Below are 62,828 nucleotides of genomic sequence, written 5' to 3'. Positions count from 1 at the left end.
CTGGTTGAAAATCACCATGTGACGCAATTTGGTTGGTTGCTCAAGTCTCTAACTTGTTTTATTCAGAGTATGTATTGTAAATTGATTATTATTATTGATTTGTGAAGTCTTGAAGCCAGAAACACACTGTTTGTGATATTGTTATGCTAGGCGTAGGCGCACACCAGTTAGTCAAGACAAGACAAGACATGATCAGGCACGCTCAGTCACAATACTTCACATAGTTGCTTATGAAGACATGTCTAATTGCAATGAATAATCAGTGTGAGTTGCGTCATAAGCAGCTATGTGAAGTATTGTGACTGAACGTGTCTGATCATGTCTTGTCTTGACTAACTGGTGTGTGCCTAGCCTAATGCTATTAGATGCATTGTGATATTATGAGACGGGCGCTCGATAATGTATTTTCAACTCTAATTGCCGGTTAAATTTTAACCGTGATTAATTCCACGAGAACCAATCAGAGAAGGCGTTTTTGAAAAGACGGCTTCTCTGATTGGTTGTTTTGGAATTGATCACAGTTAGAATTCAACCGGCTTTTGTGCAACCGGCCCTTTACTGTCCTTGCAGTTTGTGATATCACCATGCTATCAATTTATGTATATTTGTTTTGTCAGATTGTGCTGATCATGTGGATGTAATACTAGCACGTAACCCGTGCTCCGCCCGCAAGGATCTATTTTAAAACTTGACCTAATGAAATGTTGAAAAATTGAAAATAGGCCTATAACATAACCATCCTCGATTAATTAAGATTCTATAGGCAAAATTTGAAGTTAGTCCAGTAGTTGAGACGTGATGATGCGTCAACACAATACCATGAAGAAATTATCCTCTAAATCTCATGGATTTATCTCTTACCGAATTTCAAATGTTCTGTCCCAAAAAATCAAACTTTGGGCGCTCATATCTCAAAAAGAGTTATGATCGAAAAAAAATGTTTTCCAGAGAGAACTTTTTCATTTTGATACCAGTATAAAGTTTTTTCAGCGTTTGCACAACATTAATAGGTCGTCCTATAGTGCTGTTGGCTTGGACTGAGGTACTTGTGGTTATAATGACAGTATTTGTTCAACTTTGGAATTGCTATCCTTGTCTATCATTCGACAAAGCCGGTGGTACTATCCTTTTCTAAGTCCACAACGATGCCAATCATGTTTTTGACAGTGTAGAAATATAATTAATTAATGCAGAGAATCGTCATCACAATTCTCATATCTTTAAACACTGCCATTATAACGTGGACCTCACTATAGGGCCAAACCACATGAAGCGTTTTTTCAGACGAGTCGGACAAGAAGCTCGCCGATTGGCTGATTGGATTGGAGTTTGAAAATTAGCTGATAATCATCCAATCGAAGAGCATCCTGCCCTGCCGACTCGTCTGAAAAAACGCTTCATGTGGCTTGACTCTAAAGGTCAATGACACTTGGCTTTGCTGCTGGTACTACACACATTTATTAAATGTTGCCAAGTCTTACTGTGCAATTGATTTTGGAATAATTATTTTGCATTTTTATAGGATACAGAAGAGAGGGGAATGATGGCCAGCTCCACAGAAGAAGACAAATGGAGGATATCAAGAAGAAGCAGATTACAAAGTGACAAGTGCAAAATGATAAGACTCTAATTTAGTGCAATGATTGATTTCAAGTGAAAAAGTCAAGTGTGAGAATGAAAGGACTCTAATCTGGTTTCACTCACACCAAGGACATTGAAATGTTTTGTTGTTGTGTTATGTTTTTCAGCTTTTGCATGTTGTCATGTTTTTTTTAGCTTTTTCTTGTTCTGAAATAAATGAGCATTGGGTGTGTTCTATTTTGGGGTGGGGGGGCTTTTCAGGCATCGATGCAGGCAGGCAGTATGAGGAGGAGGGGAGAGGACATCGCAGAACTTCAAAAAAGGTAAAAGTCAGCTCTCAACCGATTTCAACAGTTCAATCAAATTCTCTCTTCTCATACTTTTCAATTTATTTCAGTTTTCATCATTTCAATCATTTGTCTTTACAGTATTTTAAATTTTCATACAAGTTTATAATTATTTACAAGTGGCATCTTTCGATGTAACTTGTGAAGCTCCTTCTTTTGAATCAATTTTTCTTTTAAATACATTCAATTTGTAAATACGTTCAATTCTAAAGTCTGACTTTTGTAATTAAATGTAATTAAATTTGTATTGTTGAACTGTTCAATTCGGTTGTGGGCGACTTGTATGAAATTGGTGATGCATGCCTAGACCATCAACCCCTTTTTAGTAGTTTCTCTTCAGTTATTCTTTCTATTAGCTTTGTTTTTGAAATTTAAATTTTATTTTCTCACTGTTTAGTTTCAGGTTTTATTTATTTGCTTTGGAGGCGAACCTTCAGTTCAAATTCAATATCGAAGTATATGTCGATACATGGTTATTTTTTGTTTTCCTGTACTTTTTAGGAAATGTCCCTTCTATTTTTTAGTTTCAGGTTTTATTTATTTGCTTTGGAGGAGAACCTTCAGTTCAAATTCAATATCGAAGTATATGTCGATACATGGTTATTTTTTGTTTTCTTGTACTTTTTAGGAAATGTCCCTTCCATTTTTTAGTTTCAGGTTTTATTTATTTGCTTTGGAGGCGAACCTTCAGTTCAAATTCAATATCGAAGTATATGTCGATACATGGTTATTTTTTGTTTTCTTGTACTTTTTAGGAAATGTCCCTTCCATTTTTTAGTTTCAGGTTTTATTTATTTGCTTTGGAGGCGAACCTTCAGTTCAAATTCAATATCGAAGTATATGTCGATACATGGTTATTTTTTGTTTTCTTGTACTTTTTAGGAAATATCCCTTCCATTTTTTAGTTTCAGGTTTTATTTATTTGCTTTGGAGGCGAACCTTCCGTTCAAATTCAATATCAAAGTATATGTCGATACATGGTTATTTTTTGTTTTCTTGTACTTTTTAGGAAATATCCCTTCCATTTTTTAGTTTCAGGTTTTATTTATTTGCTTTGGAGGCGAACCTTCAGTTCAAATTCAATATCGAAGTATATGTCAATACATGGTTATTTTTTGTTTTCTTGAGCTTTTAGGAAATGTCCCTTCCATTTTTTATTTTCAGTTCTTTCTGTTCTAGGATTGACCCTTTTCATAATTCTTTGCTAGATTTGTTAATGGACCCCCAGTCCATTAAATACTCAGAATTAGTACTTTCTCTTTATTACAATTCCCTTTTCTTCTAATATAATGTTAGTTTCATTGAATTGTTAGATATTTTGTTGGGTGTTGCCACACTGTTATGCTTTTTTTCAGGTGGAAATCGTCTTCATCTTCTTTTTCCTGTATTTTTCTTTCTTGTGTCTTGTGTTGTTGCATCTTTCAAAATATTTTTAGCCAACTTCTAAAAACTCATATTTTCTGTATATTTTTGTAAAGTGTATTGTAAAATGTCCCTTCCTTTACCTCATATTCATTTTCTGCTTTGCCTTTCCCTCATCCTCTCCAGTGTAAATTCCTTACCTACTTAGTTCTTCTGTCTCCATCTCTCAAGTAGTATTTCACCTCAACTCATCCTTCCTCCACTACACTCACTCTCCACTTCCTCTAAATACAAATCTACTTTCACTCCTTCTCACTCCTTAATTTTTGTCTAACTGGCATTCTCGTTCCATTGCATTCTTACCACCTTTTCCTTACTCCTACTATCATTCTCATTTCTGCATCCTTATCCTGATATTTTTCATCTTCTTCCACAATCCTCTGCTTTCATTCCTAACTCTGGATCCATATCCAGGTATTTATTGTCTCCTTCCACAATTCCTCGCTATCATTCCTATCCCTGTATCCTATCCTGGTATTTTTTGTCTCCTCCCACAATTTACTTCTATTATTCCTACCCCTTCATCCTGGTATTTTTTGTCTCCTCCCACAATTTACTTCTATTATTCCTACCCCTTCATCCTGGTATTTTTTGTCTCCTCCCACAATTTACTTCTATTATTCCTACCCCTTCATCCTGGTATTTTTTGTCTCCTCCCACAATTTACTTCTATCATTCCTACCCCTTCATCCAAATCCTAGTATTTTTTGTCTATCCACAATTCACTACTATCATTCCTAACCCACCATCCATATCCTGGTATTTTTTGTCTCTATCCACAATTCACTACTATCATTCCTAACCCACCAACCATATCCTGGTATTTTTTGTCTCCTCCGACAATTTACTTCTATCATTCCTACCCCTTCATCCAAATCCTGGTATTTTTTGTCTATCCTGGTATTTTTTGTCTCTATCCACAATTCACTACTATCATTCCTAACCCACCAACCATATCCTGGTATTTTTTGTCTCCTCCGACAATTTACTTCTATCATTCCTACCCCTTCATCCAAATCCTGGTATTTTTTGTCCACAATTCACTACTATCATTCCTAACCCACCATCCATATCCTGGTATTTTTTGTGTCTCCATCCACAATACCCAGTAAACATGTCTGCTATTCCCCAACTATATCCTATTACTTCAGCTTGCTCATCCTCCACTATCATGATAGCTCATCTTATTGTCACCCACCCCCCACAACGTTTCATACTGCAATATCTTCCAATCCTCTTTAGCTATCATCACTTTAGCAATCCCTTTCTATTCACAATTGCCATCACTACAATCCATTCCATGCACAACCCCTCCACCCACCCATCATTCATTTGACTGAATCTACTTTAGTAATCATTTCTCTCCTTATCTTGATGTTAATTTTGTCCTTCATTCCCTTATTTTCTTCTTTGCACTTTTTTGGCAATAATTAAGTGTAGGTAATTAATATCAACGATAATTAGTATTCAATATTCTGACAGATGCAACAACAATTAAGTGTGGCAACACTCTTTTAGTGTAGATTGCTTGTGTGTCCCCCCCTCATGATGGTCTAGACATGCACTTACCTCTTTCATCAATCTTCTCACTCCTTTGGGAGTTACCCCTTCAGAAGGGGAACCACTCTTCCCCCCCCTTTGGGGAACTTTCCCTTTCCCATGCGGGGGAGGGAAAGCCCCCATTGGGGGGATTTGACCCTCTCCCTTCTGGGGAGGGAAAACTGTCACCTGGCTCTTTGTGGTCCAGTCAGGCTCAATGCGCCCTTTGGCGTGGGTGGGACCACTCACTACATTGGGGGGGGCCAGGAACACATGGAGCCAGGTGCCAGTACTTGGACGGAAAGATTAGTGCCCGTTTTTTTCTTGGGGACTTTTCGACAGTGAACGTTTCACTGTAAACCTGAATCTAAATGAAGAGGAGGAAATAAAAAAAAAAAAAAAAAAAAATTGGAATTTATATGGAATTTGGAATATTGAATATATATTTGGAATATATATTGAATATATATTTGGAATATTGAATATATATGGAATATATATTGAATATATATGGAATATATATTGAATATATATGGAATATATATTGAATATATATATGGAATTTGGAATATTGAATATATATTTGGAATATTGAATATATATGGAATATATATTGAATATATATTTGGAATATTGAATATATATTTGGAATATTGAATATATATATATGGAATTTGGAATATGTATAGAAAAATTAAATATATTAACAAGGTGGTTGATTTGTTCAAACTTTATTGTTCTTCAAATTTACAATGTATACATTTATTCTTCAATATCTATATTCATGTGTTCTTATAAATAAATATATACATACTGGAATTCTTTCAATCTTAACTCTAGTTGTTAATCTTAAGCTTGAGGAGGGGGAGGTTGAAGGTAGAAACTCTAGTTGTCAATCTTAAGCTTGAGGAGGGGGAGTTGAAGGTAGAAACTCTAGTTGTCAATCTTAAGCTTGAGGAGGGGGAGGTTGAAGGTAGAAACTCTAGTTGACAATCTTAAGCTTGAGGAGGGGGAGGTTGAAGGTAGAAACTCTAGTTGTCAAGCTTAAGCTTGAGGAGGGGGAGGTTGAAGGTAAAACTCTAGTTGTCATCTTAAGCTTGAGGAGGGGAGGTTGAAGGTAGAACTCTAGTTGTCAAGCTAAGCTTGAGGAGGGGAGGTTGAAGGTAAAACTCTAGTTGTCAAGCTTAAGCTTCAGGAGGGGGAGGTTGAAGGTAAAACTCTAGTTGTCAATTAAGCTTGAGGAGGGGAGGTTGAAGGTAAAACTCTAGTTGTCAAGCTTAAGCTTCAGGAGGGGGAGGTTGAAGGTAGAAACTCTAGTTGTCAAGCTTAAGCTTCAGGAGGGGGAGGTTGAAGTAGAAACTCTAGTTGTCAATCTTAAGCTTGAGGGGGGGAGGTTGAAGGTAGAAACTCTAGTGTCAAGCTTAAGCTTCAGGAGGGGGAGGTTGAGGTAGAAACTCTAGTTGTCAAGCTTAAGCTTCAGGAGGGGGAGGTTGAGGTAGAAACTCTAGTTGTCAAGCTTAGCTTGAGGAGGGGGAGGTTGAGGTAGAAACTCTAGTTGTCAAGCTTAAGCTTCAGGAGGGGGAGGTTGAAGTAGAAACTCTAGTTGTCATCTTAAGCTTGAGGAGGGGAGGTTGAAGGTAAAACTCTAGTTGTCAATTAAGCTTGAGGAGGGGAGGTTGAAGGTAAAACTCTAGTTGTCAATCTTAAGCTTGAGGAGGGGAGGTTGAAGGTAGAAACTCTAGTAGTCAATCTTAAGCTTGAGAGGGGGAGGTTGAAGGTAGAACTCTAGTTGTCAATTAAGCTTGAGGAGGGGAGGTTGAAGGTAAAACTCTAGTTGTCAAGCTTAAGCTTGAGGGGGGGAGGTTGAAGGTAGAACTCTAGTTGTCAATCTTAAGATTGATGAGGGGGAGGTTGAAGGTAGAAACTCTAGTGTCAAGCTTAAGCTTCAGGAGGGGGAGGTTGAAGGTAAAACTCTAGTTGTCAATCTTAAGCTTGAGGAGGGGGAGTTGAAGGTAGAAACTCTAGTGTCAAGCTTAAGCTTCAGGAGGGGGAGGTTGAAGGTAAAACTCTAGTTGTCAAGCTAAGCTTGAGGAGGGGAGGTTGAAGGTAAAACTCTAGTTGTCATCTTAAGCTTGAGGGGGGGAGGTTGAAGGTAGAAAGTCTAGTTGTCAAGCTTAAGCTTGAGGGGGGGAGGTTGAAGGTAGAAACTCTAGTTGTCAGCTTAAGCTTGAGGGGGGGAGGTTGAAGGTAGAAACTCTAGTTGTCAAGCTTAGCTTGAGGAGGGGGAGGTTGAGGTAGAAACTCTAGTTGTCAAGCTTAGCTTGAGGAGGGGGAGGTGAAGGTAGAAACTCTAGTTGACAATCTTAAGCTTGAGGAGGGGGAGGTTGAGGTAGAAACTCTAGTTGTCAGCTTAAGCTTGAGGAGGGGAGGTTGAAGGTAAAACTCTAGTTGTCAGCTTAAGCTTGAGGGGGGGAGGTTGAAGGTAGAAACTCTAGTGTCAAGCTTAAGCTTCAGGAGGGGGAGGTTGAAGGTAAAACTCTAGTTGTCAATCTTAAGATTGATGAGGGGGAGGTTGAAGGTAGAAACTCTAGTTGTCAATTAAGCTTGAGGAGGGGAGGTTGAAGGTAGAAACTCTAGTTGTCAATCTTAAGATTGATGAGGGGGAGGTTGAAGTAGAAACTCTAGTTGTCAATCTTAAGATTGATGAGGGGGAGGTTGAAGTAGAAACTCTAGTTGTCAATCTTAAGATTGATGAGGGGGAGGTTGAAGGTAGAAACTCTAGTAGTCAATCTTAAGCTTGAGAGGGGGAGGTTGAAGTAGAAACTCTAGTTGACAATCTTAAGCTTGAGAGGGGGAGGTTGAAGTAGAAACTCTAGTTGTCAATCTTAAGATTGATGAGGGGGAGGTTGAAGGTAGAACTCTAGTTGTCAATCTTAAGATTGATGAGGGGGAGGTTGAAGGTAGAACTCTAGTTGTCAATCTTAAGATTGATGAGGGGGAGGTTGAAGTAGAAACTCTAGTTGTCAATTAAGCTTGAGGAGGGGAGGTTGAAGGTAGAAACTCTAGTTGTCAATTAAGCTTGAGGAGGGGAGGTTGAAGGTAGAACTCTAGTTGTCAATCTTAAGATTGATGAGGGGGAGGTTGAAGTAGAAACTCTAGTTGACAATCTTAAGCTTGAGGGGGGGAGGTTGAAGGTAAAACTCTAGTTGTCAAGCTTAAGCTTCAGGAGGGGGAGGTTGAAGGTAAAACTCTAGTTGTCATCTTAAGCTTGAGGAGGGGGAGGTTGAAGGTAGAAACTCTAGTTGACAATCTTAAGCTTGAGGAGGGGGAGGTTGAAGGTAGAAACTCTAGTTGTCAATCTTAAGCTTGAGGAGGGGGAGGTTGAAGGTAGAAACTCTAGTAGTCAATCTTAAGCTTGAGGAGGGGGAGGTTGAAGGTAGAAACTCTAGTTGTCAATCTTAAGCTTGAGGAGGGGGAGGTTGAAGGTAGAAACTCTAGTTGTCAATCTTAAGCTTGAGGAGGGGGAGGTTGAAGGTAGAAACTCTAGTTGTCGATCTTAAGATTGAGGAGGGGAAGTTTGAAGGTAGAAACTCTAGTTGTCGATCTTAAGATTGAGGAGGGGAAGGTTAAGAATTCAGTGATCAGATTGAGACAGTGGGAGGTCAGTTGAATGGTTAAATGTTTTGGGAATAGATATAGGATCTTAGGACTGGGTATAAGACCAATTAAAACTATATAACTACGTTATTGTTAAAAAGTACAATTATTTTCTCAATTTTCTTTTGGAAGAATGATAATTCTATAATAGCATAAAACTCTAGTTGTCGATCTTAAGATTGAGGAGGGGAAGGTTAAGAATTCAGTGATCAGATTGAGACAGTGGGAGGTCAGTTGAATGGTTAAATGTTTTGGGAATAGATATAGGATCTTAGGACTGGGTATAAGACCAATTAAAACTATATAACTACGTTATTGTTAAAAAGTACAATTATTTTCTCAATTTTCTTTTGGAAGAATGATAATTCTATAATAGCATACAAAATTATATTTCTCACTACTAAATGTTGGTTTCGTTTCAATTTGTACATTCTATTGGATGGTTCATATAGATATAGAGTATATAGTAGATTCAGAAAGTGAACAGTAACTGATGTAATTTGAATTAAAAAAGTTAGTGAACTGAAGTATGATCAATGATTACTTGAACATAATGTTACAATTATATGAATATTATGTGTCAGTAATCATACAAATATCCATTGTTATCTCATCATCAATACCACATTCTCAAATCTACATTGAACACCTATGAGTTTCAATTAGATTAATAATGATGGAAATTAAATAAATGAAACACAACATAAACCATAATTTATTTCTTCATTTCAAATAACACCACACTGGAAATAGGAATTTACAGTAATAATGCTACTACTGTATAAATATGACCAGCGTATATTTCAATGAAAATAATAACACTTTTACTGCACTGCAATCTATTTGAAACTCATCGGTGTTACAATACTCTATTTGAGAATCAAAGAGGAAGAGAGAGAAAGAGAGAGAGACCCTCTTACACAGAATGTCACCACAGACCAGAATTCAATAAATGTCGCAAGTTACAAATTGATAAATTCAACCACTTACAATTTACAGTCTATTTATTTATAGAATCAGAAGCATTTAAATAATTGAATGGAAAACTAGGCTCCCTGTTCTGTTCCTAAACTCAGCCCAATAAATTGGGTTGCACGACTTTTCAATCGCCCTCTACAAACGCATAAGCCCACCCACCTATTGACTGACAAGCCACTATTCAGTTTCAAGCGTATTTCTATTATTTGTAAATGGTTGAACGAAAATCATATACGGCACTCAATTTCTATTTCTAAATTGGCAACTAACAAAACCATTTAGTATCAAGTGAGATTTTCATTTTATGAGCCGGTTGCACAAAAGCCAGTTAAATTTTAACCTGGATCAATTCCAAGAGAACCAATCAAAGAAGCAGTCTTTTATCACGGTTAATCAGAGAAATTAATCACGATTAAAATTTAACCGGCTTTTATCCAAACGGACCTATGTTTTACGTAAATCTGATTGAACCAATAACATCAATTCCATTGTTAATTAAAATTTTATAAATGCAATTGTTTGAATAAATGAATGTATAAAATTTGATTAAATTTAAAAGTCCCATTTACACGAAAGCCGGTTAACTCTTGACCGTGATTAATTTTTTGAGAACCAATCAGAGAAGGCTTTTTTGAAAAGAGCGGCTTCTCTGATTGGTTCTCTTGGAATTAACCACGATTGAAATTTAACCGGCTTTTGTGCAACTGGCACTAATATCAATTCATAACTTGCGACTTGTGGCCCCCTGAATAAATACAACATTATAGACGTTGCATTACTGATTGAATGGAATTCCAGAGCCACTTCAACAATCGACTATCTTGTATAATATTGTAAGACATGAGTAGCTCATTCCATGCATAACCTTTGTAACAATTAGGACCGGTTGCACAACAGCCGGTTAAATTTTAACCGTGATTAATTCCACGAGAACCAATCAGAGAAGGCCTTTTAGATAATACGGGTTCTCGTGGTATTAATCACGATTGAAATTTAACCGGCTGTTGTGCAACCGGCACTTGAAGTTGGTAGTACATTAGTGACTTGTACATTGGTGAAGCACAACTGAATGGGTTCTCCTGTAGATTAACTATGTGTGGACCAGTCGACGGTTCGGAACTCACCTGTGATTGATCTCCACTCAGCTGCAGATATCCATCCTAACTTACCTTCAATATAAGCATCAAGCTCTCAGATATTTCATGCCACCATTATTTTAATAAAATATGCTATTCTCTCTGAATCCTCAGAACCATAATCATCGAGGCTGTTTTCACAGTTTAAACAGAATCTGAGCAGCTGTTGGCTAAAATTTGAACTCATAATTTCATTATCTATCGTAATGTGTGATAAAATTTTTAGCGTTCAAAGCATAAGCTGTTCCGAATCCGTTCAAACTCCCTGTCTACAAACGGCACACAACTTGGATTCAGATGACAAGCTGATCGGAATTTGTTTAAACTCACTCTGGGCAAGCTGTCCACAATTTATTTATTCAAAACACCAGCTGTTCAGATTGAGTTTAAACTCAAATTTTACAACACAGGGTACCTATACACAATGTGATGCATTATCACGAGCTGATTCGATTCAGTTTAAACTCACTCTGGGCAAGCTGGCCACAATTTATTTATTCCAAACAACAGCTGATCAGATTGAGTTTAAACTCACACTTTATAACAAAGGGTACCTACACAATATGGTGATGCATTATCACGAGCTGATTCGATTCAGTTTAAACTCACTCTGGGCAAGCTGTCCACAATTTATTTATTCAAAACACCAGCTGTCAGATTGAGTTTAAACTCACACTTTATAACAAAGGGTACCTACACAATATGGTGATGCATTATCACGAGCTGATTCGATTCAGTTTAAACTCACTCTGGGCAAGCTGTCCACAATTTATTTATTCAAAACACCAGCTGATCAGATTGAGTTTAAACTCACACTTTATAACAAAGGGTACCTACACAATGTGATGCATTTCACGAGCTGATTCGATTCAGTTTAAACTCACTCTGGGCAAGCTGTCCACAATTTATTTATTCAAAACACCAGCTGTTCAGATGAGTTTAAACTCACACTTTATAACAAAGGGTACCTACACAATATGTGATGCATTATCACGAGCTGATTCGATTCAGTTTAAACTCACTCTGGGCAAGCTGTCAACAATTTATTTATTCAAAACACCAGCTGTTCAGATTGAGTTTAAACTGACATTGCAAACTATCAATATTACTTTGATAAGTATTTGGAATAATAAACACCAGCTGATCAGATTCAGTTTAAGCCTACAATGTATGTGTAAACAGCCCGGGGCGGAAAGTTTGAAATTTTCAAAAATATTGCAATAACTAATTGTCTGTATCTGTTGAATGAACCAATCCATTAGCTATGTACAATAATTGACTACTATAGTGTGCGCGGTCCACGTTATAAAGTCAGCACCTCATTAACATTGGTGTTGCTATCCTTGTCTATCTGCAGACAAAGCAGATAGCGCACATAGTTTATTTATTCAAAACACCAGCTGTTCAGATTGAGTTTAAACTCACACTTTATAACAAAGGGTACCTACACAATGTGATGCATTTCACGAGCTGATTCGATTCAGTTTAAACTCACTCTGGGCAAGCTGTCCACAATTTATTTATTCAAAACACCAGCTGATCAAATTGAGTTTAAACTCACACTTTATAACAAAGGGTACCTACACAATGTGATGCATTATCACGAGCTGATTCGATTCAGTTTAAACTCACTCTGGGCAAGCTGGCCACAATTTATTTATTCAAAACACCAGCTGTTCAGATTGAGTTTAAACTCACACTTTATAACAAGGGTACCTACACAATATGGTGATGCATTATCACGAGCTGATTCGATTCAGTTTAAACTCACTCTGGGCAAGCTGTCCACAATTTATTTATTCAAAACACCAGCTGATCAGATTGAGTTTAAACTCACACTTTATAACAAAGGGTACCTACAAAATGTGATGCATTTCACGAGCTGATTCGATTCAGTTTAAACTCACTCTGGGCAAGCTGTCCACAATTTATTTATTCAAAACACCAGCTGATCAGATTGAGTTTAAACTCACACTTTATAACAAAGGGTACCTACACAATGTGATGCATTATCACGAGCTGATTCGATTCAGTTTAAACTCACTCTGGGCAAGCTGTCCACAATTTATTTATTCAAAACACCAGCTGATCAGATTGAGTTTAAACTCACACTTTACAAAGGGTACCTACAAAATGTGATGAATTTCACGAGCTGATTCGATTCAGTTTAAACTCACTCTGGGCAAGCTGTCCACAATTTATTTATTCAAAACACCAGCTGTTCAGATGAGTTTAAACTCACACTTTATAACAAAGGGTACCTACACAATGTGATGCATTATCACGAGCTGATTCGATTCAGTTTAAACTCACTCTGGGCAAGCTGTCAACAATTTATTTATTCAAAACACCAGCTGTTCAGATTGAGTTTAAACTGACATTGCAAACTATCAATATTACTTTGATAAGTATTTGGAATAATAAACACCAGCTGATCAGATTCAGTTTAAGCCTACAATGTATGTGTAAACAGCCCGGGGCGGAAAGTTTGAAATTTTCAAAAATATTGCAATAACTAATTGTCTGTATCTGTTGAATGAACCAATCCATTAGCTATGTACAATAATTGACTACTAGGCCTATAGTGTGCGCGGTCCACGTTATAAAGTCAGCACCTCATTAACATTGGTGTTGCTATCCTTGTCTATCTGCAGACAAAGCAGATAGCGCACATAGTTTATTTATTTGAGTAAAGAAAGAATTGAATTGAAAGCATGTTATTAACAACAGGATTACACAATCAATATTGGCTTAATATGAGTTTCTACCTGTCTTATCCATTAAGCCTGGTTTTCATTAGTAGAGTTAGTGGTTGATTTCCCTGGGCAAGTACTAACTATCTTGTGAACTCTCCCAATGAAAACGATCATGGTAGAGTACTAGTTTTTAGTAGAGTAGAGTGGGATAGTACTCTACACTTGCCTTCCCCACCGCCGCTTCTCACTCTACTCTACCACTACTATGCTAATGAAAACAGTGTCGAGCTGGTAGAGTAGAGTCGTGTCGTAGGCCATCAAGTTTAAGGCTGTGCAAAGGCTGAAAATGAAATTTCTACTGGTGATATTTTTCAAAGCTTTTCGATTTGTTATTCAATTTACCAAAAATAACTCAACTAAAAGTTATTTTTGGTTATTTTTAGTAAATTGAATAACTATCTTAAAAATTGATATTTTCAGAAAATTTTTGTTTTACTAGATCAACAGTACCATGAAGAATCTATCCTCTGAATCTCATGGATTCATCTCTTACCGAATTTGAAATGTTCTGTCCCAAAAATTTAAACTTTAGGCGCTCATATCTCAAAAAGTAATGATCAGAAAAAAAATGTTTTCCTGAGAAAACTTTTTCATTTCGATAGCTTGATGAAATACAAATCAAAAAACTTTGAAAAATATCTCGAGTAAAAAGTTTATTTTTAGCCTTTGCACAGCCTTAATAAAGTGTAAATAATATAGTTTATTTATTTATTTAGAACAGTCACAAACACGATATTTGGAAAGAGAAACAGGCAATTGCCCAAAACTTCTTCAATTCCTTGATTTTGGCACATAAATAGTCCAAAGTGAGGTTAAGTTTAAAATTTCTGTTTTCACCAAAGATTAACACTCAGAGAATACGTATTCGAGATATGACTGATGAATTTTGAATTTCGAAGGGTTGATAAGAGCCGGAAATAACACTAAACAATCCGAAAGTTTCAATAATATTGCAATAACTTGAAAATTTTGAGCAGAAAAATTAAAACTACTATCACTGCAACTATCAGCTGATAGTAATGCTATATTTAACAACATAATGACGAAATATTACTGTTAATCGCTAAATGGCTTTGTTTACACGTCATATCTAGGAGACACAGTGATTGTACATGGATTGAAATTTTGTAGATAGTATTCTTATCAACAATATACAACATCTTAATATAGTGATAGTAAATCATAATATCAACAACAAATTTTGAGAGTATCATGAGAATCAAGAAAGAAGAAAGGGTTAAAATGGCGTTATATATACAATCGATAAAAAAAACTTGCTTATTTTCAAGTACTCGCGAGGCATTTTATTAAATTTGAGGGCGCTGAATCTGAAATCACAATTTCTCTATCTCCATTTTTACGCGATTTAGGTTTTGGTGGATAGGCAGGCAAAAGACGGACGGTTTGATGGAGAAAGATTGCCGGCCGAAACAATTCAAGTTGGACGACTTAAGCTTGAAGACCGACCGATCCGTTTTACCGTTCAGACGCAACGACTTACATGCTCCGACTTTTGCTTGAGTAAAGAAAGAATTGAATTGAAAGCATGTTATTAACAACAGGATTACACAATCAATATTGGCTTAATATGAGTTTCTACCTGTCTTATCCATTAAGCCTGGTTTTCATTAGTAGAGTTAGTGGTTGATTTCCCTGGGCAAGTACTAACTATCTTGTGAACTCTCCCAATGAAAACGATCATGGTAGAGTACTAGTTTTTAGTAGAGTAGAGTGGGATAGTACTCTACACTTGCCTTCCCCACCGCCGCTTCTCACTCTACTCTACCACTACTATGCTAATGAAAACAGTGTCGAGCTGGTAGAGTAGAGTCGTGTCGTAGGCCATCAAGTTTAAGGCTGTGCAAAGGCTGAAAATGAAATTTCTACTGGTGATATTTTTCAAAGCTTTTCGATTTGTTATTCAATTTACCAAAAATAACTCAACTAAAAGTTATTTTTGGTTATTTTTAGTAAATTGAATAACTATCTTAAAAATTGATATTTTCAGAAAATTTTTGTTTTACTAGATCAACAGTACCATGAAGAATCTATCCTCTGAATCTCATGGATTCATCTCTTACCGAATTTGAAATGTTCTGTCCCAAAAATTTAAACTTTAGGCGCTCATATCTCAAAAAGTAATGATCAGAAAAAAAATGTTTTCCTGAGAAAACTTTTTCATTTCGATAGCTTGATGAAATACAAATCAAAAAACTTTGAAAAATATCTCGAGTAAAAAGTTTATTTTTAGCCTTTGCACAGCCTTAATAAAGTGTAAATAATATAGTTTATTTATTTATTTAGAACAGTCACAAACACGATATTTGGAAAGAGAAACAGGCAATTGCCCAAAACTTCTTCAATTCCTTGATTTTGGCACATAAATAGTCCAAAGTGAGGTTAAGTTTAAAATTTCTGTTTTCACCAAAGATTAACACTCAGAGAATACGTATTCGAGATATGACTGATGAATTTTGAATTTCGAAGGGTTGATAAGAGCCGGAAATAACACTAAACAATCCGAAAGTTTCAATAATATTGCAATAACTTGAAAATTTTGAGCAGAAAAATTAAAACTACTATCACTGCAACTATCAGCTGATAGTAATGCTATATTTAACAACATAATGACGAAATATTACTGTTAATCGCTAAATGGCTTTGTTTACACGTCATATCTAGGAGACACAGTGATTGTACATGGATTGAAATTTTGTAGATAGTATTCTTATCAACAATATACAACATCTTAATATAGTGATAGTAAATCATAATATCAACAACAAATTTTGAGAGTATCATGAGAATCAAGAAAGAAGAAAGGGTTAAAATGGCGTTATATATACAATCGATAAAAAAAACTTGCTTATTTTCAAGTACTCGCGAGGCATTTTATTAAATTTGAGGGCGCTGAATCTGAAATCACAATTTCTCTATCTCCATTTTTACGCGATTTAGGTTTTGGTGGATAGGCAGGCAAAAGACGGACGGTTTGATGGAGAAAGATTGCCGGCCGAAACAATTCAAGTTGGACGACTTAAGCTTGAAGACCGACCGATCCGTTTTACCGTTCAGACGCAACGACTTACATGCTCCGACTTTTGCTTGAGCAAAAGACTGAAGCCAAACTTGAGCGTCTGAACCGGGCTTTAAGGTTAGTTCTGTTCACTAGACAACACACTTTACCTGCTATTCTCAATTGTAGTGAAAACAGTTACTCGACCAAGTAAGTAGAGTAGAGTCAGTATGCCAGTAACTCGACCACTAACTCTACTAGTGAAAACCAGGCTTTAATGAATAAGATATCAGATCAGATGTAGGCCTACTGGAATAACTTTGGATCACACATCTATCCACTACACAAGGTTTTGGCAATAGAGATTCGGCAATTCTGCCGTTCTATCATTTCAACTGACTTTATAAAACGTAAATCTCACTATAGGTGCAAAGTTTAGAATTTAGAAATCTATCAACAAAACTACTGTCATACTATATTAGCTACTATACCAAGGTCCACGTTATAATGGCAGTGGAGAAAGATAGGAGAACAACGTAGCCGATCCTCCGCCTTCTATAGACGGTAGCTGATACAGGTTTATTGATGTAATATTAACTGTTCATTCTCGTTTGAAATAATCAATTATATTTGATCAGGCAAGAAAATATATTTTTCATTAGTGAATTTTCAAAATTAAAATTAAATATGTTGTTGATTATATTTCTACATTGTTAAAAAACGATCTGGCAACAAAGCAAAGCAAGAGATAGCGCTATCCGCTTTGTTGAATGATAGACAAGGATAGCAATACTAAACACTGCCATTATAACATTGACCTCACTATAGACATTCAGATAATTCTACACTAAGACCCAGTTGCACATAAGCCTGTTAAATTTTAATCACGATTAAATTCTACGAGAACCAAACCGAGAAGGGTTTCCCTTAAAGAAGGCTTCTCTGATTGGTACATGTGGCATTTATTTATTGAGGTTAGCACAAACAATTCAATGAGCGGAAAAGAGAAAAACAGGCTACTGCCCAAAACTTCCTCTAATTTAGTTTCAAATTGTCCAAGTATTATCATAGAGAAACGATAGCATAAGTAGATATCCCATGGTATAGGGCGTTTATGTCGCAACTTTTACTGTTATCCCAAGCCGATAGTTCACGTACTTCTTTCCTATGTGACGCTGGTAGTCTCTCAAATTGTGCCGTCTATACACTATAACCCCAACAAAACAGTAAAAATTTACAATAATCGACAGCAATCGGCTTGAGATAACAGTAAAAGTTGCGACATAAATTCCCTATACAATGGGATATCTACTTACGCTATTGTTTCTCTATGGTATTATACATAGGTTATGTTCATTTCAATTTCTACACAAAATCTTGAATCTTAAATCTACACACTTAATTAAATTTAAGTTTTGCAGTCTGTAGATTTTTATTGTAATCAAATTAAATCATCAATCTGCATTTAATCGGCATTATAAGTTAACAGACGTTTGTGCAAACTGGGGTAAATCTAGAACTAACTCACAGTTTTGTGAAACAACGTCAAATCGTCGTCAGCTTCCAGCTATAAGAATGATGTAGCAGAAGAGATACGGAGAACGAAGCAGAAGAAGAAGAAGAAGAAGCCTGTCGACTCACTCACGCTGTCCGCACTGAAAACAACAATCATTTATTTAAAGAAATCGCTAACAAAATTAAATATAATATCAATATTTATTTAAAAAAACAACATATTTTATTAAAAAAGTTTGACTGATTTTTAGCAAAGCACAAACAAGATTACTTGATGTTAAATTATGTACCTAATTATTATTATTGAACGAAAATCCAAATTAAATGCTGTAATCAGCCCCGAAGACTTATGCTACTGCAAATATTGCATAACAGGGTAAACAGCTATAGTGAGGCAGTTATAGTGAACAGTTATAATGGCAGTGGAGAAAGATAGGAGAAAACATTGCCGATTCTCTGTCTTGCCAATGCCTTCTATAGACGGTATCTGATAACTGTTCATTCTCGTTTAAAATAATAATTTATTGAGCAAGAAATTATCTTTTTCAATGATTTCATAATAATATTAAGATGAACTATTTTGTTAATTAATTATCAATTCTACATTGTTAAAAGACGGCAACATAGCATAGCGAGAAAGAGATAGCGCTATCCGCTTTGTTGAATGATAGACAAGGATAGCAATACCATTGCTAATCAAACACTGTCATTATAACGTGGACCGCACTATGTAATATAATAAAGGAAAGATTTGGCTTATACAAGTATGGGATACGAAATTCATGTCATTCGTGAATGGATACGGAAGACGAGTTTGTAACAAAATTGATATGAAATTGTGTTGTTTGTATCAAGTTTGGTGAGGGATTTGATACGGAAGTGAGTTGTTTGTATCAATTTTGATACAAAGTCTAAAAGACCCAACAAAACTGAATAAAACTCCAATCAAAACATGTTATAAGATTAACGTGTAACAGCCATACTTGAATGCTGTAACACTCTTTATACAAATGCCGACATTTTGCAGGGAATCAGCACACTAGAGATTCAGCTAAAGCAGTCATTATAAGAGAATATTGGTCGTCAAGTATACAGGTAAATTAAGCAATTTACCAGTTTAGCACCCAACCCTCCAGGAAGAAGACCCCGCGGGAGACCACAACAGAGATGGTGGCAACAGTTTAACACTGACATGGAGCGACAGAGAAAGATGCTGAGGAGTGAACTACCTGGAGAGTGTTGGTGCGGTCAAATATCAACTTAGGTGGCCGTGGCAGTAAGGCTCAACTCACACTTAGGCGACTCAGGTGGAGAAGAGACTGGACTCTAGTGGAGAGCATGTGTTTCCAAATGGTGACACACAGACCAGTCGATTCTAGTCTCCGCGACGTCTCCACCGGAGTCGCGTAAGTGTCAGTTGAGTTTAAGAGTAAGAGTAAATTAGGCAATAGTTGAATTGGTTTTGAAAAGACTGACCTGCGATGAAGGGTGTGCTCCATCAGACCAAGGTGCCAAGCTGCTAGGCTTCACCAATACATTGCACAACTCGTCTCAAGTATCTCCTCTTCCTCTCCTCCACCAATTTGTTGGTTCACACCTATAAATAAAATGATAACATTTCCATCTCTGAAAATTTCCCATCCTACTAGACATTCCATTTTAAACCCGTATTTAATCAAGGAGAATTATCAAACCCAATAAATATGTTACAATAAACTATAATTCCACCAAGTGCCGCTTGCACAAAAGCCGGTTAAAGTTAACCGTGGTTAACTTCACGAGAACCAATCAGAGAAGGCGTTTTTGAAAAGACAGCTTCTCTGATTAGTTCTCCTGGAATTAATCACGGTTAAAATTTAACCAGCTTTTGTGCAACCGGCACTCAGCCTTCAATTTTCTGCTGTTCGCGAGTGATAGAAGTTATGATAATTGGAAGACATAATAGATCTTATAAATCAAAACAAGACAGTGACAAGTAATCTTTAAAGATAATTTGAAAGTTGGTGGAGCTGACCAAAAAGCGGTCACCCGTCCAACGACAGCACTGAGCGCCCGTCACACTTACTTGTACCATAGAGAAACAATAGCATAAGTAGATATCCCATGGTATACGGCGTTCATGTCGCAACTTTTACTGTTATCTCAAGCCGATAGTCCACGCAGTTCTTTCCCGTGAAGCTGTGTGACGCTGGTAGTCTCTCATATTGGGCCGTTCATAGACTATCACCCCAACAAAACAGTAAAAACCGACAGTAATCGATAATAATCGGCTTGAGATAACAGTAACAGTTGCGACATGAACGCCGTATACCATGGGATATCTACTTACGCTATTGTTTATCTATGCTTGTACTAACACAACAAAAATAACATAAAAAACGATGACACATCACAACATGAGTAATTATTTTTCGATTATTCTTCAATTAAATAGAATATAAAATTTTATTAATAGCTGCACAGGGAAGGTGTGGTATTATATTATGATATCTCTCATCATTGTTTCATTATTTTGCATTGAAACTAAATAGCACATTTATCTACATATGACCGCATTGTGTTGAGCTGCAAGGCCTAGCCTCTCAAGCATTTGCTTACAATTACTTTAATTTTAATCAATTCCAGACAATACATAACACAGAATCAATAGTGGAAATAAGATAGTGAGATAAGTTATAAGCCTCACCTGTCAAATGCCATACTAGAAAGCTGTGGTCCATGACAGGAGTGAATCAGTAGCCAAGCTCCAATCGATGCGTTGCTGCCACACCTACAGCATAACACAAAAACACACATTGAAATCTCGCTAAATTCCCAATCGCATTTGAAATTACGAAGCCAGCAATAAATCATGAAGAAACAATTTTCAAGTTGTATAAATACGGTTCACATTTTTAAAATTTCAAATATTTTATATGACGTTCTTGGCTGAGGATGATACCTACATCATTCCAAGGCTTGTACGCAGGTTGATTATCCTTATCGAACTAAACAATAAAGAAAAGAATCGACTTATACATGTAGGGGGGAATGGGAAATTCACGAATGACGCATCATCACGTCTCAACTACTCAACTGATTAACTTGAAATTTGGCAAATATAGACTCGATTGCACAAAAGCTGATTAATCGTGATCAATTTTACGAGAAGGTGTTTTTGGAAAGTCGGCTTCTCTGATTGATTCTCGTGGAATTAATGACGGTTAAAATTTAACCGGATTTGTGCAACCGGCACTTAGATTCTTAATTTATAAAGGATGGTTATTTATTTATTATTTATAGATACAATTATTACAAATCATATAAATATGATCGGGATCGAACAACAGGCTTGGCTCAAAACTATTCTATTCCCGAATTTTTATTATTTATTTATTCGTGGACAGAATCACAAATCATAAAAATATGATTAGGAAGGAACAAAAGGCTTGGCCCAAATCTATTCCATTCCTAAATTTTGATAAAATAATAAAATGTGCCAAAAATATGTTATGTTTCTACTGTAAAACGTTCAAACGTTATTATGAATAACATATCCAATAAAATAGGTTATGCTTGCAAGTTCAAATTCTTTTTTTGCCAAAAAATATAATTTTGGGCTAGAAATTTTGAATTTAATAAAATTAAAACACCAAATTGAAGTCAAAACTTAATTATCACCGCACATTGAATAACTATTAGGTATATTTTGAATTCTTCAAGATTTTAGTGTGTCTAGTTTTCGGTTAGTCAAATTTTTAATGAGACCCTTGCGGTGCACGGGTTACCAGCTAGTCATAAATAAACGAAACACAGTTACAAGTACATTCCAAACCAAACTAATTTGACAGCACATCAGTGAAAGATACAAGCCTTATAACACTTGAATGAGTGAATACAAACTCATTCTGGCAGAATTGAAGATGGTGGTTATTCCATGGTTTCTTGATCGATCAAGAAACTTGAGCTATTATTAAAAGTATATAGCCTTGGCTATTACAGTTTGAAATGCAACCTTTCATATAAACTTTAAAATTTGAAGAATACAACATTACCATAAAATTACTCGAGCAAGATTTCCTTATATTAGTAGGCTATCAGTTTCCGCGTTCGCTTCATTGGGAATATTTTTTTCTTCAGTTCTAATGGGAATATAACACAAACACAAGGAAAAGGTTTTTATATAAAAATATTTTTACTGACCGCCCAATGTGGTATGAAATTAGAACAGTTAAATTATCAGAAAAATTAGGTTAGGTGATCATTAATCAATAATCATTACATTTCACATTGAGATCGAACGATTCCTATTTGTAAGACTTGAATAAAATTAACAACGGAGAGTAAATAAATATTGAACTCACAAGGCTATTATCCACAAACTATGAATACATCATCCATAAAATCAAAATAAGAAATCAGTGGTAGACTCAATTTATTAGAAATTAGAACTGAGGGACGCAGAACTGTACTGTAACGCATAACTTCAAATAGGATCACAAAATAGCACGGAAATTAATTACAAATTTAAAACATATTTACACCACAAATTATGAATAAATTATCCGTGAATCGAAATAAAATTTCATAGGTCTAGTAATTTAAACTGAGAATGGAATTAGTAACGCAACACTTCCAAAGTATTATTACAATGTACGAGCTCCAACATGAAGACATAAGCCGTGAAATTTCATAGGTTAGATTAACCGATAAGCTATTCCTACAACATAAAAAACTTTGGCTAGAATTTATTTATTTATTTATTCATATGCAAATACAATTCAGGTAAAAACAACAGGCATTTGCCCAAAACTGTTTCAAACCTTAATTTAGAATACACAGTCTAAAGGTTATGCTACTTACGTAACTTAAATGATAATATTATTCGTACACAATTTTGAGTCCAAAAAATTTATCTACTACAATTTTGAATTTATCAGATTGATCAATTTCCAAATACAAATCTAAACAAAACTATTCCTTCATAATTGCAAAAAATATTGAAATTTTCACTTAAATCCACAAAATCATGTAAACATCAAAACATATGAAAAATTCATAGAATTAAATTGAACTTTTTAAAATACAATAACTTCAATTAATATTTGATTATTCAAGAGGTAAGTTATTAGGTTTGAATCAAAACTAAACAAGAATCAAGTGGATAACCTGTTGAATACGATCACCTATCCGCTAACCGGCTATTGAACGTTTGTAAATGCATGGATGGAATAAGGAAATAAAAGTCAAAAGCTATATGAAATGTGATGAATATCAATAATAAAAAGTAAATTTTATAATGTACTTTACCTAAAATGCAGATAGAACGATAATTCAGTCAACGTTTGAGCAAATCAGACCATTGTCAAGAGTCAAGAGCACTTACGTTTGTGGATTCAGATAAATGTAGCACATTCACGTAATTAGAAACTATAAAATTATGTTGAAAGACTGTTATTTCGAACAGATATACTTTAGAATTACAATAATTCATTATTATCAAGGAAACTTTGAAAAATTAACACTATAAAATCCGGCTTTTGTTGTTTTGACAAGACAAGACAGACAGAGCAGAAAGGTCTGCTGGAGTCAAGAGCACTTACGTTTGTAGTCAGATAAATGTAGCACTAAAAGCACATTTACGCAATTGGAAAATATAAAATTATGTAGAAAAATTGTTATTTTGAATAAATATACTTTAGAATTACAATAATTATTGAGGAAACTTTAAAATATTCACTATAAAATCCTACAGTTGTTGTTTTGACTAGCTACCCAAGACAGATCTACATTGCCAACATGACGGAACTAAATTGATCTACATTTATTCAACTGATATTCCTTAGATTCTATTTGGAATTTATGACACAGAAATTAAATATTTTAGATTAAATAATTAATAAAATAGATAAATACATACGAAATTCCAGTTTATCGATATTATTTCGGAAATATTAACTAACTTCGACGAGCATTAACAGGAGATACTATTATCAGTATGGCTGTGGCACTGAACCTTCAAATTCAAAATTTCGCATTTCTAAGTTACGGCGTCGACACTAAAATGAGATTCAAAACAAGCTGTCAGAATTGGTTGGATCTAAAATACATATGTTATGCTGAAGAAATTCTGACAGCAAAAATAGAACATGAAAAACCTCAACTCACAAAAACCCAAAAATCGCAATAAAACTTCCGAAATTCAAAGCTATATCCATGTAAAACACAACTAAATTCTTATATCTGCTAAAATTAATATTATAATTAAGCATAGAGTACGATTTCAGATATTTCGAAGAGAAATTGTCCTGAACTGATCCATTTATTTGCAGCTAGCTCAATAAGATTTCAAATTGAGAGTTAAAAAAACTCAAATAATTGACCATTATTCAATGTATTTTTAGTTAATTAATAGAGAGATCTAGTGCAAATAAACTAAAACAGCCGCCCTTCTCTGTACAACTCGAATCATTTTTAAATCGTACAATAGCCTAATGACTAGGTTATTTAAAATAGGATGAGTGAATGATGAGAAATGACCTAAACATTCTATCTACAATCAATATCAATGATAATAAAATTATTTTTCAGAGATAATAGCACGAACAATTGGATGAGTGTGAGTTATGATTGATGAAAAACAAGATCCTACCTCTGTTACGGCCTTGGGTTCTCATCACTTGACACTTCACATAAAAATTTTACACAAAACTATCACACAGCCGGAAAATCAATTACACCACTAATAATAACATTGAAATAGCCTCATAATTCACACACGCGCTGATAATAAACTGTAATTTTAATATATTAATCAATGAAAATAAGTAGGACACGATGTGATGACCAGCTACCACGAAGCTATCACGTCTCTGACTGCACCCTGCACGATCTTGTCTCTACATCCCCAATCAGTGAGCCAATCACAGCGCTCCAAACAAAGGGAACTGGGCTTCTCAGCCAATGGCCGGCCGGCTTTCACCCAAATTCTTGACGACTGCACAAACGTGCGGAAGGTTGAAGAATCTTTCAAGATGTCCTGATATATATTTGATTAAAATCCCGAAAATGTCAAAAATTATTCAATACATGAAAGCTTGAAATAAACGCAATTTGAGTTCCAAATACGTTTTAGAAATTTGAAATGGGAATTACTGTATTATTTTTTTAATGGCATTTCAAGGGATCGAAAAACTAAAGTTGTTGCTATTTTGATTGAATTCTTGCCGACTAGACAAAGGAACCGAAGGTTCTAGAATATTTCAAGATGGCCTGATATTTATTTGATTAAAATCCCGAAAATGTCAAAATATTATTCAATACATGAACGCTTGAAATAAACGCAATTTGAGTTCCAAATACGTTTTAGAAATTTGAAATGGGAATTACTGACTTTTTAAAACCGTTTTAAGAGATGTAGGTAAAATAAATTTGTTGCTAATTTGATTGAAATGAAAAATGCTACCAAAAACCGACTATATCATTACGGCAGCCATAATGAATGGGGTATAACATTTCAATTTTTATTACGATGAGGCACAATGTACTATTTCATGAAAATCTAAGATAAAATGATTCCTAAGCTAAATTAATTCAAAATAAGCTTTGAATCTCGATCAAATTTAGATATTTATTAGAAAAACCATATTCATAGACAAATTACTACCCAATTCAATAAATTAGTTAGGCCTAGTACAGTATCAATGTAAGTACTTTTGAATAAAGAATAGATTTTAGAAAAGGTAATAAGCCAGTCATATTCTATAATTTTAGGGTGCAATGGCAAAAACAAGAAAGAATAATTGCTTAGGGATGCGAAATTTATTTGAGCATTTATTAGAATGGTCTGAAACCTGTAGGCTGGGGGCTCTAGCCAAGGACTGGAACCGTACTTATGAATTTAAGCGGAACGTAAAAGCCAAGATGATAAAACCGATTACATAGTACAATATAACAAAAATATGGTATTAGATGCTAATTTTTGTGGCTAATCCAGCCACAAAAAATTCAGGTTCCATTTCGCGTGGGGGGGATATCCCCATATCCACCCCCCCCCCTTGGATACGCCACTGTTTGGCATAGAAAGGCCTAACACGGTGAAGGCCACTAAATACTTACTTCATACTTCATACTTCTCTCCTTAGTCATGACCAGATAACTGGATTGACTGTGTCAGAAAATGGACCTGACTTGGTCCTTGTCGTAGAGTTGACATAAAACTATGTCCGTAATAAACACTTATTTACGTTTATAAACTTAGTCAAACATATAAAAAACATTTAAGAATAGTAATATTTGAACTTTTCAAGATGACCTTGCCTGTATGCATTACATTAATTATCTCTCGACGTTAGCTGATGTTTCTGGTGGCCTCGAAGTATTCCTCCACTGAATAGAAAGGAGACTCTATTAACCAGTTTTTGATTTTTATTCTGAAGCTCCTGTCGTCCAAGTTCTTCACACTGTCAGGTAAGGCGTTGTAAATCCTCAGGGCTAGTATTGGGAAACAATCCTTCTTCTTACTCAGCCTGCAGAAAGGGATGTCTATTTTCGCTTTCCCTCTGGTGTTGTAGGAGTGTCTGTCTTCTCTTCTTGTGAGCAAGTGGAAATTATCCCTTGCGTGCAACAGGGAGAGCCAGATATATTGATTGTATACCGTGAATATTCTCAGCTTGATAAAGATGGGTCGGCAGTGGTCCAAGTATCCCGCCGAATCTAGGATTCTTAGAGCCTTCTTCTGCTGGAGCAGTACATCTTTACAGCCTGGAGCGTGCCCCCATAACTGAAGTCCATAGTTGATATGGCTATGAAACATAGCAAAATACACCTCCACCAGATGCTTCCTGGGGATTAATGGCTTCAGACGTCTCAGTAGGTACATCACTCTGGCTAGTTTCCTACAGATGTTATCAATGTGGCTACTCCAGCCAAGTTTAGCATCCAGTGTAAAACCCAGTAGCTTCACTTCTGTGAGATCGTCAAGCTGCTCCCGAACAAGAGTGCATGTTGTCTCCTGGGTTTTGCTTTCATTAAGGATCAGCTCATTGCTGGTGAACCACTGCTTCGCCTGTTCAAAAATATCTGCTGCCAACCTCTTGGACAAATCTGGTGCTCTACCCCTTGCGAAAATAGTGGCATCGTCAGCAAACATGAGGATGTTGCCCATAAATCCAAGGTCATTTATCATTACCAGGAACAAAACAGGACCAATCACTGAACCTTGTGGCACTCCGTGACGAACCCGTAGTGGACCTGAGTTCGCTCCATCAAGGGTAAGAACCTGCCTCCTATCGGAAAGGTAGGCTCTGAAGGTGGCAAGGACTGGACCGCGCACTCCATAAGCAGCCAGTTTCTTGATGAGAATATCGTGTGAAACACACTCAAAAGCCTTGCTCAAGTCCGCCAGAGCAAGAGACACAGAGTCACCCGCCTCAAAAGAGTTGAGGATCTCAGCAACTAGCTGTGACACCGCAGTGACCGTTGACTTTCCCTGCCTGAATCCATGCTGGGCGTTTGTAAATAGGTCTCTTCTTTCAAAGTAGAGAACCAGCTAAATATCCACTATAGATTCCTGAAAAAATTCACAAGGAGTAGTATGGTCTGGCACACAGCCATAAGTCCGTGATTTCTTATAATTTTAGGATAGAATAAAACAAGAAAGAACAATTGCTTAGAGAAGGGATTGGCGTCTTGGTTGCACTGATAAGCTTTCAATACCATACGAAAGTTAAGCTACATGCACCTGCTACTCCTGTTGTAAGGGTGACCACTTTAAAAACCGAAATTCTCTTAATAGGCTACAATATTTACAAGTTTAAAAATCGCTGCCCGTCCGTTCGGAACCCATCTAAAGTACGGTAGGCCTACTCATCTCTCATCCGCCAATTTATGTAGATGCATAACAATATTATCTATAGTTATTCCAAATAGTTTTTCCCACAGTTATCATATATACAGGTCAATAATATTATTTTCTTAGTCTATATTATTATGTAAATTCATCTATAATTTTGCTATATTGTAAGCTATTGTTTAAAAGTGTATAAGCCAGTATATATTGTAATCTACATAAATAAAGTACTCAAGTGTGATGGTGATGATATTAAAATAAATTAATTAATATTATGGCTTTGTGTTTTCATAGAGATAAATTTAGTACGGGTTCATTCGAAAAGTGTAGAATTAGGACTTCAACAATGAGACTTTAGTGATCGTGTAGCTGAATTGTGTGTAAATTTTTATCGTGAGAAATTTATTTTTCTGTTAAAAAAATAATTTTCTCACATTAAGATTTTGCTAACTTGCGTCCGGGAAGACTCCAATTTTATGCACGAAATTGTATTTCCGTTAGCGATGGAAAATACACGAGTATTTGGGAATATTTCAAACTTGCATTATTTTCCTTTCTCACGGAATTATGCTCGACTCCACGTGGACCGTTGTCTCGTTGGTGGAAGGGGAACATAATTTGCGTGGAATAGTTCAGTTCCAATCAAGCCGCGGCCGAATTCACATTTAAAATTAACTTGTGTGATGATTTTTTTTTTGCAGTTTAAGTTTGTTAATATGTATTATTTTTCGCCGTGAGTTAAGTTGAAGTAGTTCATTAATTATTTGAAGTGAATATGAATGTGATTTGAATGTTTGTTTAAATTAGTAAGTTATCCGGGAGTAATCAGTGTAGTGAAAATTTCTAAATAGTAATGAATTTATAAATTGATCGATTGTTAGTGCCATTATATTTTCTAGCTCATGCTAAAAACCCTTGAATAACCGAGTCCCTAGTATCATAAATTTGTAATTGAGAAATGAGTAAAGTCCTCGCTACCTTCGTAAACAGTTAGAAAAATCTTACATGCAGTCATATTGAATTTTTAGAATGTGCAATGAACCGATATAGATTATTTTTGTTATTGTCCAAATTTGAATTAGTTTAATTCATTTAATAAAATTTTACAAGTTTAATAGAATGCTAAAGTTTGTTGTTTAATAAAGTCCCATGACTCGCCCTTTAGAATTTAGAGATCTCTTAATTCTCCCCCCCCCCATTCTGGGTCGGTTACACAATCAATCATCATCATCCGTCTCATTACCAACGCACAAGCCTAACGTTCATGTGGGCATCATACACAGTGCCGGTTAAATTTTAACCGTGATTAATTCCACAAGAAGCAATCAAAAAAGCCGTCTTTTCAAAAAGCCTTCTCTGATATTTTTCTCGTGAAATTAATCAAGGTTAAAATTTAACCGGCTGTTTTTTATGCAACCGGGCCTCAGCGAAAAATAATGGTAGGCCTACAGCAATAAAACTATCTAGCCTACTTGAAAAAAAGAGAATTTGTAGATTTGAGAAATCTATCTTAGTAAATTCGGATATTGAATGGTACGCTCAAGGGGTTAATTAATAATTATAATTAACATAAATTAAATAATGAATCAAATAGTAATTAGTTATAGTTTATGAATAAACTGTAATAGTTTCACGGATTTGTGGACCAAGGCAATAAAAAACTATTGCACAAATGAAAAATGTCGTTACAAGATCATAATTATAATCAATAATTTTGTCATAATGTTTTGTACTCACTTTTATCTCCAATCACATTTACTAATTAATGCACATAAACACTGTAAAAACACAACTGGATAACTAACTCACACGAATAAGAAAAACATAAACATAACCTCACTTTTGAAACAAATCCAAATTTACGTTAAAGCTGTAGTGTAGGTGGGACGTGGGGAAGAGTAGAACGCAGCTACCGAAAACAGCCGACAATAGCCGAAAACGCACGAAGCCTAAATACATCACAGTACGTACATTTATATAGTGAGGTCCACGTTATAATGGCAGTGTTTGTTTAGCAATAGTGTTGCTATCCTTGTCTATCATTCAACAAAGCGAATAGCGCTATCTCTTTCTTACTTTGCTCTGTTGCCAGATCGTCTTTTAACAATATAGAATTTATAATTAATTGGAAAAATATTTCATCTTCATAATACAGGTCAATTATGTAATAGTAACTGTTCATTCTCGTTTAAAATAATCAATAATTATAACTTATTGAGCAAGAAATTATATTTTTCAATAATTTCATTAAGATGAAATATTCTGTCAAATTAATAATTATCAATTCTATATTGTTAAAAGACGACCTGGAAACAGAGCAAAGCAAGAAAGAGATGGCACTATCCTTTTATTGAATGATATAGACAAGGACAGCAATACCATTGCTAATCAAACACTGCCATTATAACGTGGACCTCGATACAGTATAGCAAATTACAATAGTTCACTATTTAAATTGGCTAGAACATTCATAATTATTATGAAATTGATGGAAAAAAATTATAACTGGTCAAGGCATATTAATCAATATTGATATTTAATCTTTTAGTGAAACAAGAAATCTGCTAACCTTAATTATAGTGAGAGATCCAATCGAAAAAATCCTCAATTTTGATAATTTTTGAGAACTCACGAAGCATTTTATCAATTTGAATGCGTTGTATCCGAATCTGAAATCACAATTATTTCTCCATCTTCATTTTTCCGCAATTTTCGACCAAGACCGACGAGCTACTGACGACCGTCTGCCGTCTATAGACAGCGCTGCACACTACAAGACCCGACCAAAATAGTGGTGGGGGAAGCAAAGACCGTCTGACGTCCAATCATAAACATGACAAACTGTTTACTTGACCTTCTGAAACGTTGAAGAATTTAAAATAGGCCTACAACCATCCTCGGTAAATTAAGAATCTATATGCAAAATGTCAAGTTTATCAGTTGAGTAGTTGAGACGTGATGATGCGTCATTCGTGAATTTCCTATCCCCTACGTGTATAAGCCAGTTCATTCCTTTATTATAAATGAAAATGAAAATCGCTCAAACTTAGTGATCTTATGGTCTTTGATGCGAGAAACACGAATCTGAAATCAGATTTGCAAAATTCCTTACCGTTCAGGAGATATGACCATTTGAAAATTTCATGTTTGCAGCTTCATAACTCACTCTGTATAGTATAGCTTTGGGTGCCAAATTTGGCTCTGACATTTCTCAGGTCAGGCTTCATCTATGGTGCGAATTTCAGCCAAATCTGAGATACTTTTTGTTTCATTTCTGAGACGTGGTTGCGTAAAAGCCGGTTAAATTTTAACCGTGACTCATTTCAGGGGAACCAATCAGAGAAGGCCTTTTTGGAAAGATGGCTTCTCTGATTGGTTCTCATGGAGTTAATCATGGTTGAAATTTAACCGGGTTTTGTGCAAACGGCACTTGGAGTCTTCTTTCAAGAAAATATTGTTCAATTAATGTAATATCTAGGATAATTTATGCAAAATTATGTCTATTGTATATGAAAGGTAAATATCCATCCAGAACCAAGATAGAATTGAATGAAAACAGGTGAAAATTTTCAATTATCTTGGCAATGATGTAACCTATGATACAGATAAAGATATTCATAACAACATATCAAAGTTCCAACGAATATGTGGCAATATTCATAGAAACCTCAAAAATAAAACAAGGCAGGATACTAGAATCAAATACCATCGCTGTACCAACGCTGCTTTACGGAAGTGAGAATTGGATCCACACACGTAGAGTAGACAGCAAGATTCAAGCGGCAGAAATGAGGTTTCTAAGAAGTGTGTTTGGCTGCACTAGAGCAGATAGAATCAGAAATGAGGAGATAAGAAGAGCTTTATCTGTTACACCTTTACATGGAAAAACAGAATGAATTGGTGCAGTCATTTGAATAGAATGCCTCCTGGACGAATACCTTTGGAGGCTAAATGCTATAAACCTACTGGGAAAAGAGACGTGGGAAGACCGAGGAAAAGATGGGTGCCGGAACAGGTTCTTTAACAAACCTAATCCTTGAAGTGAAGAAGAAGAGAAGAAGAAGAAGTATATGAATAGAATGTAGATTACAACTAAAAAATTAACAAACATTTTAAAATACAAATTTACACATTTATTAACAAAATATGTTTCCAGTAATCAGAGTCGTTAACACTGCTCAATCTCAATACATTCGTTTCCATGTGCGCTTCTCAGTTATTCTTGATTTCAGTTCATCCTGCTTATAGGGTTGAAAAAAACCTGAAAGTGTCTGTGCCGATTGCACAAGAACCGGTTAAATTTTAACCGTGATTAATTCCAAGAGAGCCAATCAGAGAAGCCGTCTTTTCAAAAACGCATGGTTCTCGTAAAGTTAATCACGGTTAAAATTTAACCGGCTTTTGTGCAACCGGGCCTCTGTACTTTGAAGCGAATTTCACTATAACTATGTATAATATCAACATTAATGAAAAAACTATATTAGAGAAAAATCAACTGTTGACAAAACACATTGAATGAGATCAACTACTTTCTAGTTTACAAAACAGTTCATTAAACCTAATTGAACTAACACTGTCTATACAATAACTAGTTAAACATTAACTATTCTTTACAAAGTAGTTGAACAAAACAGTTTAAATACAACGTTCTAAATACAATTTCGAGATGCATTTTGGACTATCAGCATCACAAAATATAAATAACCTTATAATCTTATAATGGTGTGGTCCACGTTATAATGGCAGTGTTTGATTAACAATGGTATTGCTATCCTTGTCTATCATTCCACAAAGCAGATAGCGCTATCCTCTACCCAGATCATACTACAACAAAAATTAATAATTGATTAACGAAATATTTTATTTCAATTAAGTAAATTCATTATGAAATAATTGAAAAATATTAGCTTGCATCATAAGATATAACGAAAATGAACAGTTGATAATTATTTATTTATTAGAACAGTCACAAACACGATATTTGGAAAGAGAAACAGGCAATTGCCCAAAACTTCTTCAATTCCTTGATTTTGGCACATAAATAGTCCAAAGTGAGGTTAAGTTTAAAATTTCTGTTTTCACCAAAGATTAACACTCAGAGAATACGTATTCGAGATATGACTGATGAATTTTGAATTTCGAAGGGTTGATAAGAGCCGGAAATAACACTACACAATCCGAAAGTTTCAATAATATTGAAATAAACTTGAAAATTTTGAGCAGAAAAATTAAAACTACAATCACTGCATCAATATATTACATCAATAAACCAGATCATCTTGCCAGATCGTCTTTAAACAATGTAGAATTAATAATTAACAAAATATTCCATCTTAATTATGAAGATTCATTAAAATGAAATCATTGAAAATTATAATTTCTGGCTTGATAAATTAAAATTGATCATTTAAACGAGAATGAACAGTTAATATTACATCAATAAACCTGCATCAGCTACCGTCTATAGAAGGCATTGACAAGACAGAGGATCGGCAACGTTGTTCTCCTATCTTTCTCCACTGCCATTATAACGTGGACCTCACTAAAGGCAAATTATGTGTAAAATATACTGAGAAACTTCATTCTAAGTTGTCTGTATTGTTTGAATTATAAGTATTGATATTGATGATATTTATACTGACTAAGTTTCAAGTGAATATCATAGTTGGTTTGTTTAGAAAAAAAATCTACAATGACTCGAATAAAAATCAAACAATCCTGTCACAACACACTCTATTGGGGTTCACACACTTATAATGGCAGTGAAGAAAGATAGCAGAACAACGTTGCCGATCCTCTGTCTTGTGTGCTAAGAATAGGCTCAGAAAGCTGCTTCACGCATTTTCAGAGCTTAGTCATGTTTTGAGTGTGGATCAGTGCAAAGTAGTTTACTTTGCCTATGTCCAATCTATAATACTATATGGAATTCTAGCTTGGGGAGGGGCTTCCTCCTCAGTCATTGAGCCTCTCGCAGTCACCCTAAGATCAATTATAAAAACTATTTTAAAGAGAGACTTTAGATACCCAACAATACAATAGTTTATCGAATTTCCCGTACTGAATGTTAGACAACTTTTTATTAAATCCTTGTTGATCCACATCAAAAAATACAAAACTGAACTTCTGGGAGAAACAGTTAACCATAGCTACTCAACTCGCCACAGATCCAATTACAGCTTTGAGATACCTCAGCTGACTCACGGCTCTGAATTGACAAATCCTTCATACCTGGCCCATATCTTGTACAGAAATGTGCCAGGGGTGATTAGGGAAGCAGAGGCATTTAGTTTGGTAGTGTTTAGGAAGAGGGTGGACAGGTGGCTGTACCAGATTGGTTGGGAAGCTTCAGAAGAACTACTCCAATCTCGTTATGCTTGGTGACCAACACGACTTCATGGTTTCCAGACAATTGATTGGTATTTATTTTATCATTGATATAACCGATTTGACTGTTTTGCCTTTCTGGTTTATGCTTTTTTTTCATTCTCTCTTCTGAGAATTTCTGGAATCCCTGCCACTGCGGTCTTCAAAAAATATTGTTTTTTCTTCTTTATTTATTCTTTTAATCAATCAAGGTATTAAGTATACTTATTCCTACATACTTATTCTTAAATATATATCAGCACAATATATTATCTATTTTATAATCAGAATATCAATAATACATCCATAATATAAGTGTATTCTCTATTATTTACTTCTATGAGCAGATTAAGCTTATTATGTATAAAGTGGAACTCCCCCCCTACACACAGATGGATAGTCTAGTAGGGGGATTCCAAAATATGTTGTATATTGTATTTCTTATTTATTCGTGTATTATGTTTTTTGGAAATAAACTGAATTGAATTGAATTGTCAATGCCTTCTATGTAGGGTAGCTGATACCGGTTTATTGATGTAATATTAACTCGTTTAAAATAATCAACTATTTTTTATCATGCAAAAAATCATATTTTTCTATGATTTCATAATGAATTTTCACAACCAAGATTAAATATTTCGTTATTTGTAGTCTACATTGTTGAAAAACGATCTGGAAACATTGCAGAGCTAAAAAGAGATCGCGCTATCCGCTTTGTTAAATGATAGACAAGGATAGCAACATCATTGACAATTTAACACTGCCCTTAGAACGTGGACATTGCTATACCAATTTATCTTGATATACAAAAATTATTTTAGTTTTCAAGTACTTGAAAATTCAATCATTTCCACATACCTTGATCGTCAAGTCCAATACATATATAGTGAGGTCCACGTTATAATGGCAGTGAAGAAAGATGGCAGAACAACGTTGCCGATCCTCTGTCTTGTCAATGCCTTCTATAGATGGCAGCTGATACAGGTTTATTGATGTAATATTTACTTGTGCATTCTCACATTTAAAATAATCAATTACATTTTATTAAGCAAGAAATAGCCGCCTATTTTTCAATAATTTCATAATTGAGATGAAATAGTTTGTTGATCAATATAAATTCTACATTGTTAACAGACGATCTGGCAACATTGCAGAGCTAGAAAGAGATAACACTATCCGCTTTGTTGAATGATAGACAAGGATATGAATACCATTGCTAAACAAACACTGCCATTATAACGTGGACCTTACTGTAGCATTCTGATGCCCGGTTGTTACATAAAATCAAACATAGCTATGTGAGACATAGTTTAAAATCACTCACATAAATGGTTGGTGGTTGCACAGTCGTTTGTCGAAGCCCCATTTAGCTATATCTCGAATTAGCATCACACTGCAGCTCTATTCACTTTTTTCCGTACATGCTTCTATCCAACCAATGCCTTGGCAGCGGGCAAAGTTTCAATCGACATCACTGTCAACACACCTAAAAGACTTCACATAAAATTGATAAACAATATGGCGACTCTTGGCTTTTGGCGAGATTTCCCACCATATTTAGTGATTTGGAGGTTATAAATAACTTAAAAAAACATAGGGAGAGAAAAAATAATTCACTTATACAGATGGTTTTTCTCAAACATCTTTCAAAAAAGCTATCACAACCTCTAAAAAGCATTTGGCAAGTGCAGATATTGGATTTAACAGCACGACTTCGGGTCCATAACTTAAATTACCGTTTTTAGCTATAAGAGACATAAATAAGCTCTTTTTGACGACTCTGCAACGAAATCATGTGATTAATTGGGCGTTTTTAGTTTTATAGGAGCTATAGTTTACTTTGACATCTGTGCAACGAAAAGTGGAGTTATGGCTTCATAAATAAGTTTATGATTTAAATGCCTGATTTAAGATTTAAGTTTATGATTTAAATACGGCCTGATTTTAAATGCCGACTCTGCAACCGGGCATGAATGCATCGTCTTTCACTTTATTTTAATATTTTATTCAGTCCGTATTCATTGATTTACTTGCTACACAAGAGACATCAGTAGCAGAGTTACCAGTATCAGAGCTACCAGTAGCAGAGTTACCAGTATCAGTAGCACAGCTACCAGTATCAGTAGCAGAGTTACCAGTAGCAGTAGCAGAGCTACCAGTATCAGTAGCAGAGTTACCAGTATCAGTAGCAGAGCTACCAGTATCAGTAGCACAGCTACCAGTATCAGTAGCAGAGTTACCAGTAGCAGTAGCACAGCTACCAGTATCAGTAGCAGAGTTACCAGTAGCAGTAGCAGAGCTACCAGTATCAGTAGCAGGGCTACTAGTGGCCTCTCCCTTGGTGAAAAGTTTGAGCGGTCTCTGGAAGCCCTTGCTGTGATGATGTGGGACTCCGAGAACTTCGCACTTGGTGAAGCCTACCTCCGACAACAGGTGCTGACTGAACTTGTGCGGAAACAGCTCTATCGACTTGTAGTTCTGCCACATCTCCGGCTGTAACACAAAACAAATCTTTATTATTGTCATAAACAAACATTGATTACATGGACAAAAGTCAATTGAACATATTATTTATTTATTTATTTATTAGAACAGTCACAAACACGATATTTGGAAAGAGAAACAGGCAATTGCCGAAAACTTCTTCAATTCCTTGATTTTGGCTCATAAATAGTCCAAAGTGAGGTTAAGTTTAAAATTTCTGTTTTCACTAAAGATCAACACTCAGAGAATTCGTATTCGAGATATGATTGATGAATTTTGAATTTCGAAGGGGTTGATAAGAGCCGGAAATAACACTAAACAATCCGAAAGTTTCAATAATATTGGAATAAACTTGAAAATTTTGAGCAGAAAAATCAAAACTACTAACACTGCAACTATTAGCTGATATATGATATATTATACATATACAAAATAAAATATACATAAATTCACACAGCCACATAATCTGAAAACAGACCAGAGTTAAAGCAATTGAGAACAATAATATTATGGATAGGCATTGCAGTTCAACATTTCTTCAAACGAGTAAAATGCTCTCTCCTTAATACTACATACCAAACAAACTAGTTAATCATCTTCAAATTTACAACACACATCTATAATAATATAATAAAGAGAAGAATTGACTTAGGAAATTCACGAATGACACATCATCACGTCTCAACTACTCAACTCATTAATTTGAAATTTTTGCATATCAACTCTCAATTCACCGTGGATGGTTAAAGCCCTATTTTAAGCTATTTTAAGACAAGCTATCCTTGTCTATCGTTCATCAAAGCAGATAGCTCTATCTCTTTCACGCATTGCGATGTTGGCACATCGTTTATCAACAATGTAGAAATTCAACTAATCGACAAAATATTTAATCTCAATCATGAAAATTTATTATTACATCTTGAAAAAATATATTTTCCTCCACCAACTGGCTAAAGTACTTACTTTACTCCCTGAAACATAATACTAAAGTGTCACTTTTTCGCTCTCGGTAGTAAAAAACAGAAAAACTCCCTAGGGAGTAAAAGTGACTCCATTTAAATAACATGGGAAGCATCTCTATTTTAAAAACTTACATTAATATGATAGGTTAGAAGGTCTAAGCTCAGATGAGAAAGCATAAAGAGGTGTCTGTCATTGAGTCAACTGAATTCAATACCACAACCAGAAATTTGACAACTCATGAAATATATGTTTGTATGATATTATATTAATATTAGTAGACGATACAAATTTATACAATTTTTAAAATATCTTATTCTATTCGAAATACCAGCAAACAAGTATTTTTGATCTGCAATTCAAATCTGTACCGCCTGATCTGGAGTCAGCCATTTTTGGTAGACACCCAGCTGATATAATTGTTACAACTTTTGCCGATAGATAGCGCAATCGGCAGTGCCAATCAGACGGCCGGTTTTTAGGTTTTAGATTTTAGGTTATGTTGTTAGGAAACATTGTCACCAATACGTAAGTTATTAGAATGATTTTATTTGCAGTTTCTATAAAAAAATGTAGATGGAGGAAAAATGTTGTGTACATCACGAGTGAAAAATACTTTTTCTCCCTCAGGAAAATTGTTGCCCTCGGCTTCGCCTCGGGCTTCAAACTTTTCCCTCAGGGAGAAAAAGTCGTACTTTTCACTCTAGATATACAAATAACTATTTCTTAGCAAATAAAATATGATAAACTATTTTCAACAATAATGAACAGTTAAATTTATGAGATATACCAGTATGAGCTGTTTGGGTGGCAAGAAGGCTGAGATCTGGCAACCCTTTCCTCCTCCTATCTTCCTACACTGCCATTATAACGTGCACCTCATCACTGTCGGTTACCTGCTAGTCAATAATTATCTGTTGATTGGGGTTTACATTAGTCAAGTTCGTCCAGTTTTCAGTTCATCAAGTTTTCAGTTGGTCAATTTACCAGTTAGTCAACTTTTCAGGTCGTCATATTTTCGGCAATCAAGTTTCCAATATTATTATTTTATTGATTCAATGATACAAAATTATAATGTAAAATAATTTGGGGAGGATCAACAGGCACAGCCCAATACTGTTGGCGTTTCTCCCCCGAATTTCGATTCACTAGAATAGTCCAGAAAAAAATCTGGTGCGGCGCACTCACACAACTTTCCATGCCGTTATGAAAATTGATCACCTGACGCTAGTGTTCCCGCGCATCTCAAGTCTACTATTCAAAGATTTGAGCCAACTGGTGACAGGGCAATAACGCTGGAGACACACGATGTCTGCTATCTCTTCATAGTGAATCATTTAATAGAATCAACAGTTGCCAACAGTTTGCAATAATTGGATAATCACATTTTCTCGAATTTCAAGCTTATTTTCAATTTTAGGTGAAAATGTTACTGAACATTAATTGTAGAGATTCTCATGCTCAATCTTTTCCACTAGAAATTTTTTGTTTAAATTGTTTCTGAATCCTGATAATTGAGAATCTAGAATCAAACTTTGCATAGATGGGGCGGAGCTCCTGAAATTTTTACAGATATGGGATTTGTGGCAGTTTATAGAGCTTATCGATAACTATTCTGGGTATAACTTTAATCAAAATCGTTGGAGCCGTTTTCGAGAAAATCGCGAAAAACCCTGTTTTTGACAACATTTTGGATTGCATTTGATCGAAATTGTTCGTGTCAGATCCTTATAGTGTAAGGACCTTACGTTCCAAATTTCAAGTCATTCCGTTAACTGGGAGATGAGATATCGTGTACACAGACGCACATACACTCATACACACACACACACACATACAGACCAATACCCAAAAACCACTTTTTCGGACTCAGGGGACCTTGAAACGCATAGAAATTTAGAAATTGGGGTACCTAATTTTTTTCGGTAGCAATACTTTCTTTACCTATGGTAATAGGGCAAGGAAAGTAAAAAAGGTTATGTTTTCTTCACTTTATAAAATTTGGTCTAATTTTCTCACCAAACAATTAATTTTGAATTGAGAAAAATTAAGATCCGAATTGATAACAAAATTCCTTCTTCTTGGGACTCAGAACTGTAAAATAAATATTGATTTGAAATATTTTGTTCCGAAAATTAGAACAATCTTCTCCACTAGGTTATATCATAGAGAAACGATAGCATAAGTAGGTATCCCATGGTATAGGGCGTTTATGTCGCAACTTTTACTGTTATCCCAAGCCGATAGTTCATGTAGTTCTTTCCTATGCAGCTGTGTGACGCTGGTAGTCTCTCAAATTGTGCCGTTCATACACTCTCACCCCAACAAAACAGTAAAAATTTACAATAATCGGCTTGAGATAACAGTAAAAGTTGCGACATAAATTCCCTATACCATGGGATATCTACTTACGCTATTGTTTCTCTATGGTTATATGTGATGATATGTCAAGCATATTAGTAAAGTGTTCATTATGCCACCATTTTAGTTGGTCAAGTTGTCAATTGATCTAGTTTTCAGATCGTCAAGTGTTGTACTCACAGTGAGGTTGCGCTTCTTGTTGTAGGAATGCCAGGGCTGAGGCTCCAGCACCAGAGCACCGCCCGGTCGCAGCTGGGCGAATATCCGCCTGAACGCCCTCTTGAGGCCGGCATCACCCCAATTCAGGTGCAGCCACTTTGTCACCGATAGGCAGACGATTGTGTCGAACTGCTGCAGGCACGCATCCAAGCTGAGTCGAGCGTCCGAGTCTAGGACGTAGTTGCCCTGAAAACAAACATACAATCAAAAATTAAACGGTGAAGAGAGAGAGATTGATTGATTGAGTACTTTATTTATGTAGATTACAATATATACTGGCTTATACACTTGTATACAATACAGCAAAATTATATATGAATTTACATAATATAGACTAAGAAAATAATTATTGAGCTGTAAATAATATGAAAAAGCAATTTGTAATATAATAACTATAGATAATTATGTTATGCATCTACATAAATTGGCGGAGCTTTGGACATATCAATGTCCATTCTCCGGAAAGAATATTAAAAATATCCTCCCCACTAACTCTCTACCAAGAAGAGAGAGAGAGATTGATTGATTGAGTACTTTATTTATGTAGATTACAATATATACTGACTTATACACTTATATACAACAGCTTACTATACAGCAAAATTATAGATGAATTTACATAATATAGACTAAGAAAATGATTATTGAACTGTATATGATGGGAAAAAAGCAATTTGGAATAACTATAGATAATATTGTTATGCATCAACATAAGTAGACTTGGCGGAGCTTTGGACATATCAATGTCCATTCTTCGAAAAGAATATTCAAAATATCCTTTCCACTAACTCTCTACCAAAAAGAGTGAGTGAGTGAGAGAGACTTGTTAGTCCAAATTGAGTGATTTTTCTGATCTGAGAGTGGAGAAAAGATTTTATGTTTGCAGCTTCATAACTCACCCTGTATTGTAGCGAAACGTCGCATATTATAGCACAACACTTGTTAGGTCAACCTCTATCCATAGCCCAGATATCAACCAAATCTGGGAGATGAGCATTTTTCATGAGATCCAAGAATAATAATAATAATCCATCATGGATTTTTGTAAAGTTATCAAAAATTAAAATCGCTCAAACTCTCTCAGGAATGATAGTAGTTGACGAGAGGAACAATATGATGTCATCACATTGGCCAAATTCACTACTATTCTTCAGTTATAAGCATTTGAAGATTAGTGATTTCTCTGATCTGTGAGTGAAGGTAAGATTTTATGTTCGAGTGAAACACTGTGAGTGGAGCAAAGATTTTGCATTTTAGTGAATAACTCACCCTGTATTATATTATTTGAAATTATCAAAATAAAACACGTTGCGGTATATGAGAGTGGTCACATCAGCGATAGTTGCTCAACGAAATGAAACACATTGCGGTTTATGAGAGTGGGCACATCAGCGATAGTTGCTCAACGAAATGAAACACATTGAGGCATATGAGAATGGTCACATCAGCGATAGTTGCTCAACGAAATGAAACAGATTGTGTTATATGAGAGTGGTCACATCAGCGATAGTTGCTCAACGAAATGAAACACATTGCAGTATATGAGAATGGTCACATCAGCGATAGTTGCTCAACGAAATTAAACACATTGCGGCATATGAGAGTGGGCACATCAGCAATAGTTGCTCAACGAAATGAAACACATTGCGGCATATGAGAATGGTCACATCAGCGATAGTTGCTCAACGAAATGTAACACATTGCGGCATATAAGAATGGTCACATCAGCGATAGTTGCTCAACGAAATGAAACACATTGCGGCATATGAGAGTGGGCACATCAGCGATAGTTGTTCAACGAAATGAAACACATTGCGGTATATGAGAATGGTCACATCAGCAATAGTTGCTCAACGAAATAAAACAGATTGTGTTATATGAGAGTGGTCACATCAGCGATAGTTGCTCAACGAAATGTAACACATTGTGTTATATGAGAATGGTCACATCAGCGATAGTTGCTCAACGAAATGAAACACATTGCGGCATATGAGAATGGTCACATCAGCGATAGTTGCTCAACGAATGAAACACATTGCGGTATATGAGACTGTTCACATCAGCGATAGTTGCTCAACGAAATGAAACACATTGCGGTATATGAGAATGGTCACATCAGCGATAGTGCTCAACGAAATGAAACACATTGCGGTATATGAGAATGGTCACATCAGTAATAGTTGCTCAACGAAATGAAACACGTTGCGGTTTATGAGAATGGTCACATCAGTAATAGTTGCTCAACGAAATGAAACACATTGCGGTATATGAGACTGTTCACATCAGCGATAGTTGCTCAACGAAATGAAACACATTGTGTTATATATGAGTAGTCACATCAGCGATAGTTGCTCAACGACTTTAATGGCCCATACATGCTCATGGGTAAGGCGACTTCTGCTTCAGCTAGTCAAGAATTCAGTCTGTCAAGGTTTGTTAGGAGGGCTCACCTGTACAAATGACACATTATGGGGAAAGACGGTCTTGTCAGTGGTGGCGTCGAGTGGGCCGTACATCTTGGCCATTGCCCTGGGGAAGGGCAACTTCTGATTTTTGTCAAAGCTCACATAGTGCTTCACGTTGCGTTTTGCCGCCTCTATCTGCAATCAAACATGAAATACATTGTGTTATATGAGAGTGTTCATATCAGCGATAGTTGCTGGACGAAATTTGACACATTTTGTTATACCAGAGTGTTCACAAAGACAATAGTTGCTCAACGAAATTAGACACATTGTGTTATATGAGCGTGTTCACATAAGTGATAGTTGCTCAACGAAATAAAACACATTGGGCCATATGAATAAAGTTGAGCATTTGCTCATTCTTCTAAAATATGGAGCATTTGCTTCATTTTATATGAATAAACGTCAGCAAAACCTTTTGCTCATGCTCATCAAAAAAATAGTTTGAGCATTTGCTCAACTTTTGAAGCAAATGCTTCAAAAAAGGTGAGTCTAGTCTAGAGCAGCTTATCACCTTTTGCTCATAGTAGAATGGCTCAACTAATTCGTATGAGGAAGAGGAAACTATACCAGATACTATCACAACCAATAGTGTAGAGCTATAAAACTCTTTTTAGATTCAACCATGATATATATCACCATTATTCCTACAAAAGAATAAATACAAAAGCTACCTGTTATAAAGATAGCCATCACAAAATAGGAAATAGGCATTTAAGAATATGAGAGTGTAGACGATTATAAGAAGGTTATTGATATAAGAATATGCAGAAGATTATTATAGAGATGACATTTTTTCACGCTATTATTTCAATTCTAAACTCAACTAACCTAAAACTGTATTCATAAATATAGAAAACAGAGCAGACGATGCAAACACAAGCGGTGCCCCCTGTTTGCATATTTAGCGCTTCCGTGAGCTATAAATACAAATTAAGACTACAAAAGCGAATCAGCTAATGAAAAATCTTTAAAATAAGCATTTGCTCCAGAGTTCAGGAGCATAAGGTAAGAGTATAAGGTAAAGCTTATTCATATCAAAATGAGCAAATGATTTTGCTTCTACCTTTTGCTCATGAGCAAAACCTTATGCTCAATGCTTTTGCTAATGAGCATTTGCTCTGGTTTTATTCATATGGGCCATTGTGTTTAAGAGAGTGTTCACATCAGCGGTAGTTGCTGAGATATAGAATGTGTAGATTTATATGAGAAAGGTCACATCAGCGATAGTTGCTCGACGAAATTGATTTATTTATTTACGATACAAATGACACTGATGTAATAACATTAATCGATGAAATAATAAGATAATAGGCCTACTTATGCTTATTTTCTTCCAAATTTATATGATGATGACACAGTCCAATAGTTAGCTCAGCTGATAAGAATATACAACATTGTGTTATATGAGACTGTTCACATAGGAGGTAGTTGATCAAAGAAATAAAACACATTGAGTTATATGTGAGTGGTCACATCAGCGATAGTTGCTCAACGAAATAAAGCACCTTGCGGTATATGAGTGTTCACATCAGCAATAGTTGCTCAACGAAATGAAACACATTATGTTATTTGAGAGTGGTCACATCAGCGATAGTTGCTCAACGAAATAAAATACATTATGTTATAGCATAATGTTCCTTACAGCGATAGTTGCTCAACGAAATTGAACACATTTCATTATATAAGAGTTTTCACACCTACGATAGCCTAGAACCTCAAAGAAATAGAATACATTTGTTATATGAGACTGTTTACATCAGAAATAGTTGCTCAACGAAATTGAACACATTGTGGTATATAAGAGTGTTCATACCTGCGATAGAATACATTATGTTATATGAGAGTGTTCACATCAGCGATAGTTGCTCAACGAAATTGAACACATTGTTATATAAGATTAATTAATTATTGATCTATTTTATTTCCTTTGCCAGGTTTGAAGAGACCTATGTCAAACATCAAATTACAAAAATACAAGAGTGGTCACATAGGCGATAGTTGCTCTACGAAATGAAACACATTGTGGTATATAAGAGTGTTCATACCTGCGATAGAATACATTGTGTTATATGAGAGTGTTCACATCAGCGATAGTTGCTGGACGAAATTGAACACATTGTTATATAAGATTGATTAATTATTGATTTATTTTATTTCCTTTGCCAGGTTTGAAGAGACCAATACAAACATCAAATTACAAAAATACAAGAGTGGTCACAAAGGCGATAGTTGCTCTACGAAATGAAACACATTGTGGTATATAAGAGTGTTCATACCTGCGATAGAATACATTATGTTATATGAGAGTGTTCACATCAGCGATAGTTGCTCAACGAAATTGAACACATTGTTATATAAGATTAATTAATTATTGATCTATTTTATTTCCTTTGCCAGGTTTGAAGAGACCTATGTCAAACATCAAATTACAAAAATACAAGAGTGGTCACAAAGGCGATAGTTGCTCTACGAAATGAAACACATTGTGGTATATAAGAGTGTTCATACCTGCGATAGAATACATTGTGTTATATGGGAGTGTTCACATCAGCGATAGTTGCTCAACGAAATTGAACAAATTGTTATATAAGATTGATTATATATTATTGATTTATTTTATTTCCTTTGCCAGGTTTGAAGAGACCTATGTCAAACATCAAATTACAAAAATACAAGAGTGGTCACATAGGCGATAGTTGCTCTACGAAATGAAACACATTGTGTTATATAGGAGAATTCAAACCAGCGATAGTTGCTCAACGAAATAAAATATATAGTGTTATATGAGAGTGTCCAGTGACACTGACCAGTTGCCGATCGATGTCGATGCCAATGACCGAGCGAGGTGCAGCCTCCTTGGCGAGTGCCAGCGTGACATGGCCCACATTACAGCCAATGTCCAACACATCCTTGCCTTCGAACAGGTCGCGGCGTCGCAACAGCACCCTCAGCCGAGGGTCCACACCTCCCGACGACGAAGGCGTCCTGTATCCGTAATACCTAAACAACAATTCATTCATTTATTGTACAAAACAATAGACAATCATCATCTATCTTTTTCTTTTGTCCTATTACCATAGGTAAGGAAAGTATTGCTTTCCGATAAAAATTAAGGTACCCCAATTTCTAAATTTCTATACGTTTCAAGGTCCCCTGAGTCCAAAAAACTGGTTTTTGGGTATTAATCTGTGTGTGTGTGTGTGTGTGTGTGTGTGTGTGTGTGTGTGTGTGTGTGTGTGTGTGTGTGTGTGTGTGTGTGTGTGTGTGTGTATGAGTGTATGTGCGTCTGTGTACACGATATCTCATCTCCCAATTAACGGAATGACTTGAAATTTGGAACTTAAGGTCCTTTCACTATAAGGATCCGACACTAACAATTTCGATCAAATGCAATTCAAGATGGCGGCTAAAATGGCAAAAATGTTGTCAAAAACAGGGTTTTTCGTGATTTTCTCGGAAACGGCTCCAACGATTTTGATCAAATTGATACCTAAAAAAGTCATCGATAAGCTCTATCAACTGCCACAAGTCCCATATCTGTAAAAATTTCAGGAGCTCCGCCCCATCAATGCAGATAGATTCCCAATTATCGGTCTTCAGATACAATTGAAACAAAGAAAATCAAGTGGAGTAGATTGAGCATGAAAATCTCTACAATTAATGTTCAGTAACATTTTCACCTAAAATTGAAAATAAGCTTTAAATTCGAGAAAATGTGATTATTCAATTGCAAATTATTGTTGATTCTATTAAATCATTCACTATGAAGAGATAGCAGACCTCATGTGTGTCTCCAGCGTTATTGCCCTGTCACCAGCTGGCTCAAATATTTGAATAGTAGACTTGAGATGCGCGGGAACACTAGTGTCAGTGATCAATTTTCATAACGGCAAGGAAAGTTGTATGAGTGCGCCACACCAGATTTTTTGATATAATATAACTAGCTGGCCCGGCGAACTTCGTACCGCCAAATAGTTTAATGTGTCTCATGACAGACTTTAGCTGGATGCACACCTGAGGAGGCGCGATGCGACATTCTATTTATATGGATACTTCTCCAACTGCAAAATAAATGATTTACTAAAAATCAATCAATTCTGAACACTGAAGACAACACAATTATTCGAAACAAGGCAATGTGTTTAGAGCATGTAAGTCTTTAACCTGAGGCCGCACTGCTAGAAGATTACACACAGAAGTCATTTTGTTTTTAGTCGGGGCGTTTAGAATAAAATACATGGGTGGTTATGGAGCAGCACACACTCTTGCCTACTATCTACCGACGGCTGTTGGATGACGAAATGATTAAAACAGCTGATTTTTCTTTCTGTGTGTGGCCAGCTCACAAATCTACTCCCATAAGGATTACATGTAAACTTTGAAGGACCGTAGGAAAGGGTCCTGAAGTCGGATTATAAATTTGATAGGCCATCAACCTGGTCCTGAACATAACGAGCACAACTAAAAAAATCTGGTGTGGCGCACTCACACAACTTTCCTTGCCGTTATGAGAATTGATCACCTTACGCTAGTGTTCCCGCGCATCTCAAGTCTACTATTCAAAGATTTGAGCCAGCTGGTGACAGGGCAATAACGCTGGAGACACACATGAGGTCTGCTATCTCTTCATAGTGAATGATTTAATAGAATCAACAATAATTTGCAATTGAATAATCACATTTTCTCGAATTTAAAGCTTATTTTCAATTTTAGGTGAAAATGTTACTGAACATTAATTGTAGAGATTTTCATGCTCAATCTACTCCACTTGAGTTTTTTGACTCAGGGGACCTTGAAACGTATAGAAATTTAGAAATTGGGGTACCTTAATTTTTTTCGGAAAGCAATACTTTCCTTACCTATGGTAATAGGGCAAGCAAAGTAAAAATCATCAAATTCGGTGCACACATAAAAAAGTTATTGAATGTCAAAATTTGAGGCTCGATTTTTATTTCTATAGATTATGAAAGTGGTCATAGGGTGATATTATCACTGACCTATTATAGTTGCCGTATCTAAACCGTGCGTTGCTCTCCTTGAAGTTGGGCGTCCTCTGGTTCTGAGGGGGCCTGAACCTGTGATGATGATGATGATGATGATGACTCTTGTCTCCCCACGCCCCCGGCTGCGGTATCGCCGGGCTCACAATCTTATCTTTAGAGTCTTTGCGACACTTTTTGAAACTGCCACCACCCACCGATGACGTCACCGATTTAGAATTTTTGAAATTCCCGCCACCCGCTGATGGCGTCACAGGTTTCGAATTTTTCCCGCCAACTTCATTCACAGGTTTCGCAAATGACGTCACTTCTGCTGATGACGTCACTGTATCGGTAGAATTCATTGTCGATGACGTCACTGGTTTCTCGGCATTTGGTGTGGTTGGGTTGGTAGACGTGGATTGTTGGTGGTCAGTGGTGCCAACGTTGTCTGAAATAAATTTAAAAAATATAATTATACATGTGATTCAAGACATCCCGGATAACTGGGGCATATAGCATGAGAAAATACAAGCATAGAGGAAAGATAGGATAAGAAGGTATCCCATGGTATAGGTCGTCCATGTTGCAAATTTCTAGCCGATTACTGTCGACTACTGTGTTGTTGGAGTGAGAGTGTAAGAATAGTGTTTAATTGTGATTAATTGCAAAGTAATGCAAACAGGTATATACGGCACTAGTAGAATCCCTAATGCGATATGGTTTAATAGTTTGGGGTGGGACTTTCGATACCCATATTAAAAACCTTTTTCTAATACAAAAATTCATCATAAAGACAATTTTAAAGAAACCTAGAACTTATGATAGTAAGATTTTGTTCAGTGAATTTGATGTTAAAACTATACGACAGTTATATCTTAGTTGCATAACAAATTACAGTTTTAAATACGAGCATAATTTCCCTCCAGCCGATGACATAAATTATAATCTTAGACCTAATACAATAAGAAAATATGAAATATATAACACCAACTCAGCTCTTCTTAGAAGGCAACTTTACTACATTAGCAGTAAATTCATAAATATACTAGAAAGTGAATTTCCACTTAATAATTTCCGAAATAATAAACACAGAAAAAGAGCCATAGAGGCATGGCTAAACTTGAATTATTTCCAATCGTTGACATTTATACAATAATCAACTTTATATTATAAATTATATTTTCGAACACTTCATACGCTAGATTCAAGTTTATATATTACATCCCTGATTAAGCTGATTTACGACTCACACTGGCGCACAAGGAATCTTCCTTTTGCCGGTGTTTTTGCCTCACCTACTGTACTTATGCATGTGATCATAAATTGAATCTTCATTTTAAAACTATTGTTTGTAATGTAAAGGATATCATTTCGTTATTATATCTAATTAAATAAATGCATGTATCTTGGTTTAAGTGCAGTATCATATACTTATATTTATTTTTTTGTATTTTGTTTTTGGCAAATAAAATTCATTCATTCATTCATTCAAAAAATGAGAATTTGAAAATAATAAAAATTGTGATGTGAAGTAAATTCGCTCCAATTCTAGAGTTATAAGCATTTGAAGATGAGTGATTTCTGTGATCTGTGAGTGGAGGGAATATTTTATGTTTGAGTGGATAACCCACCCTGTATTGTAGCGGAACGTCTCATATTATGGCATGACACGAGTTAGGTCAACCTCTATCCATAGCCCGAATATTAACCTTATTTTGAACTCATATAAATCAAAATTTGGAGTATTGAAGGGTTTCCCCATTGCCCCGTTTTCGCTCTTCCAATATCATTTTAATGACAAATAATTATGTACTATCTAATGGGTAAATTAATAAATAATAAATTCTCCAAACTCTGCACGGTTTATAGAATCCAAAACTGTAACTACAGTGAGGTGTCCACGTTATAATGACAGTGGAGAAACATAGGAGAACAGTGTTTGTTGCCGATTCTCTGTCTTGCCACTGCCTTATAAAGAGGATAGCTGAGTCTTGAGTGGTAGACTAATGAATTTTTTTTCATTTTCATAGCTGATACCGGTTTATCTGATGTAATATCAACTGTTCAATATTGTTAAAAAATATTTATTTATTTATTCATTTATTAGAACAGTCACAAACACGATATTTGGAAAGAGAAACAGGCAATTGCCCAAAACTTCTTCAATTCCTTGATTTTGGCACATAAATAGTCCAAAGTGAGGTTAAGTTTAAAATTTCTGTTTTCACCATAGATTAACACTCAGAGAATACATATTCGAGATATGACTGACGAATTTTGAATTTTGAAGGGTTGATAAGAGCCGGAAATAACACTAAACAATCCGAAAGTTTCAATAACATTGAAATAAACTTGAAAATTTTGAGCAGAAAAATTAAAACTACTATCACTGCAACTATCAGCTGAATATCAATGTTATATTCTATTCGTCAAGAACATATATCTTTTGAAAATTTAATAATAAATTTCCATAATTGAGATCAACTATTTTGTTAGTTAATCATATTTCTACATTGTAGAAGAACGATGTGGGAACAGTGCGGAGGTGGTAGAAGATAGCGCTATCTGCTTTGTGGAATGATAGACAAGGATACCAACACCAATGTTAATCAATTACTGCCATTATAACGTGGACCTCACTATAGAACCAGAACAACCACAACATGATACAGTATCAACACAATATGATACAGTATCATCTCAACTTGATACACAACACTATGATTTGATACATTCGCTATCTGCTTTGTGGAATGATAGACAAGGATACCAACACCAATGTTAATCAAATACTGCCATTATAACGTGGACCTCACTATAGGACAAGAACAAACACAGCATGATACAGTATCAACACAATATGATACAGTATCATCTCAACTTGATACACAAACTATAATTTGAAACATTTGCTATCTGCTTTGTAGAATGATAGACAAGGATAGCAACACCAATGTTAATCAATGACTGCCATTATAACGTGGACCTCACTATACATATATTGTAGCAACTGACCAGAGCTGTCCTTCTCCTTGGCCAACTCCAACGGTTTCAGGTTGGCTCTTCGCCTACTCATGCTGGCCTGCTCCACGTTTGCATGTTTAGCCTCAGACGTTGAGGTGGGTTCCGAACCACCATCCACAGCTTCCACGCCTCCACTACCCACTGCTGCAGCCGATCTAAAATTATACAATTAATCACAAAATTATTCACAAAACATTATATATAATCAATATGTTGGGAGTGTAAGAGTGTAAGAAGGGCACAGTATGAGAGACTACCAGCGTCACATAGCTTCACCAAAAACAACTACTAGGACTATCGGCTTCAGTTAACACTCACATTTGCAACATAGACACCCTATACACTGTCTATTATTAGTGTGTTGTTGGGAGTGTAAGAGTGTAAGAAGGGCACAGTATGAGAGACTACCAGCGTCACATAGCTTCACCAAAAACAACTACTAGGACTATCGGCTTCAGTTAACACTCACATTTGCACATAGACACCCTATACACTGTCTATTATTAGTGTGTTGTTGGAGTGTAAGAGTGTAAGAAGGGCACAGTATGAGAGACTACCAGCGTCACATAGCTTCACCAAAAACAACTACTAGGACTATCGGCTTCAGTTAACACTCACATTTGCAACATAGACACCCTATACACTGTCTATTATTAGTGTGTTGTGGGAGTGTAAGAGTGTAGAAGGGCACAGTATGAGAGACTACCAGCGTCACATAGCTTCACCAAAAACAACTACTAGGACTATCGGCTTCAGTTAACACTCACATTTGCAACATAGACACCCTATACACTGTCTATTATTAGTGTGTTGTTGGGAGTGTAAGAGTGTAAGAATGTAAGAAGGGCACAGTATGAGAGACTACCAGCGTCACATAGCTTCACCAAAAACAACTACTAGGACTATCGGCTTCAGTTAACACTCACATTTGCAACATAGACACCCTATACACTGTCTATTATTAGTGTGTTGTTGGGAGTGTAAGAGTGTAAGAAGGGCACAGTATGAGAGACTACCAGCGTCACATAGCTTCACCAAAAACAACTACTAGGACTATCGGCTTCAGTTAACACTCACATTTGCAACATAGACACCCTATACACTGTCTATTATTAGTGTGTTGTTGGGAGTGTAAGAGTGTAGAAGGGCACAGTATGAGAGACTACCAGCGTCACATAGCTTCACAAAAACAACTACTAGGACTATCGGCTTCAGTTAACACTCACATTTGCAACATAGACACCCTATACACTGTCTATTATTAGTGTGTTGTTGGGAGTGTAAGAGTGTAAGAAGGGCACAGTATGAGAGACTACCAGCGTCACATAGCTTCACCAAAAAAACTACTAGGACTATCGGCTTCAGTTAACACTCACATTTGCAACATAGACACCCTATACACTGTCTATTATTAGTGTGTTGTTGGGAGTGTAAGAGTGTAAGAAGGGCACAGTATGAGAGACTACCAGCGTCACATAGCTTCACCAAAAACAACTACTAGGACTATCGGCTTCAGTTAACACTCACATTTGCAACATAACGCTCCTTTACCATTGCGTATTGAATTGAACAAATCTTTATTCATAAACATGTACAGGTACATTAGGAACAGCGTCAATATACAAACAACATAAACATAAAATGTAGTAGAAGAGTAAGTCTTAAACCTCCTATATAAATAAACAAAAATCGATAATTAACAATCACAAACGCACAGTGCTATCTGCAAACTCCTGCAGGGAGTACAGACACTATGATATTAAAAACTCCTTGAGTTTTATACTTAATTTTTTAATGTTCTATTGCCTGTAATTCTAAAGGCAGCATTGTGAAGTATTTCCTTCCCATGTAGTGCGTCTTTTTCTTGAAAAATTCTAACCTATGTCTTTCCGTTATCCTCCCAAATCTAGTATTGTACCCATGAGTTTCATTCCGTAGCTCTTCTACAGGGTAATTCCTAACATACATGATTACATCAAATACATATTGTCCGTAAACTGTAAGAATGCCAAGCTGCGAAAAAAACAGTTTTACAGAGTCCATTCTTTTTAGATTCATCATTATTCTGAGTGCTTTTTTCTGTTGAATGAGAATTCTATCAAGATTGCTTTTGGTCGTGGCTCCGTAGATGCATAAACCATAGGCCAGATGGGAGTGTACCAGTGAATGATAAAGCGTTTCCATGGTTGGAAGACTGCATTTATTTGACATTTGTCTTAAAGCATACAGCCCAGGGGAGATTTTTTTGACTACCTGACAAACATGACTATTCCAGGATAAATTTGTGTCGATTTCTAAACCCAGGAATCGTGTACCGTTTACTAATTCCAACATTTCATTATTAATAAGGACATTTGGGCAAATTTCATTTTTTCTCTGATTCGTCGAAAATGAAATTACGACTGACTTCCCCCCATTTAGAAGAAGGTTCCTGTCATTGAGAAATTTATTCATAAGAGAAAGGTCAGTTGCGGATGTCTCTTCTACACTTTGCAATGTATTACCTGAGAAGATGACATTAGCGTCATCTGCATAGACACAAAGTAGCTTGCTCTTGGAAAACTCTAAGCAACCCCTTTATGTAACAGATAAATAACAGCGGGCCCAATATTGTCCCCTGAGGCACACCATAATTCAAATGTCCAATGTTGGAGCGATATTTGTTTTTGTAGCGCAGCGTTTCAGTTTCATCTATATGTTCAATCTCTACGAATTGCTGCCTATCTTTCAAATAGGAGGAGAACCAAGTACGCTCCTTTCCGTTCACTCCCAGGATGTTCAATGAGTCTATCAACATATCATGCCTCACACTGTCGAAAGCGCGGCTCATATCTAAGAACGTACCTATAGTTTTATCTCCCCTGTCTATAGCACTGATGATAGAATCGATGAAATCCACTCCGGCTGTTACCGTGGATTTCCCGATCGGAAGCCATGCTGCTCCTAGTGTGTTGTTGGGAGTGTAAGAAGGGCACAGTATGAGAGACTACCAGCGTCACATAGCTTCACCAAAAACAACTACTAGGACTATCGGCTTCAGTTAACACTCACATTTGCAACATAGACACCCTATACACTGTCTATTATTAGTGTGTTGTTGGGAGTGTAAGAGTGTAAGATGGGCACAGTATGAGAGACTACCAGCGTCACATAGCTTCACCAAAAACAACTACTAGGAGTATCGGCTTCAGTTAACACTCACATTTGCAACATAACGGTCCTTTACCATGGCATATCACCATAAATGATACAGTATCAAACATGTTACGGTATCACCACTGTATGATACAGTATCAGCACAATATGATAGAGATGAACAATAATATGTAATCACATTGGCGAAATTCGTTCCTATTCTTGAGTTATAAGCATTTGAAGATGAGTGATTTCTCTGATCTGTGAATGGAGGGAAGATTTTATGTTTGCAGCTTCATAACTCACCCTGTATTGTAGCGAAACGTCTCATATTAAAGCACAACACTTGTTAGGTCAATAGCTTGTTAGGTCTCTAACAAGTCAATACTTGTTAGGTTTCTATCCATAGCCCTAATATAAATCAAATCTAGGAGATTTGCATTTTTCATCATGGACTTTTGCAAAATTATCAAAAATTAAAATCGCTCATACTCTCAGGAATGATAGTACTTAACGAGAGGAACAATAATTATATGTCATCAAATTAGCGAAATCTGAATCTGGTAGAATCACCGCACATGATACAGTATCACCACACATGATACAGTATCAACACGATATGATACAGTATCACCACACATGATACAGTATCACCACACATGATACAGTATCACCACACATGATACAGTATCAACACGATATGATACAGTATCACCGCACATGATACAGTACCACAACACATGATACAGTATCAACACGATATGATACAGTATCACCACACATGATACAGTATCAATACACATGATACAGTATCACCACACATGATACAGTATCACCACACATGATACAGTATCACCACACATGATACTGTATCACCACACATGATACAGTATCACCGCACATGATACAGTATCACCGCATATGATACAGTATCACCACACATGATACAGTATCAACACGATATGATACAGTATCACCACACATGATACAGTATCAATACACATGATACAGTATCACCACACATGATACAGTATCACCACACATGATACAGTATCACCACACATGATACAGTATCAACACGATATGATACAAAACACTGAACTCACCCTGCCTCATCGCTGGCCGAGAAGCTCTTGGTGTGGCGCCGTTTGCGTTTGTAGTGTCGGCCGCCGCCGCCGCCGCCGGGCCCCTTGAGCGGTGACACGAGCAGCGAGTTGCGGTAGTCGGCGTAGTCATCGTCTTCGGTGGCCGCCATCAGGTTGAGTGGGTCGTTGATGTTGGGCGGGATGATCACCTCCACCTCCACTTTGCGCGTCGGCAGCGGAGATGACTTCGGCGTAACTGCGTTCATCGCCCTGCCAACAAATCACATTCATCTATAATCTGTCAATGATATAATAGAGGAAAGAACTGGCTTATACACGTAGGGGATAGGAAATTCACGTCATTCGATCCGTCCGATGCGTGCCGTCCGTCCGATGAAGATCTATGTGCGCCTACCTTAAAAGTTATCATTGTCTCTAATTTATTTATTTATTCATTTTATTGACAATTACAAACCATAATTATAATAAATATAATATGATTGGGAGAAGACAACAGGCATAGCCCAAAACTGTCTTCTCCCAATTTTTTACAAATAAAAGTTTCAAAAAAGAATAAGGTTAAGATTTCACTTTCACTTCAAAAAGTCCAATTTCCACTCCAAAACTAATGACTAAACTAAAAATTTAGAATTTTGATATTTAAAAACTGATAAAAAACAAAAATATTTCACTCAAATCTCTATAAATTGGAAATTTGAAACTTATTATTTTATTTTCAATATTATTATTACAAATTGAACTCACCAACATCAATGAAGTGTTTTTCAAATTAAATTCAAATAACAAAACCTAATGCTACAAGTAGGAATAGTATTTGCTAATGTGTAGAATACACCGACGGACAACAACGATATTGGCCTCGAGTCATAAGTGAGAACTCGCTAACGCTCGTTCAATTACAATTTAGCAGACCCTGGACAAATCCAACAGAATTAGCAGTACCTGTATTTTCAAGTACATATCCTATTATATTAAGCGAACAATTTCTGTATTTTATATATATTTATATCTGGTTATTCATGTTCAACGGATCTCGAAAGCGGCTCTAACGATTTTCACGAAATTTGGAAGATAGTAAGTCTATTGTATAAAAATTCGATTGCACTGGGTCTCATCCTTGGGGAAACTCGCTGAACGACATTAAGGGCCGGTTTCCGAGCTCGGGATTTGGCTAAGGTCGCAGTCATTGTCATAGTCACGTTTGAATTAAATTTCAAAAAACTAGAAAATTAAACACAAAATAAAATATAGAGAAAATAGTTTAAAGTTTCAGCTATTTTGATTTCAAATCAAATCAAATAATTTATTTGCCATGCAATAAATACATATTCAAAACATAATAAAAGAAAATACATAATTTTATAATCAAATGTATAAAATAATTAAAATGAAAATTAAGCATGAATAATACCAAAATCATAATTAGATTCTCAATGGCAATCCGGCATCACCAGCAAAAGGAATCAAGCCTTGCCCGCTGGTGAGAGTTGCAATCAGCTAGTTACATTGGTTGTTTCCTAGTTTTATACAATAATAGAGAAAAAAATAATAATCCACGCTTTAAAATATGATTTGAAAAAATTTGATTATGCCTTCATAATCTATTAATTTTCAATTATGACAATTATTTGAAAATGTTTAATTTCGTCAAGGTAAAAAGTTTTCAATTATAGAAATGAGAAAATAAAAACTACGACTACTGTTATAAAAACTGCGACTACGCCCCGTTTTGGAAAGCCAATTTTCTGACTCTAGCTGTTTAAAGTCCAGAACTTAGGTGAATCCCGAGCTCGGAAACCGGCCCTAAAAGGATAATTCATCCTTTGCTGAAACAGCTGTGGATAGAAAAAAATCTGGTGTGGCGCACTCACACAACTTTCCTTGCCGTTATGAGAAATTGATCACCTGACGCTAGTGTTCCCGCGCATCTAAAGTCTATTCAAAGATCTAAGCCAGCTGGTGACAGGACATTATAACGCTGGAGATACACGAAGTCTTCTATCTCTTCATAGTGAATGATTTAATAGAATCAACAGTTGCCAATAGTTTGCAATTGAAATAATAACATTTTCTCGAATTTCGAGCTTATTTTCAATTTTAGGTGAAAATGTTACTGAACATTAATTGTAGAGATTTTCATACTCAATCTTTTCCACTCGAAGTTTTTTGTTTAAACTGTATCTGGAGCCTGATAATTGGAAATCTGAAATCAAAATTTTCCTAGATGGGGCGGAGCTCCTGAAATTTTTACAGATATGGGACTTGTGGTAGTTGATACAGCTTAACAATGACTATTCATGGTATGAATTTGATCAAAATCATTGGAGCCGTTTCCGAGAAAATCACGAAAAACCCTGTTTTTGACAACATTTTCGCCATTTTAGCCGCCATCTTGAATTGCATTTGATCGAAATTGTTCGTGTCGGATCCTTATAGGGGAAGGACCTTAAGTTCCAAATTTCAAGTCATTCCGTTAATTGGGAGATGAGATATCGTGTACACAGACGCACATACACTCATACACACACACACACACATACAGACCAATACCCCAAAAACCAGTTTTTTGGACTCAGGGGACCTCGAAACGTATAGAAATTTACAAATTTACATACCTTAATTTTTTTCGGAAAGCAATACTTTCCTTACCAATGGTAATAGGGCAAGGAAAGTAAAAAGTGAGTATGTGAAAAATCATAATATCGCATCCCCGCAATTCATAAGCTGTGAATTGCTTACGTATAGCCAGCTGTGAAATATAAACACGATCATTTTAGAGAATTGTGTTCTGTTTATCAATAAATGGAAATAACGAGCGAAGCTCGGTGTCCCGATATTACTGCCATTATAACGTGGACCTCACTATAGGCTTAAAATTTACCAAACTCTGAATAAATTATTGTAAATTGAAAATTATTATCATCATCATCCATGATGGACTAGGCTTGTAAAGCCTGTTCCGGTGTCCACCGCTTCCTCGGTCTTCCGACGTCTCTTTTCCCATCCAACTGTTTTTTACTAGTAGTTCTGTGAGCAGTAGACCTCGCGCTCAGTACATTTTCAAGATGTTCGATGTTTTTGAACGGGTAGTATTATAGTCCACTACACTATGATGAATAATTCTAAAGTATTTCCTTCCCCCCATTTCTCCCTTACCTTTTTCCCTCATTACTTCTCTTCTCTTCTTTGCCTGCCTATTACATGGGAAACCATATTTGGCTAGGTATCTTCCTCTCTTTTTTTCCTTTCTCCAACACACCCAACCACAAAGCCCATGGTTTTTTTATATTTGTAACATTTTATTGTGTTTTATTTGTTTCATAATTCTTTGTAATTTTGTTTTGTCTTGTTTTGTGTGTTTTTAATAATGATTTTCACGGTAATATTGGCGTTCAAAGGAGACTCCTTTTCCTTTTGTATTATCCTTAAAATTCAAAATTTCAAAAAACTGTATGTATACGTCGACACGAAATTCAAAAAGGAACATATCTGTTAAGGTTCATTATTTATTTATTTTATTTATTTATTTACAATGCAAATGACACTAATGTAATTGAAAGATGAAATAATAAGGTAATCCTTGTGCTATTTCTCTTCCTAATTTTCAAGTGACAAAGTCCAAGATAAGGTTAGAATTTCACGTGTACAGTTTTTATAAAATTTTAGACCAAAATAAACATTAAAACTATAAATTTTGAATTCAGATGGCTTGAATTGATAAATTAATTAGAAATATTCCACTCAATTGCCACTTATAACGAATAATATTGAGTTATTTAAGAAAATTTGGAACCATTCAAGAAACACAAACTTTGTAAACACTGAAGCTCAGCTGACATTTTTGAAATGACATTAAAATCAATTGCTGCGTTTCGCTGTAAATGCGGAACGTAAACAAAAATATAAACATAAAGAGAAATGCAAAACCGTCGACTTGAATCTTAGACCTCACTTCGCTCGGTCAATTATCAATATTTTTGAAAATGATGATTCATTAATAAATAATCACTCACCGATTGATATCCTCATCCAGCAAACTGTTGAGATTGAGCGGATCGCAAATATTTCCGCCCAACAGGAACTTGGTGGGGGGCACCATGTGATCCTTTTTCCGCCGCTTGTACGCGGCAAACATCTTCCCTCCTCCTCCTTCTCCTCCTTTCCTGAATCCTCCTCCACCCCCGCTCCATCACCTCCACCTCCTCCTCCTCCTCCGCCGCTGAAACTTTGGCTGCGTTTGCGGCTGTTGTTGTTATTGTTGTTGTGGTGGTGATGATGATGATGATGATGTTGTTGATGATGGTTATGATTTCCTCCTCCTCCTCCTTTTATAGCTCCTCCTCCTCCGGGTTTGCCTTTCTCTTTGTTGCCTGGAATTGAATAATAATAATAATAATAATTTATTTTTGTCAAAGAACAATTACGAAATTGCATTAGACAATGTCAGAGAATTTAAAAAAAACATTACATTAATAATTTGGTTGGAGAATTAAATAGAATTACATAGGCCTATATAAATGTTTATTTCCCAAAAAAACTAAAACTACAACATCAATTACAGAAAATATTAGATAAATTACAATTACATACAATAGTTAGTTACAAAAAATTCGTATAATGTGTCCTCTACTTGTTTAGTGCTTTCTGTGTGGAAATTGACCTACTCCCAACGAGCTAAATATACATAGAGCGGCTGTTGGTGTGCTTACAGCGCTCTCAATGTGTTACACGGCAGCCATGACAGACAGAGGCAACAAGAGCCTCTGCCACTGCAGGAATAGGTGTGTTTTTGTGAATTAAATTGATTTATATGACTAATTATTATCATTGTAACCGGTGACGGTATTTTTAACCCCACAACACATCTGACATCATTTCTTTAACTGGTGATATATTTGTCTCTATTGAGTTCATCTTCCAAAATATGAAATATATAAGAATACATGTGGGTCGATAGTCATTCTTGCAGACTATACCACCGCTGCGCACCAATGTAAACGGAGGGGGGTTGTTTCTTCTCTTCTATAATATTTGCTAAAGTTTACTGCTATCAATTCATCTACCGGTATTTGAATCCTCGATTGGTTGGGAGCTTCTAGTGGATTCGTTCATTAAAATGCACAGATTATCATCATTATCTAATTGTCACCTATTTTAGCAACTAGTAACTACGAGCCAGGAACTTCAATGAAAAATACTAATAAAATTCAACTTCGGGTTTATTGAACTCTAAATAGGTAGAACGAATTAATAGTCAGGTAACTTGTCAAATTTTCAAACAGAACAAAGTGATTCAGCAATTGATTCACAAAAAATATATTCAATTATTCCAATCTACACATTTTGGGAACCTGCTAACTTGCTGCATTTAAATTTGGGCCTCGGTCATTCTATGAAATTAAATTTTGAGCTTAATAAGAAAAACAGCAAAAGTTTGGCACTCACCATTTTAACAATATTCAAACTTGGACTCTTCAGAAACACTCACATATGATTTAATAAAACTCACTATACTTGAACTCACACGCACAAATAATTTTCTGATTCTACTCCTACTAACTGTATAAAATTTGGTTTCCTATTCATCTAGATAAAAATTACTGATAACTAAAAACTTAACATTGTCCCTCTGAATGGGAAATGGGCCCATTCAGAGGACCGAGGCTAGCACACCGTTACATGTTTTCCCAGTTACGTCTCAATTCGAACAGTGGCCTTTTCACTAAAAATTATTCCCCCTCCACGAGCGTTGAGCATAACTTCCAGTGGAAAAGCCAAAGCTGCAAAAAGGTCAATGCTCGTACAATTTTCAAATACAGTGGCTTTTTCGACATGAAATTGAAACTGCAATTGGAAAATGCACGAAAATTGCTTTAATTTTGACAACTGAGCAACAAGTTGGCAAATTCAAACAAGACAGTTGTCACACTAAAAACGCAGGGTTCAGTTCAACAAACAGTAAAATCAAAGTTCATTTCAGTTCAAAAACCTGAAAAATAATATAAGATACACACAAAAAAAACTACAATACTACCCTCTCAATATTCACACTATTACATCATTATGATATTTATGATGATGATGATGATGGTATTGCAAACTTGACTGTAATGAACTATAGACATCAGCTTTATATTATATGATCATGTTAGGCCGGTATTAGATAGTAATAGTAATAGACGGTAACATGAAAAAAAAGATAAAAATATGATTTTTCCTCCACCTACTGTCTAAAGTACTTACTTTACTCCCTGAAACATAATACTAAAGTGTCACTTTTTCGCCCTCGGTAGTAAAAAACAGAAAAACTCCCTAGGGAGGAAAAGTGACTCCATTTAAATAACATGGGAAGCATCTCTATTTCAAAAACTCACATTGTAATAGGTTAGAAGGTCTAAGCTCAGATGAGAAAGCGTAATAGAGGTGTATGTCATTGAGTCAACTGAATTCAATACCACAACAAGAAATTTGATACACTCATGAAATATATGTTTGTAGGCCTATGATATTATATTCTTAATATTAGTAGACGATAAAAATTTATACAATTTTAAAAATATTTTATTCTATTCAAAATACCAGCCAACAAATGTTTTTGATCTGCAATTCAAATCTGAAACGCGGTATCTGGAGTCAGCCATTTTTGGTAGCCGCTCAGCTGATATAATTGTTACAACTTTAGCCGATAGATAGCGCAATCGGCAGTGCCAATCAGCCGACCGGTTTTTAGGTTTTAGATTTTAGGTTATGTTGTTAGGAAATATTGTCACCAATACGTAAGTTATTAAAATGATTTTATTTGCAGTTTCTATAAAAAAAGTAGATGAAGGAAAAATGTTGTGTACATCACGAGCGAAAAATACTTTTTCTCCCTTAGGAAAATTGTTGCCCTCGGCTTTGCCTCGGGCTTCAAACTTTTTCCCACAGGGAGAAAAAGTTGTACTTTTCACTCTAGATATACAAATAACTATTGTACAACTTATTTTATATGATCTGCATATGACAGAAATATTACCGGCTCTAGTTTGTTATTTTTTTGACTATCATACTTTGCCTTCTTGTTTTTAACTTAGGGATATGTAGATAAGTAACGTAAGCTGGTATCAAAGAAACGTCTTCATGAACTAGTATTTCGAATTCCTTACTCAAAATAACATGAAAAATAATCCAATCTCTAAAATCATAATTTTGTAGTTACGGTATGGCATTTCAACTTAGTAGAGCACTAGTACGGCTAAGCAGTATTAACACTAAGCTACGTTAATTTCACCAAGGCTCCAAGTAACTTTTTTTGTATCATATTCCATGTATAATATAGTGTGTTGAATAAATCGATATCTTATACTTTGTTGAATAAATCGATATCTTATACTGTGTTATCGATATACTGTGTTGAATAAATCGATATCTTATATTAAGAAGTCGCTACGCTCGTTCAGTGTTACCAACCTAGATTATTGGTGTTGGCAGAATTGAAGCGACGCTGCTGCTGCTGTAAGCGTCCCGACTGGCGTCTACCTTTTGGCGCAGACTGTACCGCCGGTTTGAGGTCCACTTTCGGCACAGACTGTACCGTCGGCTCAAGGTCCACTTTCGGCGGCGACTGTAGGTCGGCTGACATTCTGTCCACAACAAGAACTGAAATATTTAAAAATTGAATTAAATTGAGATTCAAGGATTAAAATTCAAGAACATTAGTTAATGTTTAAAAATTAAAGAATATTAAAAAACTGAATTAAATCAAGTTTTTATGATTAACACCTTCCGGTAGTCGCGCCCTACTCAATCACACGAGCAGTCGCGTGTTGTATTTTTTACAACATCCAATTTTCCAAGTGTTATGTACTCTGTTTACTGTCAAAACATATCAATTGTATAAAATTACTTTTTCCATCTTCTTAGATTATTTTACGCCTATAAAAATTTGGATGATTACCATTTCATAGCCCA

General features: G+C 35.7%; 1 protein-coding gene and 2 long non-coding RNA genes across 4 annotated transcripts; all 3 read right to left on the bottom strand.

Annotated features, from left to right (window-relative positions):
* Positions 1 to 1,717: 1,717 nt before the first annotated feature.
* LOC120354232 lies at positions 1,718 to 4,235 on the bottom strand. The gene is made up of 2 exons (XR_005572923.1): positions 2,487 to 4,235; positions 1,718 to 2,359 (listed from the first exon to the last, which is right to left on the bottom strand). It is a non-coding gene; the product is annotated as an uncharacterized LOC120354232 (long non-coding RNA).
* A 5,909-nt stretch (positions 4,236 to 10,144) lies between these two features.
* On the bottom strand, positions 10,145 to 25,032 carry LOC120354229. 2 transcript variants are annotated; one of them, XR_005572915.1, is made up of 5 exons: positions 24,579 to 25,032; positions 20,634 to 20,717; positions 19,424 to 19,544; positions 17,961 to 18,087; positions 10,145 to 12,011 (listed from the first exon to the last, which is right to left on the bottom strand). It is a non-coding gene; the product is annotated as an uncharacterized LOC120354229 (long non-coding RNA). The 2 variants fall into 2 exon arrangements; XR_005572916.1 differs by lacking the exon at positions 24,579 to 25,032 and adding an exon at positions 23,237 to 23,490.
* A 10,700-nt stretch (positions 25,033 to 35,732) lies between these two features.
* Positions 35,733 to 59,204, bottom strand: LOC111056751 (7SK snRNA methylphosphate capping enzyme). The gene is made up of 8 exons (XM_039441005.1): positions 58,892 to 59,204; positions 54,879 to 55,127; positions 50,629 to 50,792; positions 47,629 to 48,061; positions 45,439 to 45,631; positions 42,614 to 42,763; positions 40,125 to 40,349; positions 35,733 to 36,632 (listed from the first exon to the last, which is right to left on the bottom strand). The coding sequence occupies exons 1-8, from the start codon at positions 59,011 to 59,013 to the stop codon at positions 36,147 to 36,149; spliced, it is 2,022 nt and encodes a 673-aa protein (XP_039296939.1). The 5' UTR covers positions 59,014 to 59,204; the 3' UTR covers positions 35,733 to 36,146.
* Between the last annotated feature and the right edge of the window lie 3,624 nt (positions 59,205 to 62,828).

The sequence above is a fragment of the Nilaparvata lugens genome, chromosome 14 (assembly GCF_014356525.2).
Source record: "Nilaparvata lugens isolate BPH chromosome 14, ASM1435652v1, whole genome shotgun sequence".
Classification (NCBI taxonomy): Eukaryota; Metazoa; Arthropoda; class Insecta; order Hemiptera; family Delphacidae; genus Nilaparvata; species Nilaparvata lugens.
The sequence above is the reverse complement of the archived record's forward strand: the minus strand, read 5'-3'. Positions and strand labels throughout refer to the sequence as shown.

What these genes read in the sequence shown, in the direction of transcription:
- LOC111056751 (XM_039441005.1), bottom strand. Translation starts at nt 59,013, where the DNA reads ATGTTTGCCGCGTACAAGCGGCGGAAAAAGGATCACATGGTGCCCCCC. An exon ending in CAAGGAGAAGGACAGCTCTG is followed by an intron (nt 48,062 to 50,628) that starts GTCAGTTGCTAC and finishes AATTTATTTCAG; the next exon opens with ACAACGTTGGCACCACTGAC. An exon ending in AGATACGGCAACTATAATAG is followed by an intron (nt 45,632 to 47,628) that starts GTCAGTGATAAT and finishes ATTGTTGTTTAG; the next exon opens with GTATTACGGATACAGGACGC.